This window comes from Adiantum capillus-veneris, chromosome 6 (genome assembly GCF_014529385.1).
Source record: "Adiantum capillus-veneris isolate H3 chromosome 6, ASM1452938v2, whole genome shotgun sequence".
In the NCBI taxonomy this organism is placed as follows: Eukaryota; Viridiplantae; Streptophyta; class Polypodiopsida; order Polypodiales; family Pteridaceae; genus Adiantum; species Adiantum capillus-veneris.
In genome coordinates, this window is record NC_140936.1 from 133,810,347 (window position 1) to 133,882,435 (window position 72,089).

Consider the following 72,089-nt stretch of genomic DNA (forward strand, 5'->3'; position numbering starts at 1 on the left):
CATGGCAAATAAAGAGGCCCCCTTAAACCCCATTCCCTTCCTAATGGCATGGAGATCAGGACCATCGGGTAATACTCTTGTCTTTATTTATCAATGTCTATATTTGTGCATGCATTCAGACTGAAATAGCCACCTCTAATCGGCCGCCCCGTATAAGCGAACTTAAATAGCCATCATTAACCCGAAGCGGCTTACCCTAATTGTTAGCAAATGTAAACAACCCAACCGTGTGCTAGCCCTAAGGGGATTCTTGAAACGAGTAAAGTAATGTGACACTAAGCTAATCTAAAGCTGAAAAATCTAAAGCCGCTAACCTTAAGTGGCTAGCCCTAACTGGCCTGAAAGAGCTAAATTATGAGTACTAACACCTAAGTATCTAGCCCTAATAGGAAAACCTGTATAAGTGGACTAAAATAGCCACCTTTAACCCTAAGTGGCTTACCCTCAGCAACTCACCCTAAGTGACTAGCCCTAAGTGGCCAAGCGACCAACTTTGAGCAAACAAAGAAAACGCCGCTTTACATAAGTGCGTCTACCCTAAGCAGATTACTGAAATGGTCAAATCTAAAGCCGCTACCCTAAGTGGCTAGCCTTAAACGTCTTGAAACAGTCAAATTATGTCGGTAATAACACCTAACTGGCTAATCCTAAGACGCTTGCCCTAAGAGGCTAGCCCTAAGCTGTCTCAATAGGCTCTATGAAGCTAAGTGTGGCTAGCTAGCTCTGAAATTGAATACCTAAGTGATTAGCTAGTCCTAAACAACTAGCCCTAAGCCGATAAGCCGATAATCCTCAGTGATGACTAACCCTAAGCGGCCAACTACGTGCATAACAAAACACATAAGGTTAATCAAAGGTAAATAAAATCTAACACTAAAACTTAGCTAAAAACATTCTAATTAACATTTACTACATTTACATCGCCTAGGACAGATCACAATTTAGAAAAAGAACATAATTTATTGATTTCCAAACTAATTTTCATCAAAACTAATTTAAAAATGACCTGCATTAAAATAACTGTTTCTTTTTATAATCAAATTTCATTATCTTTCTTTGCTATTAATAAATTTTACAAAACAACAAATTTTTTAAAAAATCAAGTTTTTCTTGGTTTGAGAAAAACTGTGTGTGCAGGCGCATAGTGTTGACAAACTAATTTACATTTTTATTTGTTTATGTGCACGTTTATGTGCATGTGTGTGTGTGTGTGTGTGTGTGTGTGTGTGTGTGTGTGTGTGTGTGTGTGTGTGTGTGTGTGTGTGTGTGTGTGTGTCTATGCAGAAGAAGAGAGTGATAGAGCACTCACATGTGGCCTATTTGAGCAAGAAGCACTTAAAGAAATGCCACCAAACCTACAAACACGCATGCACGTGCACACACACACACACACTATGTTACTCCTACACACATAGAAGTGAATAAATCTACCCTAAACCTTGAAAAGAACATTATCTTGTTGATGGGAAGGAGCATGTGAGTGGAGATCTCGAGTCCGACAAGCCCTAAAGCAGCAGATGATTTGCAACAAGTGAGTAAGAGAATATCAAGGGAGAAGATACAAAATGAGATTAAAACGTGCAGAAGAGCTTGTGTTTTTTGTTTTGCAGGGTTTTGACGTTAGTGCAGGCATCAAAATTTGCTTCCAAGTAGGCATCAAAATGTGCATCGGTACATGTGTTGCAATGCGATCCAAACTTGCATTGAAAATGTAAGGTTTCCAGCTTCTGAAACCTTAAAGGTTGTATAAAGCTTAATCAAACTAATATGATTATTGAAAAAGCAATGTAGAATTGTCCGACCATGGCAAATATTGGTATTTTTGGAATCTTAAGCACAGCAAACCCCGGGCTAGAAATTTTCAGAATTGAATTCCGATAAAAACTGGCATAGTTATGACCCCTGGAAGTTTACACTGTGAATTGAATAAAATAGGTAAAATTGAAGGGTTGCAGTAATCATTTAAGCATAGACTTTATTAAAGACCTCCTAGATATTTACCAATTAAGTAAAAATAGGTCAAAATATAGCATAATTGATATTTTAAAAGCTGGCAGGTAATGGGAGGGTCATCACTGACCTGCCAGGGACTCATTTAGCAGCAGGGGTCGTTTTTTGACTTGCTGGGGGCTGCTTGAACTTCAAGCAACTGCCTTTTTCAGCCGGTGAGAGCTTATGAGTGCCAAAAAACTATAAATAGGACCCCTAGCTTCACATTTTACACAGACTCGGAGCCTTGCTACTCTCTCTCTCATCTAGAGAGAACACTACGCAAAAATCATTAGAGTTTAATCTCTAATTGATTAACCCTAACGGTAATTAACCTAATCTTTCTTAATTAGCAAGGTTAGATTAAGATAAATTGTTAATAAATCAAAGATTAGGCCTATGCATGCTCCTTAAACCTCTTTACATTAATTAATATCTGCTGATTATTGTAATTAAGCGTAGTAATAATAAGCTAATTAATTATCCTATCATATTATGGCTGAAATTAGCCAAATTAACCATGAATTAATGATAAATATATTAATTAAGCTTAGATTAAGATGAGGTAATTATCAGAGTTGCATTAGATAGTCATTAAGCTAGGAAAATTATCCTATAATTTTTTGAGTAATTTTCTTAATTAATTATTCAGAATTACTCTGTTTTTTGAGCTATTTAAATAGGGGAAATTAGTAAATTGATTTCAATTGCTATAATATATTTATCAGTGATTAACTGGGTGTTCAGGAACCCGTGATAATTAGGAAAAGCTCAGATAGTGAATCTAGCTCATTAATTATGCAGAATTACTCTATTTTTTTAGCTATTTAAATAGGGGAAATTAGTAAATTGATTTCAATTGCTATAATATATTTATCAGTGGTTAACTGGGTGTTCAGGAACCCGTGATAATTAGGAAAAGCTCAGATAGTGAATCTAGCTAATTAATTATGTAGAATTACTCTATTTTTTTAGCTATTTAAATAGGGGAAATTAATAAATTGATTTAAATTGCTATAATATATTTATCTGTGGTTAATTGGGTGTTAAGGAACCCGTGATAATTAGGAAAAGCTCAGATAATGAATCTAGCTAATTAATTAGGTAGAATTACTCTGTTTTTTGACCAATTTAAATAGGGGAAATTAGTAAATTGATTTCAATTGTTGAGATACATTTATCAGTGGTTAATTAGGTGTAAAAGACCCTGTGGTAATTAGGAGAAGCTTAGATAATTAATCTAGCTAATTAATTAATCATAATTACTGTGTTTTTTGAGCAATTTTAATAGGGGAAATTAGTAAATGGAATTCAAATGCTTTCATATAATTATCAGTGGTTAATTAGGTGTTAATAATGACAAGGTTAGAAAAGTAGTATAGATATTTATCTAAGTCAAATTACACTATATTCTAGCTAAAAAGTAAAAAGGGAAATTAGTAAATCATGTTATATAATTACATGCTATTTATCAGAGCTGTATCATAGGGTCAAGAGGCTGTGATAATTATGCCAAGGTTAGAAAAGTAGTATAGATATTTATTATATGATTACATGCTATTTATCAGAGCTGTATTATAGGGTAAAGAGGCCGTGATAATTATACCAAGGTTAGAAAAGTAGTATAAATCTTTATCTAAGTCAAAATATACTAATTTTGGGAGAAATTTCAAGGGGGAAATTAGTAAATCATGCTATATGATTACATTCTATTTATCACAATTATTTTATATAATAAAGAGGCCGTGATAAATATGTCAAGGTAAAAAAAAAGTAGTATAAGTATTTATTTAAGTCAAATTATCCTAAATTTAGCTGAAAATTGAAGATGGAAATTATATAACTAAGTTGGAAAATAATAAGATAATTACCAGAGGTCAAAAATATCCTTATCTACTTGTGGTAATTATACCATAGTTAATTAGTGAGGTTAGTAAATTATAATTGACCAAAAGTCCTATTTTTAGCGAATGATTAATTAAAATAAATAGACTTTGTGGTCAAAAGTTTTTAGGAAATTATAGTAAGTGTAAACCTATGATATCAAGTTAAGGAAATGAAATCTTTAAGAGAAATTAAATACAATAAATATTAAGCCCAAAATAAGTAAATTATTAGCTTAAAAGTTGATAGGAAAATTAGGAAAAAGATATAGAAAATTATAAGAAAGTTCGGAGAGCTTAGAAAACCCTTAGGGAAGCGGTGGAAGAAGTTATCATGCTTATATAGACAAATAAGAAATTACTAGGTCAAGAATTTATCAAATAAGACTATAAATTTAACCTTGGATGGGTTACGGTTGAATATAAAGGTTAAGTCTAGATTTTGAATTATTTACCTAATGATTAGACGTCCTTTTTAAACGGATAAGAAGTTATGGCACCAAAAAGAACCCGAGAAAATCCTACATCTGATGATGAGGAAGTAGCTTCAAAACAAACTAGAGCGTCGCACGATGACGAAGCCGGGCCTAGTAGTAGGCCTACGGAGGAGAGTCTTCAGGCGCCAGTGCAGCAGCAGATGGCCAATCAATCCCAAGTGGGTGTCCCACTATTCAATTAAGTCTTTAATTAGTTTAAGTTATTTTATAAATTAGCATTGCATACGTAAGAAGGATAAACTGACTCAAAACGGAAGGTAACTTCCAACGTGCATTTATTTATAAGGTAGGAAAGAATTGTTTGGGTTAAAACTGGTTGAATTAGGAAAGATATGTTTGATCATCCTTAAGACAGCTTGTCTCAAGACACCTCCGACTCCTTGATATAAATTGATGATAATGATTGGCTTTCTAGCCACGGTTAAGTCGGTTACCCCCATGAACGATGAGTTTCTACTCCGTGTCATGTCTTGATGTTTCTACATAAGTTAGGATACCGTTTTTTTATCCTAGGGGAGCCGCCCGGTTGTATGGGCAACTGGTTTGGTGTATGGGCACCCGGAACCTTGGGTGGGGGTTTATCCACTCCGGATTTGAATAAGGAATGGGTGTCATTTTTTCACCCTTAGGTGGTCTTGAGACAAGAAGAGTACTGGTCATGGTTATTATAGACAATGTTTTGATTGACAGTACCCTGTCTTAAGTTTAAAGATGTCTGTTTTCTAAAGGAATGCTTTCAATGCTGTCTTCAAGGAATTACTGTGATGAAACGTTAAAAGAAACCATTATTTTAAATGTTTAAAACAATGTGATAGTAAGATAAACGAATCATGTGTGAGTGCGGGGTGGTAAGTGGGGATTGACTAAGGTTGTCAATCTTGGACGAGTGGACCTGATTAGTCAGGTAACTATCCATTCCCGTGCAGTAAAACGTTTTAGAAACTTCTCACTTGGAAGAGGAATCCACCAACGGCTGTGCCCTCACATATGTTAGGGGGAAAAAAGCGTTGGCTAAGGAAACCATAATCTGAGTGATGAAGTTATAGGGCCTAAATAAGAAATTTTTTTTTGTAGGTTGTTTGAATACATTGTCCCGTTTCCGCTGCGAGACAGGACTGGGTCTGCTTCTAAGGCTATAGACCCAAGCCATTGTCAATGGTAAAGGTCTATTCCTTGGATTTTTCTTGTTTGGAGACTCCGATTTTTATCAGACCTAGAGACCTGTCAAGGATCCCATCCCGATCTTGGTATAGGCGGGTTGGGGACCTTACAGAAAATTTGAAATGAATTTTATTTAATAAAATGGTCTCCCTCCAGATTTACCTAGACATATACTGATTTCCATCATTGATGTTGATAACTTGATTCCAAAATTTAGGCAATCTCTTGTAGTGTAAAAAACTTGCAAATGTAGGCAATGCTAATATTACCACAATGAAGGAAAAGGAATTTATGAGCGGACCTCAAGACTCTATTTTGGGCTCCAATCAACCATCTGCACGATCATCGCCTAGACAAACAAAAACATTCAAAGGTTTTTACTTGGAGCATCCTACAAGGAGACAGAGTGAGGAAGGTGATACTAGTAGGTAGTTCTCGACCCTTCTTTGATATACATTTCCAAAGAGGTCTTTGTAAAGGCATTTCCCTTGGAATCTCCTAGCCTTTTAGGCACTCATATTGAGACAAGTATAGAGGAATAGCTACCATCTACATTTGGATGAATGTGGATTTCAACATTGTCAAGATAGTATTCTGTTAAAGAGAAAACATGTATTGCTAGTCATTTTGTTTTATCATAATGTCTCGTTGAATGGATTTGCATGAGCAATGGGAATTTGGAATTTGGAGGTAAACTACACTATTTGAGATGGCACAAGTTGCGTCTTGTTTCAAGTTAAGTATCGTGATATGTTTTGAACTCGAGACCATTCTTAATAGTTCTATGCATGGATGGTGATTTAAATTATGTATGTAGGGTGTTTGCATGTTTAGAGAAACATACATGCACATTTCAACGTCCACAAGTCTCTTACTTCCATGGACCTCTCTGTACATAAGATCAAACAAAAGCTTCAAAAGAGCTGGTTGGCCTCTTCATAAATAAGCTCAAACAAAAGCTGGAAAAGGCAAGGTATTATAGATCACCATCAGCACGGATTGAAGCTCATGTTCAAGTATTGGGGGATACACGGATTTTGTAGAGTATGCATGGGACCTTTTGATAGGTGAATCTCTCTCTCTCTCTCTCTCTCTCTCTCTCTCTCTCTCTCTCTCTCTCTCTCTCTCTCTCTCTCTCTCTCTCTCTCTCTCTCTCTCTCTCTCTCCAAGTGTGTGTGTGCGCATGTGCGTGCACACACGCGTGTTTGTTTTCATTCCTCCAAGCTCTGGGTCATCCCTGCAGTTATCTGTCCCAGCACCCTTTGGGTTCCTCAACTCACGGAATCGTCCACCACCCACCCTTTTAGCCACATGACATGCCCGAATTGCAGCATCCACAATAGAGTATAATAGACTCCACGCAAACAATAGGTGGAAAGTTTCCATTTTTCAAAATCTCTTTTGCCTTGCTCTCTCTAACCAGATTCTTTTAAAAATTTCTCATATTCTTCTTCACTCTCTCAAGTGTGATAGGTTGATTATAATTTTAGTCCCCTCTTTATCAAGTTCAAGGCTCATCGCATAGATCTGTGATTCTCACTCCTATGACATTCAAAACTTATCTTCTTTCTCTCTCTCTCTCTCTCTCTCTCTCTCTCTCTCTCTCTCTCTCTCTCTCTCTCTCTCTCTCTCTCTCTCTCTCTCTCTCTCTCTCTCTCTCTCTCTCTCTCTCTCTCTCTCTACTTGTGTGTATGTGTGTGTATACGCGCGCGCTTGTTTTCCTCCATGAAAGCCCCGGGCCATCCCTTTGGGTACCTGTCCCAGCACCCTTTGGGTGTCCTCAACTCAAGATATTGTCCACCACCCCCCCTTTTATCCACATGATATGCCCCAATTGCGGCATCCGCAATAGAGTAGAATAGACTCCGCACAAACAATAAATAGAAAGTTTTTATTTTTCAAAATCTCTTTTGCCTTGCTCGCTCTAACCAGATTCTTTTAAGAAATTTTTTTATTCTTCTTCACTCTATCAATTGTGATAGGTTGGTTATAGTTTTAGTCCCCTCTTTTAACATGTTCAAGTTAAACCCTCATGGCATAGATCTTTGAGTCTCACTCCTATGACATTAAAAACTTATCTTTTCTCTCTCTCTCTCTCTCTCTCTCTCTCTCTCTCTCTCTCTCTCTCTCTCTCTCTCTCTCTCTCTCTGTGTGTGTGTGTGTGTGTGTGTGTGTGTGTGTGTGTGTGTGTGTGTGTGTGTGTGTGTGCTTGGATAATTATCAGACTCTCTGTTGACGTTGTTGAAATGTGTGCGGTCTAGCTGGGAAGGTGCAGAACCTCTGGCTGTGAGAGTTCGTGATGAGAGTCACAAACACTTTATGATAAAGCGTTTATGGAAAATCACCAACTCTCTTTCTAAAGATGACTAAAAAACTAAGAGCGTTTGGGACAAGATAGTCACAAACCCTCTCCCCTATTATGCTTGGAAATTGCATGTTTTCGTAGACGAGTTCGTGAGATGAAATGATCACCAATTCACATACAAATTTACTTAAAAAGAGTAATTAAGAACACTAAACTTTCATCCATGAAATTTCAACTCTCATAGAAGAACAACTGTCAATCAAAACCCAAACCTCTTTCATGGTATCATGTAGCCTCGCCCCCAATTACATAGTTGTAACATCAAACAGTTGAAAGGAATACACGAGCTTCCACCTTTATGGCGACCATTTTCTGAATTTCTAGAGATTTAAGAGATTCTAAAGTGACGTCCACACACCATTTTGATAAGGGGAAACCCTAATTCACTCCTTCACAAGCTCAGATACAAGATTGCAAAGAGGCAGGACTGCATCACACATAGATTGGGCAACAATGGAAGCTATTGCACAGCAGTGATAAATTGCATGTTTTTTCTATGAAAAGCAGACCTCTCTCTCGTACCCACTGCATTCTTAGCTGATGTGTCAATTTTTAGGCCATTTTTCCGCTTTGGACCAAAACTAGGCCATTTTTAGCTCATTTTGTACCCAAAAATGTCAATTTTGATGCAAAAAATACCAAACGGAGTCAAAAAAATCCCTAAATTTGTGGGATCACTTGCATATGCACAAAAAGCATAGGTATGCATCATTTTTTATCAATATACCATTTTGGGTCACTTTCCATGCAATTTTGCAACGACGCCTGTTAGCTGCTATTTTCAATCGTTTTTGCCCACATCAGTCTTATAGGTGAGATGAGTGTGATCATGAAACACTTGGAATATGTACATCATAAAACCAAAGGAGGCATCTTATCAAGTGGGAAAGCACGCAAACGTGCCACATCCAGGGCCACGACTCCCCGGATAGGTATGTATATGATAGTGATCGTAGTAGCCGTTGCAGCATATATCACAATATACACATGATTGATTTTTTTCCATGCATCAAAAGGTGTCAAAAGTGAGGTGAAATTTTTTATTTCACACTATGTACATGCTACGACACAACATTCACCCCCTTTGAACTTGCACATCCTCTGGCATGTGCCAACATTTGGCTTACGATGGTTTGATCTTCATTGAGATCCACACATATTTGTATATCATTTTCATCTTCTGAGAAGTTTGGAAGATCATCCTCTACTTCTTCATTCTCATATATATCAATGTGATTAGGTTCTTTATCAACATCTTATTGTGAATCAAAAGGAGACATTATCATGTCTCCTCTTGAACATCTTGATTCTTTTGCTTGCTATGGGAATTTTAAGATCTATTCCATTGAGCTCCCACGAAGTATATGTAGCATTTCCATGCACATGTTTGACAACATATGGACCAAACCACCTTTTTGTAAATTTTCTTTGTATGGTGTGCTGGTTGTCAAGGCTATTGTCATACATTACGACCCAATCACCCTCTTCAATAGGCTTTGGTTGAAGCCTATGTCTTTTATCAAACCTATCTATATTCTTTATTCTTGCATCCTTCAATCGAGCTTTTGCAATGTCTATGTCTTCATGTCTTTTTTCCAATTGCTTTATGTGCAATGCAAGTAGATTTTTGCTACTTACACCATCTTCCCAAGGTAACATGTTCCAATTAGGAACTACATCCTCAATTGGAATGACTGGCTTCTGACCATACATCAATTCAGTAGGCATATAACCAATCACTAAGCTATGAGTTGTACGGTCAGACCATAAAACATATGGTATCAACCTTGGCCATTCATGCAGTATACCTTTGCATGCCTTAGCCAAAGCTTTGACAACAAGAGGATGTCCTCTTTCACTTTTCCCATTTCCCTCTGGATTATAAGCACAAGTCAATGCTAGCTTGATACCAATTTTCGTAAAGAAATCCCTTGCTTCATCTGCATATCTAACTCACCTCTATCAGCAACTATCTTTTCCACACAGCCATAGCGATAAATTACATCTTCAAGTAAAAATTTACAAACAGCTCCTGTAATTTTTCTCCTCAATGCATGCCCTTCCACTTGGTTTGTCAAGTCTTCTCGTGAAAGTACCAAGTATCTCATTTTCCAAAGTCCTAAAGGCATTGTGACTAGATCAACAACCCATTTATAGTGCATGGCTAATGGGTATGTAGGATGAAATCCATCACAATGGCGTACATTGGAATACATTTGGCATGTCACACAAGACTTTACAAACTCAGCCACATACGTATACATGTCTTTCCACCAGTACCTTTATTTCACTTTAAAAATAGTAGCCCATACACCTCGATGTCTAGCATATAGGCTTTCATGAAGCTCTTTAATAATTTTGAGCTGAGTAGGCTTGTCACACACTACTCGCAATGGAGTACCGTCTCTTCTTTTAGGATGTTTCCATAATTAGTCATCCATCAAGAAGAATCTATATGATTTCTTTCTCATCCTTGTGAATTCTGCTTCAGTCCAATCATCTTGCTTTTGTAAAGTACTCAGTTAGTGGCCTATGAGCAGCCATTCATCCTTGTAAAACTCCTCTAAGAAGGACTCAAGTGAAGATACAATGCATATATCATCACTTTTTGCATGAGAAACTGTGTAGAATTTTGTGCCAATATCTTCTTCCTTATCAATCATACCATCCTCACCTTCATGCCTTGCTCTTGAAAGCATATCTACCATTGAATTATCTTTTCCTACAATGTGATTCAATTCTGGGTTCAAGGACATTATATAAGCAATCCACCTAAGGATAGCAATGTTAGGAGTAGAGCAACTTGCAATCATCCATAGAAGTGGTAAGCAATCAATCTCCACGTGATCCAATGAAGTACTCTTTGTCACACTTTGATGTTGTAATCACTCCACATAACTCCCTTTTCACCTGTGGATATGCTCTTTGAGAGCTTAGAACCTTGGCCCCAAACCTTACCACATACCTGTGTTTCTCTTCATTGTCTTGTCCTATCGACCATCCAATCCATGTTGGACTAGTGTCCACTGTCACAATCACTGGTCTTCCACACTCATAGTCAATCCTCCTCAAAGTTGGTGAAGACAGCATTAATTGCTTCAACTTTCTCATCGCTTTTACATGTACATCATTCCATTGAAACCTTTGGTTCTTCCTTAGAAATTGATAAAGAGGATCTGTGACATGTGCACATGTGGAATTTATATGAGATAGAAGAGACATGCACCTAGAAACCTTCTCACCTTCATGATATTTAAGCATAATTACTTTATCCTTTGTATTGCATCCACTTTAGTTGGACAAGGTCGGCGACCATGACGGTTACAAAGATGTTCCACTATCAATATTTCTTCAACCCCAAACACAGACTTTTTCCCAGATAATGTAAGGTTCACCTCTTCCAACCTTGTTAAAATTATGTCACAATCATTGATGTGGTTTGCCACATATTTGCGGCACCCCCTCGAATCTAGAGCCTCATCTTTTTTAGCTAAGTCGCATCCTTTGATTGTCAAATCATCAAGAAACGGCATTGTAATTTGAGGTATAAAGTCATGTAGGACTTTGTTCATACCATTCATCATGTGCGCAACCGAGATGGTTGCTCCCTGGGGTAAGGTGCAAATACTTACCAAACCCAAGGGTGTTCTCATGGTAGTCAAGTCTTTGCTTTTCATTGCTAGTTGGAACTGATCATACCCTGAGTACAAATCCCCCATAGAATAAATTTCCCTTCCTACAAATGCTTATGCAAACTCATCTACAATTGGCTATGTACCCATATTCCTGATTGTGACTTTGTTGACAGGCTGCATGTCTTGAATGAAGCATAGAGATCCATTTTTCTTTGGTAAAGTGAACCATCTGCTTGAGTAGGGGGCACATGAAGGCTCCAAAATCCTCATCTTTATCTTTTCATTGAGTAAATCTATAAGCTTTGTCAAGAGCACTTTTTGTTGGGTTTCCAAGGCCGTGCGAACATCTTCCCCGACATGCAATTAAGAAGAAGCAGTTTGCATGATAATTTTTGCCTATATATGTAAAAGGCTATACATCAAATCAAAAAAGAAGAGAATAGCGTAAACTGTTTTTTCAAGCACTCTCTCTCTCTCTCTCTCTCTCTCTCTCTCTCTCTCTCTCTCTCTCTCTCTCTCTCTCTCTCTCTCTCTCTCTCTCTCTCTCTCTCTGCACGCTCACCTCCTCGCCATGTTAGTCCTTCGCTATCATCCACTCTAGCTTTGATCCTAACATCTAGTATTAGAGCCCAAGCGGGCCGCCAAAGCAAGGAGGAGCTCTTTGTGCTGGCAAGGCAAGTTGATATTGGATCTTGAAATGCTGTCAGAGCCCAGGCAAGAGTGCAAGCACTTCTGCGTGCATCTCAAGAGGCACCATTGAAGTGTTTCTCGCATTGCATATTAAAACTCAGTTGAGATTCCTAGGTAGCACTGCTAAACCCGGATGCATATCAAAATGCTCTGTTTGTAGTTCCTACAATGCCATAGTTCTATTGCATATCAAAAGGGCTTTGAGCTGCAGTGCTAACTGCTTCTAATCAGCACTCTAGAGTTACCTGCAAGCACCCTTTGCTATAGATGCCGCTGCCCGTTTTGACTGCTACAGAACTTGGTTTTTTTTTTAAATTTGCTGCCTTATTTGTTCATTAGGCCTCTAATCAAGAGGGCCTTCACACCTATAAAGGCTGCAATAAAAGTAAAGCCAGCTAAGGTGGACAGCCCCGAGGGATTCCCTCTATATACAAAACAGGACGCCACCTGCGAGCGAACAACTTTGATAAAACCCCTATATACGACTCATATTAGGGAATATGACTCCCCTTTCCGACGCTTATATGAAAATCAATGAAAAAAAACTCTCATACCCCTATCTTACATATCAGATTTAGGTCTCACATGATCTCACTGAGTAAAACTATTCAAAGAGTGTATAGCATAGTGACTGGCAACGTACTAAGAAACCACTTTTTTTGATCCAATTCTGACCCATCTAAATTACTCAAAAAACATGGTTATAAAGTTGTGCTAGGTTCTCTGTGTAAACTTGCATCTAGAAAAATTCTTCATAGCTTTCATCCCTCAAAAAATGAACTATAATCACAAAACAAGCAATTGATACAAAGAAATGTTAGTTCTTGCATATATCTTTGTAGCTATAGACTCACAAGTTTGAGGGCAGACTCTTTTGGGAAGCCATGATTTTGAAACATAAAAAGTTCCTCTCTTTTTCTCACTTCGCCCCCCCACACACCCCCCCACCCCATAAATATGATACCCCTTCCCTTATTTTTAAGCTTGGGAGATAAATTATTGGGGACTTACCCCTAACTTATATGCTTATGTAACTTGTAAAAAAAAAAACCCTCTCGTGCACTTACATGGTGCGGTAAGTTTTCCATGGTGAATCCCTCGGGTGGACAACACATCAAAAACTCCAGGTTGCAAGCCCAGGTTGTAGGCATGGCATTCATAACCTTGTTTATCCAAGCTATCGGATTGCTACAAAGGTGGTTCTACATGATTAAGGCCTACATCAACTTGTGTCATCTTGTAGTTGACAGCATCGCCTTGCCCTTTGAAGAATTTTCTATCACAGAACACAACCTTGGTTCTCTTTCTACAGCTTCATATCAATCAGGCAACCCAGATACTTGTTCTTCAAAATTTTCAACCGTCGAGATGCAAAATTTGGGGTGTGATGCCGACATTAGGTGCAACAGTTTTGGGGTCAAAATTGATGCAGCCAAGCTTTATGGGTACCTACTTGATCAGTGCATGAAAGATAGCATCAATGACAGGAAAGCTTATTCAACGGTTTTCTTAGAACACTTGCTACAACAACATATACACAATCCAAAATTGTTTTTGTTAAGTGTCATAGACTTATGGTTTGTCTTTTGTCAACAAGATTACCTTTTTCAGTCAAAGCCTCTTTTACTTTATCTGTTGTCAGTCATGCCATGATAAAGAATTTTGTACGAGCTATAGACATTGCCACACATGAGTGGTAAGACCTCCCAATTTATCAGTTTTTGTTCTCAAGTCCCATTTTTGTCCCGCTTCTCATGAGGTTACTAAGTACACTTGAAACCCAAGGTTTGAAAGTGGACCAAAAACTCCATTTCTGGTAAAAATTTGGCCTACACCCTTTCTCTTCAAGGGGGGGTTACTGACATAGCACCAGGTTATGGATACACCAGAACTCCTTGGTTGTGAGAGAATCTAAAACCCACGGTTGACGAGGACAACACCAAAAACTCGAGGTATCATGAGTTGCATGTCTAGTTCGGGCTTGAGGGGGGGATTGTTGGGTTTCCAAGCCCGTTGGAACATCTTCCCCGGAATGCAATTAAGAAGAAGTAGTTTGCATGATAATTTTTGCCTATATAAGTAAAAGTCTATACATCAATCAAAACAAAAGAGAATAACGTGAGTTGTTTTTTACTATAGTGTTGATCTCTCTCTCTCTCTCTCTCCCTCTCTCTCTCTCTCTCTCTCTCTCTCTCTCTCTCTCTCTCTCTTTTCTCTACATGCTCAGCTCCTCTCCATGGTAGTCCTTCGCCATCATCCACCCTAGCTCCAATCCTAACACTTTTGGCACTAAGATTGGTCGTAGATTCCAAGGTGCATGAGGTACAATGAATATTACCATTGGCTCAACTATAGATGAATCCACACACCCTATCTCATGTGGGCTCAAATGCAAAAACTTTTCCATGTTTTGCGAGCGTCTATTCAAAGAATTTTCTTTCAATCTCTGTCAAGGAGTCATTGCTTCCAACTTTTAACATCTTCAATGAATCTTGTGTAAACTTGTGTCCAATTCTTTTTGGATCTCAGAATTTAGGTTGCAAAGAAGTCTGGTCCATCTTTTCCTTGCAATCTATAGGCAAAGGTAGTGACACGGTTTCACCTTCTTTGTTGTAGTCTTGTACTTCGTCTCCACTCGCACTTCTAGATCTTTTTGCACATTGAAGCACTCCTCATCTTTGAAAGACTCAATGATTCTATACATCTCCATAAAAGCTACTTTTACCAAGTCATTTTCTTGTTGAGAACTAGAACCTGTTATAGTATTGATATCAACCATAGTATCTACAAAAGAAACCTCTTCAAAAACACCTAAAATGTACTCGTCTTTATCTAGCAAATCATGGTTTTGGTATTTTCTTTGTACACTATTTATGTATTGTTTTTTTCTTTCTTTAAATCTCCAAGCATTGTAAAAGATATTGATCCATCCTTTGCTACTAAGACACCTATAGAAAAAGCTTTGTCTCTGTATGGATCACGCAATAACTTTTTTCTTCTTGTTGTCGTGCAACTCCACTTCCATGATGGGAAAAAGAGCAAAGAAATGCAAGTAAAGCTTCTTTTAAGCCTACATTTATTGAGCATTGATCAGGGCTTGTTAACAGGCCAAGTTTAATGCTAAATGTTTACCAAATGATGCGGCTTTAAGGGGCCAAAAATTATGATTTTTATGCTAAAAGTGGGTATATCTAAAGTGATAAGCAATGGGATTTTATGGACTAGAACTCTAGTGCTCAAAGTGCTCTACGAGCCTGTCTTTAGGGCTCGTCAATTGGAGCTATAGTGAGGAAGTTATGGTAGTTTGAAGTTGGGCTTGATTGCAGATCTGTACCGGATTGGGAAGTTTCTCTAATGAAGGGTTTAAGTTGGTATGAATTCATGGGACTCAAGTGCTTACTTTGTGGAGTGTATCAATCTTTTTATATTGGCAATCAGATCTTTGGTTACCAAGATATTAATAGTTTAAGTTTCACATAGGGCCGGTTTCATATCGGTTTGGTCGCCTCTGTGAGTGCAATCTGGGGAGAGCTTAGAACTTTGGCCTCAAATCTCACCACATACCTGTGTTTGTCTTCATTGTCTTGTCCTATTGCCCATCCAATCCCCATTGGACTAGTGTCCACTGTCACAATCACTAGTTTTCCACACTCATAGTCAATCTTCCTCAAAGTTGGTGAAGAGAGCAGCAATTGCTTCAACTTTATCATAACTTTTACATGTACATCATTCCATTGAAACCTTTGGTTCTTCCTGATCAATTGATAAAGAGGATATGCGAGATGTGCATAATGTGGAATCCATATGAGATAGAAGATACATGCACCAAGAAACCTTCTACCTCCGTGATATTTACGCATAATTCCTTCATCCTCTGTATTGCATCCACTTTAGTTGGACAAGTGTGCAATATGGTCGCCTCGGTGAGTGTGCAATCTGGTGATTTTAGACTTTGACTAGGATGTGGAATACATCGCACTTAATAGGACTATAAGTGTTCAAGGAGCACCTAATCTAAAATGTCATCTTTTGTAGTGCATTGGTAATGGGGTACGCTTCCAGAGTTGTGTGCGAAACTACGGTGGACGGTATGTATGCAAAATGTGGTGATTGATAGTGCTTGGTTGGAAATAATGGAGCTCGGCACTGCTTTTGTCAACATTTTTGGATGCTCGGTAATGTTTTGGCCGATGCATATACCAAATGTGGTGCCGTTACGAAAGCACATAAAGTTCTTGATGAGTTTTTGATTCAAAACGTCGTTAGATATGCCTAAAAGGGGATGCTACAAATGAATGCAGAGCAAGGCAATGCCTTAGTTGATATGTATACCAAATGTGATGCACTTCAGAGTGCTTAAGTGGAAAAAAAAAATTATGTCGTCTCTTGCAGTACATTTAACATAGCTACGGCATAGAACTTCTGAGCTAATTTTACAGAATGCAAAGGGAAGGCCTTTCACCCAATGCATTCACCTATACTTGCATCTTGGGGTCATGTGGCACTACCTTGGTGAACATGTAAACTAAATGTGGTGCACTACAAAGGCCGCTCGAGGGGCTTACTGAGTGTGGAAGGGATAAAAATAATGGAGGAGGAAGTCGATAGGCATAGTAGCAGCATAAGGGGAGCAAGGAGCACTTTCTCTCTCTCTTTATCCCGCTCAACTATCCTCTCTCTTTTCCTCGACTAAGCAAGGGATAAGTGGAGGAGAAAGGAAACGACTTAGGGAAGAAGAAGAAGAGACAAGGGAGCCGCTCTTTCTTCTTGGAGCAAGCAAGACATTCTCTCCCTCTCTTGGCCAGGGTTTTTGAGTTGCGAGAAGCAAGCAGAGCTCTCAAAGAAGGGCTCTCAGCAAGGAATATTGGCATGAGGGCATTAGGGAAACAAGGGAGGAAGGCTTGAAGTCGGTGAAGCATAAAGAAAGGGAGAGAAAACTCTCTTGAGCTCGAAAAGAGAAATCACCAAGGTCATATAGAGCTTGAAGGCAATTAGAGCAAGTCAATTAGAGGAGAAAGTTGAAGCTTGTGAGCGGCAATTAAGGCAGTGCAAAGCAAATATGATGATTGTTGACACAATGAACTTAAATGAAGGTTGCAGAATCCTGAAGGTAGTTCAAACAGGTCAATTTTGGAGCCGTTAACGGCCCAGTTAATTCTGTAAAGGGAGCTTAAACTCCTAGTTACCATGTAATCCAAGTGTTGGTGCTGCTAACATCCCACCTTGGCTAATAATTAGATTGTACTCAAAGCTTTACTCGATTAATTGATGATTACGTTGATTATCAAAGCTTTTAGTGTCTATTGTTCTCTCACTTCCACACCTCTCATAGCCAGAGGCCCCATGGGCCTTCCTGGTTCACGTTTTGAACACATATCCCTTGACATTGTACCTGTGCACTCCCGCAATAGTACTCGGCCAAAACCCCTCATCTCCTTTGATCTCAAAACTCCTTTCTTTGTTTTAGTAGAGAATGATCTCTTAAGCTGTCACGATTTCTATCGCAAACTATCAAGAATTGAACAGCTCGTTTTCCATCTTTTCTTTTGACCATGGCATTCGTAGATCCATCATCCAATACTTTTGTCTCCATTCGCGCTGCGATGATGTATGGTTGTCCAGGGATTAGAGGATAGGTTGACATCTCTTGAACAAAGAAATTTTTCTCACCTTCACATCCCCTATGGTTACATTAACATTGGACAAGCACCATAGAGATCCCTAGATGAGCTGTTTGCAGCCCTAATCATCCACCCATGGTTGGTATCAATTGGCCACTCTCCCTTTATATAGAGACTCTTGGACATGAGGCTAATTTTTGAACCATGGTCTATCAAGGCCACATAAGGCTCCTTGAGATCTCCCATTTTCACCAAGGCTTCCGTTGTAGCCCTTGTCCAATGGTTCCTAGAATAGTGGCTCTTATGAGTGGCTTCCTCCTCATATTCATCTTCAAATTTAACATGTCTATTTTTTATGCTTGAAGACTAGTAGCAGTTGACAACATTCTCATCTTCATCCCTTCGTTGTACTTGTATCACATGTATCTTTGAAGCACTCTCTTCATCTTTTGATTGGATAGACTTTGTTAAATCTTGTCGCTTTCTTCTTATGGTATCAATGATATTCTCGTGGAACTCTCTCTTTGCAATGCAAAGGACTTCTCCCAATGTAAACTCCACCGTGCTATTTAAGATCCTTTCCTCTAAAACTTTCTTTAAATCTCTAGCAGCTTCAATGTATGATTGTAGCATGTATGATGGGATTTTTTCCTTGCTCTTTCTTTAGCTTGCTTCTCCTTTGTTGCAGCATCTCTCATTGGTATATCTTGTGATGGAGGTTCCCTTGCCATGGGATATTGAGAGGTACCCGGATCCTTTCTTCCTCCACCTCTAGTAGCCCTCTTTGAGGGGGATTAATCCCCATTTTCTCTCTTGCATTTTTCTTCAACAAGTGCCTTGTTGGTACGACACTTTGCAATGTAGGCATGCACTGACAAGGCATCTACAAGTTCATTCCACCTAGTCTCAAAACGGATACAATCTCTAGCTTCATGCAAGATTTATTTAATCAACTTTCCCTTTATAGCTAGCTCCATCGCAGATGGCCAAACATATTCACCATCCTCACTCACATATTCAATAAATTTTGATCCTTTGAGCATGACTTGACCAGCCTTTAAGCCAAATACTGTTGCTTTAACCATCAAGATAGCATGACTAGTTGTCATGTCCTCAACTAGCTTTTTCATCCCTCCTTTGCCAATGTTGGTCGCCAAGGGCTTCCCTGTCTCACTAAGATGTATCTTTCCCTCTTTAAATAAGACAAAATCTTTGTCCAAGGTATCTTTGGAGCTTTCACAGTCCCTTCTTGGATGGTCTGGGTTGTCACACTGTAAGGTCCCTCCCTAAACCCTAGAACCATTCAGAACTTTTTTAGCCTCGAAAATAATTTAGAAAAAGCAAGACCGACAAAGAATTCATGCAAACAACGAGACTTTACTCTAGAATGAAAAGACAAGGCTATTTCAGATAAGAAATTACATCATCCCTATATTTTTCCAAAAAGATTAAGATTATTTTTATACTTCTTCGTCAAAAGTCGCGTGGGAACTGACCTTGATCGAGAACTAGGAGAAAAAGGGACAAACTTAATTGAAAGATAAAGTTAAGAGATAAGAACTAAGAATAAAAATTGGGGTCCAATAGGAATTAAGAAGAGAATTGGGGTCTAATAGCATTTGAGAAGAGAAATAGGATCCAATAGCATTTTAGAAGAGAATTTGGGGTCCAATAGGAATTGATAAGAGAATTCCACCCACCATTTTCTATATAAACACCCCCTCTCCTTTGTATTTTTACACACATATTGCTAAGCTACTTGCATACTTGCCATGCTCAAGACTACGCTTAAGTAACTCAAGGTTTCCATTAACCCTTGCTCTTGCTCTCTCCCTCTCTTGAAGGCCAAACCCTCAACTCTCTTCCTCTCTTGAAGGCCAAACCCTTGAGGGTTTTGTGAAGAAGCTCCTCTCTCCTTCCTCTTCACCATAAATCCCTTTCCTTCCTCCTTGAGCCTCACATCTCTTCAAGAAGGACTTCAACCCCACATCCCTCTTGCTTAGAGGAGGTAATCTTCATTTCTAGTAGGTTTAATTAAATGTTTTTTAATACTAGGAAGGTTTATGTGCATCATTTTAGTTTTAAGCTTTAATGGAAACCTTGAAATTAGGGTAAGTGATAAGAGTATCTATGCATCATAAAGCTAAGCTTCAAAGATAGATTTGCACTCATAAGCTAAGCTTTAATGGTAACTTTGCACTTAGAAGTAAGCTTTAGTGATTACCTTGCATTTTTAGGTTTTAAGCTTTAATGGAAACCTTGCAATTAGTGTAAGTGATAAGAGTATCTATGCATCATAAAGCTAAGCTTCAAAGGTAGATTATCACTCGTAAGCTAAGCTTTAATGGTAACTTTGCACTTAGATGTAAACTTTAGCGATTACCTTGCATTTTTAGGTTTTAAGTTTTAATGGAAACCTTGCAATTAGGGTAAGTGATAAGAGTATCTACGCATCATAAAGTTAATCTTCAAAGGTAGATTTGCACTCGTAAGCTAAGCTTTAATGGTAAATTTGCACTTAGAAGTAAGCTTTAGTGATTACCTTGCATTTTTAGGTTTTAAGCTTTAATGGAAACCTTGCAATTAGGGTAAGTGATAAGAGTATCTATGCATCATAAAGCTAACATTCAAAGGTAGATTTGCACTCGTAAGTTAAGCTTTAATGGTAACTTTGCACTTAGATGTAAGCTTTAGTGATTACCTTGCATTTTTAGGTTTTAAGCTTTAATGGAAACCTTGCAATTAGGGTTAAGTGATAAGAGTATCTACGCATCATAAATTTAAGCTTCAAAGGTAGATTTTCTCTCTTAAGCTAAGAATTAATGGTAACTTTCCACTTAGGTGTAAGCCTTAGTGACTACCTTGTATTTTAGGTTTAAGCTTTAATGAAAAGCTCGAAAACTCATAAATTATAGGATGACCTTCTAGCTTCCTAAAAATGGAAAGCTAGGTACCATAAGAAAAGAGTAGTTGTCTAAGCTCGATAGAAGTAGTTCAATTTTTGGTATTGAAGAGTATTTCTAAAGTTTTCAATTTCAAGCTTGTTTGCAAATACGGGATGGAGGAGATAGGGGATAACTTCGCGGAATTGATCTCCGTGTTGTTTGAACCTTAAACTCTACAAGCTTCCATGGAGATGCCCCATGGATGGCAAAGGATTGCAAAAAAACCTGGGAATCGACAAAAATGGGGATTGAACTTAAAAAGTTGGCATTTCCGAAGAGACATTAACCATCAAATGCCTATGGCAAAAACTCGCTTGTATTTTCTAAATAAAATTGGTTGGTAGATAATTAATGAAAGTAGGAATTAAGGTCGATAAATGAATAAATCTGGAAATTATCAACTAGGAGTTAAAAGGAATCTCGAGAGGTGATAGGGATAGCCCATTCCAAAACATAGATTTAACTAGGAGTTTTGAAGATTGTCTGGAAATGACCGGGAACCAAGATGGATCTTCTTGGGGTCAATTTGATTGAAAGGCCGGCCCATTGAGAGGATTCTCTTGGGGAACTTGTCGGAGATTGGTCCTTTTTGGCTAGGGCAGCGTAACCGGCAAGTTGTTATACCTAGGTCATTCATGCCCCAGGGATAAGGGATGAATGGGTTTGTTTTATTTTTGCCCGTTCGGGTGAAGTACCCGCGGTATCTTATTGAAAATCGGCCATAATCCGGGTATGGCCTGATGCCAATGGTTGGATGAGAAGATTATACTCAGGGAGGATGATGTGAATTTAATTAAGGAAATTTGTTCGACATGGTTGCTTAAAAAGAAAGTGGAAAGGCTAGGAAATAGGGGCTATCCTGTGCATCTATCACCAGATGGTGCTATACCTCTCGAAATAAAATGCTTAGGAAGGAATGCTTAAATTACTTGATGAGCCTTTCCCAAACACTTAATTCTGAGAAATATTGTGAAGGTGATGCCATTTTGATGGCTTGTAACCAATTATCTTGGCCTGAATGGGGAGGTAAGATGAATTGGTTGAATCTAAATGTGTTGCATGATTAATTAAGAAACTAGATACAAGTTAATTATAGCAGATAAAAGAAAGGAAATGAATTTAAAAGTTTCTAAATAAAGATCTGGTGGGAACAACCAGATGAATTTCCCTGAACGAGGGTATGCAACAGATTGCATGCTGCTTGTTGTTTGATAATGTCTGATAGACTATTGTCTTCCTGATTTCGTAGTAGTTAAGTACTACCTCGGGAAGGGATTTTCATGAAATGGTTCGGTGGGTGGGCGGATCCGGAGGGTCAAATGGCCGGATGTTGATTTAAAACTTTTATGTTAAACGCTAGGACTACGTGGGATAAAAATGGGTAATCGGGGACGAGCGAGACCAAGTAGGATTGCAAGATCCCTCTTCTTAGGGGAAAGTAATAACTGCCGTGCCTGCTTGTCAGGAAAAAGGGGTTATCGCCATGAACCAAGGGAGAACAAGAAAGCAAGAGCAGATCCTCAAGTTAAAAGATCAAGAGAATCAAGACTAAGGACCACGATTTTGGGTGCGAAAAGCTGTCAAGGACAGATTGATTACGAGAAACGGATAGAATCATTGAACGAAGGGATGTACCCCCTTGGGTTGGAAATCGAGATAGGCCAGAGTCCTGTCTGAGTGTCGGTCCCAAGTGGGAGGGATACCTGCAGATAGATCTACGTCATTCCCTGGAACGGTCTGGAGGACTGAGGGAGGTGAATAGGGTCAAGTCTGGGTATGGCCCTCACACACACCATACGCACCTATTTACAAACCCTTCTCTATTTTGAGGTCTTTGACTTGATGTCTCTCCATATGTTTGTCCCTTTTCTTCAAGACTTACTAGCTTTAATTTCAGCTCATGTATGCCCTTCACATGTTCTTCAATCATAGATTCATCATCCTTAGAAGCTACAATAGCAAGTTTTGGTTGCTTCTTAAAAACAGCAAAAATTGGAGCACCGTTGTTCACTACCATCTTGTCCTTTTTGTGCTATCTTTTTTCCAATAGAGAGACTGCATCTTGTACATCATTCCAACTTGTCTTCAAAGCTTGCTCTCTATCTTTTCCTTCCAAGAGAATCTCTAACCATTCTTTGATTTATTTGCCTGCTGCTTGTAGGAAAAGCTCTACCGTCTCCCTATCCAAGGAAGCATGTTCAGTTTGTGATAGTTGCACATACCGGCGCACAAACTCTCTAAGAAGCTCTATAGCAAAAATCCCTTCTTTAGAGAGTTATTTTGGTCACACTCTTGGAATCCTCCATAAAGCAGTCTTTTTTTAAGGCAAGCTTGAATTCCTCCCAATTTCTTCCATGAGCATTTTGGATTGGCCTAATACGGTCTCTGATTTTGGGACTTCGAACCATGGATTCCTGACACACTCGGTTCAACTCCATTTTCATACAATCTTGTAGATACTTTGTGATGTCCTTGCCATCAAACTGGTAAATTCTCTTCACAATGGACTACAGTGCTTTGATGGTTGAAATTTGGCTTCTTTCCGTTTCTTGTTTGTTGTTGTATATACATGGCAAGTGCTTGAAACATTCAAGCATGATTGAAAGATCAAAGTGCATCCCATGTGTATATGGATTTTCATTCATGGCTAACAAAGTGTGTAGATCAGTTCACAAACTCGCACCCCAGTAACTTCGCGTCGGTTTCACCAGAAATGTCAAAATGTGTGCGATCTAGATGGGAAGGTGCAAAACCTTTGGCTGTGAGAGTTCATGATGAGAGTCACAAACACTTTAAGATAAAGCATTTATGGAAAATCACCAACTCTATTTCTAAAGATGGCTAGAAAACTAAGAGCGTTCAGGACAAGATAGTCACAAACCCTCTTCCCTATTATGCTCAGAAATTGCTTGTTTTCATAGACGAGTTTGTGAGACGAAATGATCACCAATTCACATCCAAATTTACTTCAAAAGAGAGATTCAGAACACTAAACTTGAAACCATGAAATTTCAACTCTCATAAAAGCACAACTTTCAATCAAAACCCAAACCTCTTTCATGGTATCATGTAACCTCGCTCCTAATTCACATAGTCGTAACATCAAATAGCTGAAAGGAATACACGAGCTTCCACCTTCATGGAGACCATTTTCTGAATTTATAGGGATTTAAGAGCTTCTAAAGTGAAACCCACTCACCATTTTCATAAGGGGAAACCTAATTCACTCCTTGACAAGCTCAAATACAAGATTGCAAAGAGGCGAGACTGCAGCACACATAGATTGGGCAACCATGGAAGCTATTGCACGGTAGTGATAAATTGCACGTTTTTTCTGTAAAAAGAAGCCCTATCTCTCTTCCCCGCAGCATTCTCAGCTGATGTGTCAATTTTTAGGCCACCCAAAAAATACAATTTTTGATGCGAAAAATCCCAAACGGAGTCAGAAAAATCCCTAAATTTGTGGGATCACTCGCATAAGCACAAAAAGCATATATATGCATCATTTTCATCAATATACTATTTTGGGTCACTTTCCATGCAATTTTGCAACGACGTCTATGAGCTGCTATTTTTGGCAATTTTTGCCCGCATCACTCTTATAGATGAGATGAGTGTGCCACCATGAATCACTTGGAATATGTACATCGTAAACCAAAATAGGAATCTTATTAAGTAGGAAAGCACTCAAAGGTGCCACATCCAGGTCCACAACTCCTCGGATAGGTATGTACATGATAACCACCGTAGTAGCCGCTTCAGCATATATCACCATATACACATGATTGATTTTATTTCCAAACATCAAAAGGTGTCGAAAGTGAGGTGAATTTTTTTATTTCACACTATGTACATGCCACAGCACGACAACGTGAGAGTCCCAGGATCAGTAACCATACCAAATTGGGCCAAATTTTTAAAACACCCCAGGAAGCTGTTTAGCTTTGCTAACGTCAATCGGCAGTGGGTATCCTATTGGGAAGGTTATGTGCTCCCCACACCCTTGTGAGGGTCTAAACCCATGTATGTATGAGTTGTTGTTGAACCTCTTCCGTGAATGAACACATGGGCCTGATCAACCATCTCAAGTGATTAATTCATTTTGCTAATTGAATGAGTAGTTCTTTGGTACTACATGCTCAATTAATACCCTCTTAGCCAGTCTTCACAGTCCGATATTTAACCTTTTCTCTCTCTGAGCTGCCTATCTTCTCAATCCCAGTACTCAATGATTTTGGCTTCAAACCCTATGAGAATGTGCTAAGATTGCTCAATAATTTTGACTTAGAATCATATCAGAACGTCTGGAGACTCTGTGTGTGTGTGTGTGTGTGTGTGTGTGTGTGTGTGTGTGTGTGTGTGTGTGTGTGTGTGTGTGTGTGTGTGTGTGTGTGTGAGAGAGAGAGAGAGAGAGAGAGAGAGAGATCTCCCTTGTCCATTCTCCAAACGACATTATAGCTTCAAGATGAGAGATACAAAACCTTTGTTGCTATGAGAATGTAGAATCCACTTTTATGACCTCTACAAAATTCTTCGCTAGTTTGAAGAACCGTCAAGGAGTAGTGTGGAATCTCCATGTAGCTAACTCTAGTGCAATATAAGCAGGTGCTTGCACTCATGCAAGACACACCCAATCTGATCTACTTCAATCCCAGGTAAGTGTACATTACAATATAACAAATAAAAAATATAAAATCAAGGAAAATAATTGTCCTCTCTCTCTCTCTCTCTCTCTCACACACACACACACACACACACACATCCATACAACAACGAAGAGAGGAGTCATGGCTAAATGAAGGATAAATCTACATGTTCGATAAAATGTAATCTCAGAAGAAAGTAAAGCTCACATAGGAAATGTCTTTGTCACTTCTTTTCAAAAGTAATTATCTCATACATAACTAAAGAAACCTAATAATTTATTTGAACTAAAGAAAATGATTGTATAACTAACAAAACCTAATCACTAATGTGAACCAAAGAAAATGATTGTAAATCCAACAAAATATTGTATCATGCTTCTTTTGAAGAAATGATAGAATCTTTTTAGCGAACCAAGCAAAAGAACTCAAACTCACATCAAAAGACAATTATGTTAAGTTGAGAGAACACTTCACAGTAGGGGCACAATTTTGGTTTTGTTTTATTAGTGGGAATCTTATATGGACTCATATCAATTTATGTAAAATTGTCATTGAAGACATAAATGCCAAGGTAGAGCAAAGGAAGTTCCAGGTCAAGGGAGAGAGGGGGGGGGGGGGGGGGCATGAGCCAAGCACCAAGAAAGCAAGTGCCCCCTTTCCCTTGTAAGCGTAAGCTAGGTGCATATGAGCTGCAAGTCAAGCGAGGCAGAGCTAGAAGCAAGTGTCACGATGGAGGCAAAGGCAACTCTGTTATACACTCACTCTCTCTCTCTCTCTCTCTCTCTCTCTCTCTCTCTCTCTCTCTCTCTCTCTCTCTCCGAGAACTTTAGGAAGTCATCATCATTTACGACTTTAGAAAAAAAAATCACCCCTCCACACATAGTCCTTCATTCTACAAGTCAACAAGCAACAACAATCATTGAGCCCTAAATGAATAACCATTGGTTGTCGTGTTGCACTTGTTCTTTTAAGAAATATATCCAACGATATAGGTATGGATTTATAAAGGGTGAAGATTCGGCAACATGGATTTTTTTATTTCCAGATTTGTTGAAAATGATGCTAGGCTAACCAAGTAACGAGGTGTATGAGAAAGGGCCTAAGTAGCATTATTCATTATTTGAGAGACGAATAATACGCAAAAAATGGACGTATTATTCATTGACCCAAATTATACAATTTGTTTTATACGGTGCTACATCAGCAAAATCGGTCTCTCGTATAACTTCTTAGCTTTTTCATTGAAAAGAACTTTGATGGAAAGTTTTTTTGATCCAAAAAACTTTGTTCGAAAACATGGTTTATCAAAAAAATTCTATATAAAGTGGCAACACGTCCTCTTAAGCTCATTTGACAACATAAATGGTAATCCATGTAAGAAACAAAACAGAAATAAAAATTTTATTTTGATCGAAATCAATAAAATAGTTTGAAAATAAATTTGCCTAAAAATAATTCAAATTGTTGATCAAAATTTGATTGAACTTTGTTCAAGGGTCAAATAGTATAAGCTTTGTATGTTGTGTAAAGCTCAGACTCTCACTCATTGAAAGGTGTTTATTTTATAGGAGTCACTTTCTATGTGTTCATTTTACTTACACGTGAAAGTGAATTAGTGATATAATTTAGAGATTGACATTGTGTGTAGAGTGTACTCTCGCATGAGGTAATCAATTTGCAAAATATAATATAATAGAGGCCAGTTTTATTTAATTCAAAGTTTGATTTTGATGTGCAAAGAATTTTTTTGAACACAGGTAGAATTTTTTTTTGTCTTGTGTAGAGCCATCACATTATGATCTATTGGAATTAGAATTTAAGAATATCATGTCCAAATATATTTATATTTAATTATCTTTATTTGGATTGCTAGACCTATCGTACTGTGTGATCGTACACCTACGTCAGTTGCAGATAGATAAGCGCTCAAAGATCTATCATGGAATGTGAGAACTTCATGTTCGCACTTCAGAAAGATATAGCAATCTTCAAGGTCTGCAATTGATTATCATGTTACAATGAGAATCAATTCCAAGGCTTGATTAATATTATCGATTATTGTAATGTGTGAAAGCCATAAGATTGCACTTTAAATAAATCAATATAGTGCAATGTGAAATGAAGAGATACATATGTATTGTTTTTTATCAGTGATCAAGATTATGATTATGTGTGAAATCCAAAAGCTTGCACTTTAGATAAATCAATGGAGAGCAATGTGAACATTGTGATTGAAATGTTTTGTTTTGAGTGATTATGTCATTTTGCGTTTGGAGTGATAATCTGATCAAAATACATGAAGAATGATAGACCATCATTGCTTATTATAAATTAACAATATAGCGTGAGTCTAATTGATAATGTAGACATATTTTGATCACTAGATTGATAGATAGAGCATTGCTGGTGTAGTTTGTTGCTTAAATTGTTGCAAGTAGATTAAATTCAGCTGCCAGCAGTGCAACATGCTTAAAGGACACGAGTGGAGCTATGTGCATGAGCGCCATGTGCTAGGAAGAATACATGTTGGTTGAAATACAAGTCTTGTGGCCACAAGTTCAGTCGAAATGGGACTAGAATCAAAGAGCACCTATTTAAAGTCCCTAGAAAAGTGTCGGAGTGTATGGCCTGTAGCCAAAATATATTCATGTTAGAATTCCCAAGTACTCCCACACAAAAAAGAAGATTGCAGCTAAAAAGAAAGGTGGTGCTCCTAAAGAAGTTCCAATGGATGTTGAAATGTCTGTTGCCAATGAGGAGATGGAGCATGTGTATACATAAGAAAATGATTGTATTCCTCATTCCACTGCTCTTGATGGGCACACTTCAACATTAATAGTGGGCCTTAGCACAACTAAAGCCAATAAAGTGTTATCTAATGGGCAAACGCTCTACAAGATGTTAGATAAGTAGTAGTTGCTTGATTTGCACTTGAAATGGATGCAAGATTTTTTGGCGTATGATATACCATTTAATGTTATGCGCAACCCCATATTTCAAGATGCTTTGATGATCATAGCCAAAAAAGGGTTTGTACTTCCTGATGATTACAACAAGATATATACATATTATTTAGATAAAGTGAAAGATAGTACTGAAGCCATCGTTGAGTGCACGGTGGTAGACTTTCTTCCTACATATGGTTTCACTATAGTGTTAGATGGATGGCCTAACTGTCAGAAGAAGCTGCTAATCAATGTGATGCTTATCAACCCTAAAGGATCCATGTTCGTAGAAGCTATTGACACCTCGTTGAAAGAGAAGATGAGTGACTATCTAGCAAGGTTATATGAGCACGCAATAACAAGGGCATGTGGGCCAAAGAATATGAATGCAATTGTCACAGATAATGCATACAACTACAAAGTTGCAGCAAGAGCTATCCATGTTAAGTACCCAGAGATTATATGGGTGTCATGTGCAGCTCATACTCGTATTTTTCTTTTAAAGTAAATTGGTAAAATGGCTTGTATAAAACAAACTCTACTGGATGCAAATCATGTGGTGAAATTTATCAGAGCGCATCGATTTTTGTATAATCTTTTTCAAACAAAGTCACCCAATAAAACTATACAATTATTTTGGGTACAAGGTTTTCTACTGCATATTATGCTCTTGCCACCTTGCCAGAAATGAATCTTGCCTTGATTGAAATTGTATCTGATATAGATGATGGGATGCATGAATCAGCAAGTATCCTATCAGGATGCAGCTACAAGATATACACAACTTGTGAGCTCACCAATTTTTTGGCGTAATGTAGAGAGGATTGTCACTCTGGCATAACCATTTGTAGATCTTTTGTGAACAATTGACAAAGACTTTTTTATCTTTGGTTAAATTTTTTGGTATATTTCAAAGGCTTTATGCAAAGTAAGAGAGCATGTTGGCTTTGGTGTAAAGGACAAAGCTACCATAATCACAGCTGCCAACAACCGATGGCTGCAATTGCATAGGCCTTTGCATGGTGTGATATTTGTATTGGATCCTAAATTACAAATGCATCAAAAATCAACCAACAAGAAGTCATGACTACCTTCAAACCAGTGTGCTCTCAACTCTTGTGTGACAGGAGAATGAAAAAGTTTCTCATCAATGAGTAGATTATTTAATAAAATTGGTAATTTTTAGGATCGATGGCATATAGATGCCACTTCCAAAACAAGTGCACCTCTATGGTGGAAGGATTATGGTGGGGAGAAGGTGGAGCTTCAATACATTGTAGTAAGGGTTTTATCAATTGCAACATCAAGCGAAAGTTGTGAGAGAAACTAATCTGCATTTGAATTTATGCATACGAAAGAACAAAACAGATTCAACGTAAACGAGCTGCTCATTTGGTGTATGTTTTCTACAACATGAGACTTATCCATAAGCCAGTGAACATTGCAATAAGAGCAGCACAACAACACTATGGTGTCTTCCAAACCCATGAAGCTATTGCTGCAAAAGTTGACGATGACGGTGATATGGAATGGGAGATAGCTTCAGAATGCTTTGATATGGATGAAGTAGATGATATGGTTGGTGTGTTTGATGCCAACAAATATCTATGACTTAATCCCTTCAACTTTTTCTTAGTTTGATAACATTATGCTATGGAATATGATTCTATGCTACTTGATGTTCACACCTCTCTCTCTCTCTCTCTCTCTCTCTCTCTCTCTCTCTCTCTCTCTCTCTCACACACACACACACACACACGTGCATACACATACATACACACACACACATATACATACATACACACACACACATACACAAGCACACACACACAAGTTTTAGAGTTACTTTTGCACCAACAAGAGTCAATATTACAATTAGATACAATAGGATTTCTTTTTGAGAATACAAAAAGAGGAAGATGAGAGGGTGAATGAAACTCTTAGATTACACAATGCATTGGTTTCTTGAGAAAATAGATAGAGAGTAAGTGAGGGGGTTGCTTAAGCCAATAATTGTGTCAGCTAACTCAGTAGGTCATATATGTTGATCTCAGCACTTCCACACTCAGAAGATTGGTCTAAAAGTTCTTGTAGGCAAAGGACTGGCACAGGTCCGTGTACAATGATGCATATTGTTGTAGCTTTGCTTGGGTCTTCCATAGCTGTATCTCACACTCAAGGATTTGGCCGCACAACATGTCAAGTGTCTCTCCTTGGCTTACAAGATCCTGCCCTTGGCTCGCTAATTCAATGAGCACCTCTATTTATTTGGGAAGTAGAACTATAAGGTGTTTGCATGTAGGAATTGGGTAGTTGGCATTGGTTGCTGCCACTTTTTTTGCAATGAAACCATGGACAATGCCAGCATTCTTTGGGTGGTTTCACCACTTTACCCGCCTCCCTAGGATGTTGTAAACATACCACTGCTATATGAAGTGAAGTGTCATCTGTGTATTGTTGGGCATGATCCTCTGTCTTCGTATGAATCTTTGTAGTAGTACTTGTGCTAGTCCTTTGTGCTACAAATGTGATAGCTTTACTAGACATGAATCATTTTCAAGGCCACTAATTCAAAATAGTTACTAACGTACAAAGTGGTTTGGGATAACTTCTTGCACTCTTTGAGCCTGAGTGGATTGCCTTGCAACCAAGACTCGTCCTCTTTGATGTTGGCAATAGCTGTGAGTTATTTCTTCTTACCATACCTCTCTCTCTCTCTCCCCTTTCTAGATCACTTGAGCTTTAGCGTGGTTATATTCTTCTTCCATATTTTCAATTTAGTCATGATTAGAAAGTTCGAATGTGAAGTTAGTGAGAAGTTAATAACACATCACGTTAAAATTGCTTATTGAATACCACTTATATAGTTGCAAGAAAGATACAGGATAACTTAATCATGTTGCAAGAAAGATACAGATTATCTACATTTACAACTAGAAACAAGACAAAAGTCAAATCGTCACTTTAGTCATCAGTTGGCCATAGACTAATAGTCATTACAATGTCATAATCGACTCTATGGGCACCATTTATACAAAAAAAGAGATCAAAAGCATTAGATAGGTCAGGTTTTGGATTATTTTACTTGCCACTCTCAAGGTGTGTAAGTACATTTCTCAAAAAATCCCTTTTGTTTTGCTCTTGGGGCAGGTACATGCACTTTTAAGAGTTGTTTACAAGTATGGCACATGGAGAAAATGTCCATGGCTTTAGTCTAAGGGGGGGATTATATGATATATATTCTAGGGTGGCCCACAAAAAATCTCTCTCGCTTTGCTTTCTAGTTTCTACCTACAAGTCACAGCGAAGAGGAGGAAAGTGGGCCGTTGTTTTGGTCTTTGTGCATGACCCCCAATCCAAAATGGAGCATCATGTTGTGGGAGTATAGTTCATTGTGGAGGTACTCATGGGCATGTAGATACTTCAAGATTTAAAGAAGAGCATTAACTATCTACAAAACGTTACTTTGGAACCTCTTTGGAATATCTCTATTGTTCCTTTAGTGGTTATATAATCTTGAATAGCCAGTTGACTTCCATCTGCATTGCACTCTTTTATCCACTTATCTACATGGCCTCCATTCCAAAAATGTGAAATGAGCATTGGATGCTCCATGTGAAGAACCATGGAAAGTGTATAAATAATGTTGCAATGAGCAATCTCCAAACATGTTGATCCAATGAGGGCCCATGTAGGTGGACTTTGAAGATCTTTGCAACATACAGTGGATCTTTGAATTCAAGATGGGTGACACCTGCACGCTTGACGTGTGCCCATATTTCTTCTCCCAACTATGGAGCATGTGTGTTGAAGATTGGAGTATTAGGAAAAATATGTTATACAGGGGGAGTTGTGATTGTTCTAAAGCGATAGTGGCACTAGTAGCAAGCTCCGCTCTAACAATGGCTCTTGGATCTTTGGCAACATTGTTTTGTTGATCTTTCTAGATTCTCCTTACTCTTGAACTTAGTATACAATTGTTGCACAAGTTGTATGCAAGTAGCTATGCCTTGCAAAGTGGTAGTTTTAGGATTTTTTCGGTTCATGAAAGTTCCTTGCGATCTACCCAATAAATTGCTTGACCATATTCAATAATGAATGTGATGTCATCAAAGATATTTCAAAAGAAGTGGGTGCAAATGCAAACTGGAGCTGCTCAAATATAGACTTCGTTAAAGTCTTTGTAAACTGGTATTAATGCTCCGAAGTTGAAGGGTTTAAGCACCGATGAATCTTGGCATGTAACATGTGATGAAAGTGACATACTAAAACCACAAAGATGAACTTTTGTTGATGTTTTTCCAGCTTGGTGTTTGCCATATCTATAAGATATAATTTCAAAGCATAAACATTATGGGGTGAAAGCATGTTAACCTGTCATGCTTTTTCATGTCCCGGACAATGCTAACTAACACAATTTTGACATATGCTAACTAGTACAATAACTTGAGCTACATCTCCAAGATCTATGACATATGATATGTCAATAGAAAGCACTTGAAACAAGGAATCCAAATGTACAACCTCCGACAAATTTTGATATTATTTGTAAAAAATTTACCGGACGCCCAACTTTTTGAAGATGTGCTAACTTGAAACTGCTAACTAGCACAAAAAGTGCGACAGGTTAACATGCTTTCACCCTATGATATAAATGCAAACAATTGGAATCATGTTATGATTGTGAACCATGAACACTAACATAATTTGTAGCCAAAAATACCATGTAACGATTGCAAATCACACACTATACAATAAACGATTGAAAGTTTAAGGAAAGACAAAGCACACACAAAGAGACAGAGAGAGAGAGAGAGAGAGAGAGAGAGAGAGAGAGAGAGAGAGAGGTGAATAGGTCAAGAGTGTGAGGTATGCTCATCAAAAGTACTGGACCCTGTTATGTGCGCACAAGGGAATGTAAAGCATTAGAGAATACACATAATTGATCAAAGGAGCATCCATGTAAACAACCTATCTTGTGTGAGGTACTCTTAGCACAAGTCCTGGATGTTTTTGTAATGATGATTGATTATTTAATCAATCTAATCCCTGATGAAGTGTGTGGAACTCACAATACAACTATCAGTGAATAGTTTGACAATCTTAGATTCAGGCCAAACATCGTATGTATCTACATCCAAGACAACACCAAGTCATGAGTACCAAATTTGGTATCGGTCTTCTCATTGTAGGGTGATTGTAACTCATGGAAGCTCCATTGTACGAACTTTATAGCAGAGTTTTTTTGGGAAAAATTTACCATTGTGGGCTCAAGAAATTATAATTACCAGTATCAAATTTGAAGCCTTTGGTACTGGGACTGAAAACTTTTACGCTTTGGTACTGGTAAATTGGGTACTATAAAGTACAAAATTTGGTGCTGCTCATCTCACTACAGGGTGATTGTAGAAGAAAGATTATTTTGGAAAAGGACAATATTATGGCCCAAGGAAGTTAGGTACACTAGTACAAAATTTGGTGCTTGTGATACTGGCATTGGCAACTACCAAATTTGGTATTGTAAAGTACCAAATTGGATGTTTTTCATCTCACCACAGGGTGATTATTGAAGATAGCTTATTTTGGAAAAACATAATATTATGGACTGGGAAAATTATGTATACCAGTACAAAATATTGGTGCTTGTGATACATGCATTGGCAACTACCCAATTTGGTATTGTAAAGTACCAAATTGGGTGTTGTTCGTCTCACTACATGGTGATTATTAAGATAGATTATTTTAGAAAAAAACAATATTATGGGCCGGAGAAGCTAGGTATACCAGTACAAAATTTGGTGCTTTTGATACTGGCATTGGAAACTACCAAATTTGATACTGTAAAGTAACAAATTGGGTATTGTTCATCTCACTACATGGTGATTATTGAAGATAGCTTATTTGGTATTAAATCAAACAATCACTGGATGCAAACCTTATCCCATATCAATCTAGATTCAAAATATGAATACTCACAGTATTAATTCTGGATGGGTTCCTTGAATTGAGTTGCAAGCCTAGACAACTGCTTGTCAAGCTCAATGAAAACCAAGCTCCAGTGATGGTTGCTCTTGTATGAAAAAATTATTGTTGTGACTTGCAACATCGAACAGTGGGCAAAGCACTTCCTGAGCGGTGTTTTTCATTTTGAGAAGGACAAATAATCTAGGATCCATGATATATATTTTTGGTTGACTTTGTTTAAAAAGCTGGCTCTTGATCAAAATTCAAAAAAGTTAATGGAAGTTGTTCTCTAATCTAAAGCCTATAGCCAAGTATGTTGAAGCTAGTGAATGTGTCTTACTTTAGGTCTACACGACACCCCAATCCACTAGGATTCACCTTCAAAAATTATCTTTCCTGCTAGCAGGACACCGCTTACATACCTCTCGAGTCAATCGCACTACATTAGATCGCGATCAAACACGTATGCACCTCATGACACACTTCCTAGCTTCCCACACACACCCAAAGTCTCTTTCTCTCTTTTTGCCACAAGACACCGTCGATTTGATGGGGGCACACTTGCCTACACACACAGCCCACACCGCGGACACAAGCACAAGAGCAACATAACAGAGAAGGGGGAAGGGGAAAACATGCTTGAAAGCATGCAATCACTGCTTTTACTATACTCAAGATCACCAAATACAGATAGCCCCGTCGGCACAACCTCGACGAGCGCAAAAAGAACGGGCTTCAACAACCCTCACTGGTGCGACCATTCTAGTGGAGTCTCTCCCCAACCACCTTCGTTGCGACTGCACACCTACACCAACTCCATTGAGCTTCCATGATCTGAAAAAAGAAGAAGAACTAATTCCACTCACCCCTTCCTTGACAGCCGAAGAAGAAGAAGCCAAAAAAAATCCTTTTTTTTTCCCTCCACCCCTTGCTCGGAAGAAAACTTCTCCTTCTTTTTTTTTTCCCCTCTCCTTCCTTTCTTCTCTTTTCCTTCTCCTTTCTCCCTTTCCCTTCCTTCCTTTCTCCTTTATTCCTTCTCTTCTTTTCCTTTCTTCTTCTTTTCCTCTTCTCTTTGCCTTCAACAACGCCCTCTTTTTGCCTTCCCTTTTTTCTTTTCTTAAAAATACTCCCCCCCCTTTTAGAAAATGTCTCCGCTCCCTCTTTTGCACTCCAGGGGCAATGACGGCACCATCCTTGCTCCCTTGGAGTCTGTAGACTTTCAAAAAAAAATCTTTACGAGAGGGTCCCATGCCCTTTTGCATGAATGCACCCGCGCAAGTCGTATTGCTACATTATCATCGTCTTCACATAGGCAGTGTGGCACCCGATGATCAGAGCACTGAGACGCAAAGCCCGGGAAAAAGCCATCGTTGTCGACCTTGATTTGTGCTTGTCTTTCTGCATCCCAGTTTTCCTAGGCCCTCAATTCCAAGGCACCAAAATGGGCAAAAGCATCTAATGCCTTACTTCGAGTCGTTGCCCCAAACTTCATCCTGGCATAACTTGCCACCTGGATTTTTAATCGACGATCGAAGACTTCCTACCCACTCCCCCCGGGGGTTCACTCTATATACAAAACAGGACGCCACCTGCGAGCAGAAAACTTTGATAAAACCCCTATATACGACTCATATTAGGGAATATGACCCCCTTTTCTACGCTTATACGACAATCAATGTAGAAAACTATCATACCCCTATCTTACATATAAAATTTAGGTCTCACATGATCTAACTGAGTAAAACTAGTCAAAGAGCATGCAACATAGTGATTGGACACGTACTAAGGAACCATTTCTATTGATAACTATATGTACCCTCAATGTGTTTTAATTTGACTTTCAAACTATGTGCCCCTTCAGCCTGCACTCTAGCTACTCGTCCAATTTTGACCCATCTAAATTACTCAAAACACATGGTTATAAAGTTGTGTCAGGTTCTCCATGTGAATTTGCATATATACAAACTCTTTATAGCTTTCATCCCTCAACAAATGAACTATAATCAGAAAACAAGAAACTAATACAAAGCAGTGTTAGTTCTAATTACATGTATCTTTGCAGCTATTGACTAACAAGTTCGAGACAAAACTCTTTTGGGAATCATTTTGAAACACAAAAACTTTCTCTCATTTTCCCCTTTTCTCACCCCCCCCCCCCCCCGCCCCCCACCCAATAAATATGATACCCCCTCCCTTATTTTTAAGCTTGGGAGATAAATTATTGGGGACCTACCCCTAACTTATACGCTCATATAACTTGTAAAAGAACCCCCCTCCCCTGCACTTACGTGGTGTGGTACGTTTTCCATGGTGAATCCCCCGGGCCCACTCCACAAGGTATGCACTACCCCTGCGAACTATGGCAAGGCCCCAAAACGCCCAAATGGCATGCTTACCAATACAACTAGGTGGGCACACAACTAGCCCCCGTCAAATTTTCAAATGGCCATAACTTGCAGTTTAGAGCACCGAGTGGCGATCCGAGAAGACCGACATGCTCCACAACTTGAGCCTTCCAATCCTATTTGTTGATGCTAACCTTGACCATCTGTCCCCATCTACCCTACCCGTCGGGGATCTGCAAGGCTTCTAAATTAGAACTTTAATATCTTTCACCCCGGGGCTCTGTTTGACGAGCCATCTGGACCAGCTTCTAGAGCACCTCAAACACTTCATTCCAGATTATCGATTTGACACTTCAAGCACCTTTACTTGCTATCCCATCTGGACCATTCTTGAGTCTTTTTGGCCTAAAAACCGCTTTAGACATACATTCCCTGGAATTGGAGCTGATCTCTTTAGATAGCCGATTCGAGTGTAAGAATCTACAGCTACTGGAAGTCGTCAGTTTCGTTAATGAGACTGAAATGGAGTATAGAAACTGAGCTGGAATAGTTAGTGAATTGAAATACTCTATTGGAATTAGGAACATACTGAATGACTAGAAAAGTGTTTCAGATTCAGATTCTGCGTTTATGGATACAAGGTATTACAGACTGAAGCTTAATGTACCACTGTATTAATGATTACAGAGTAGAGTTACAAGTGAAGTGATTGTCACTCAAGACAGCTTCAAAGACTAGAACCAAAAAACTAGAACTTTAATATCTTTCACCCCAGGGCTCCGTTTGACGAGTCGTCTGGACCGGCTTCTAGAGCACCTCAAACACTTCATTCCATATTACCAATTTGGCACTTCAAGCACCTTTACCTGATATCCCATCTGGACCGAGTCTTTTTAGCCTAAAAATTGCTAGACATACATTCCCTAGAATTGGAGCTGATCTCTATAGATATTTGATTCCAGTGTTAGAATTTACAGCTACTAGAAGTCGTCAGTTCAGTTAATGAGATTTAAATGGAGTATAGAAACTGAGCTGGAATAGTTACTAAATTGAAATACTCTACTAGAATCAGGAATAGACTGAATGACTGGAAAAGTGTTGCAGATTCAGATTCAGAGTTTACGGATACAAGGTATTACAGACTGAAGCTTAATGGACCACTGTATTAATGATTATAGAGTAGAGTTACAAGTGAAGAGATTGTCACTCAAGACAGCTTTGAAGACTAGAACCAAAAGACTAGAAGTAAGAAGTCAAAGAGTGCAAACAACTCCAAAGTACAACCAACCCGATTACAATGTAATGGGTCCTATTTATAGCTTCTTGAGGTTACTGTGGTAACCACCATAGTAATTATTGGTTGGTCTGCTGTTTGGCTTCCTGGAGATGATTCCCACCTATTGAGACTATCTCCACCATCTACATCCTTCCCTCCTTTCTTGAATTTTGGTAAGACTCCAAATTTTTTGAAAGAATCCATCGTCTGATCCTTCTGGGGTGTTGAGGAACCTCTTTGCCTACTTGTTGAGTTGGCCAATGTTCCTCATGAGTCGGCCTATGTTCCTCATGATAGTGTTCTTCTGAAGTAGCTAGCTCTCTTGGTATTGCTAGCGTTACCATACTTCATGCTTGTTGAGTGCTTGACACCCCTATAGTTGTAATTCCATGGGTGTCCAACCAAATAAACACTAGCACCTTACTGAAAAATCCACCGTTTGATTCTGAGGATGGCTAGAAAAAACCACTATCAAATCCTTCCACTAAACCCGCTTCCTCTTGCCCTTCGGTTGTGTTGGTGTTTCAGAAGTCCTAGTGCCAGCATTGTCCTTCTAGATAAGTATGTAAATGGCCTCTGCTCAAGCTCATCCCACCTTTCTGTGGTCATTCCTACTTCATAAGACGTGAGAGGATGATAGGTTTTGGTGTCAGGATCATAGAGCATGTGTTTGACTTTTGTTAGACAAGTTCTAGCCAATTTGTGACAATGCAAAGCTGTATGGATCCATCCCTCTGAGAGAGGCTAATTTGTTTTAATCCTAGCTTCAAAGAGAATCTTAGCCATCTCTTTGTACTGTGGTCCCAGGGCTGGTTTAGACGTAACATCCTTTTCAAGGATTTTAGAGGACTCCACAGTAAGTTGCAGCAGTTGGTTTGTGATCTTGGTGAGACCTTTAAGCTGGATTTTCCATTGACCCATACACAGGTTAATCCTCTGTATCTCCTCCTTTAGTTCCCCAGGACCAGTTAATTGAAGAGCATCATTGAACAGTGTTTGCCAGGTTTTCCATTCGATAGTAGATCCCTCATACCAATCCTGAAGATCATCGGTAATATTGTAGTATGTGAGCCGATCTACTAGTTCTGCATGTTGAGGATATAGTGCTGGAAAAAACCTAGGCAACTCAACTTCTCTGGCTGGTAAGGCATACAGGAGGACTGGAGAATCGGGTACGAATTCCAAAAAATTAAGGACAGCCTGATTCTCTTGCTACATCATCTTTCTAATTACTCTGACGAGTTGAAACAGTCTTCATAGAGCAGATTCTTGTTCTCCTACTGTTATTTGAGTTGAAGGTCCTTTATTGGTGGTAGCCTGATCTTCAAGAATAGCTTGGACCCTCTGATCCAGAACTTTCCTGGCAATTTGAATTTGCAGTAAAACCTCTTTTAATTGACCTCTGACATCCCTCATACATATATAGGTTGTCTTGTTCCCCAGCAGGAGATCTAATTCAATGGCTAGGGAATGACAGTCTGCAGTAGGCTGCCACTGCCAGTGTGTATTAACTATTTTGTCATCAGAGCTTAGTACCCATTTAGGTGCTCTTTCTAGAAATTGAATTCTGCTAGGATGCTCAGGTAGTTGGGACACTTCCTGGTCATGGAAAGCAGCTGATTTCCAATGTTGGACCATATCTCTGGCTCCGACATATAGTCACTGAAACCGTTCCAGATCAGACAAAAGATCATCATCCTCCAAATACCTCCTAGTTAAAGGAGCTTGCTGATGTCTTAGTCTCTTGTTTAGTTTGATGAGCTACAATGAATGTTGCTCATCACCTTTTAGGACCTCAGTCACAGCTTTGCCTTTCTCTTTCGCATTCGTATTTTTTGTTGTGACTGGTGTATCGGTGAATTTCCAGTGTTGCTACTGGTTACTGATCTCCAGCTTGTTGATTACCCGACTGTTGACCTTCATACTGGTCTGGCTGGTCTGTGTTGGACTAATTTCCTCCTGTGGCCCCTGCTCCACCACACACCAAATCCTGAAGGTGGAGATAAAGGAGAGTCATCATCATCATGCCTTTCTTCTGGTTCATCCTCCTTCTTGTCCTCTTCTGCTGCTTTATCATCATCCTCATTGAGGTTGTTCTGCTACTCAATATAATCTAAGATAGCTTGATTTGCCAAAGCACTGTTGTACTTGGAGAGTTTATCATGCAAATCACTCTGCATTGTTTCCATGAGTGCTCTTAGATTATCTATATTGAAAACAGCATTCCCCTCTGGATTCAGTATCTCAGCCAAATTATTATAGATATATCTCTTAGTTAAAGTGGCTTTGAAGGCAGTGTGACAGCAATGAGTTGAAATCTACTCTCTTCATTCTCAGCTTAGTTTCGAATCTGTTAGCAGCTCTTTCAGCCTCTACCTTTTCTTCTCAAAGCGTTTGCATCTCAAAATCCATCTTAGACAACTTGTCTTTTAAGTGTTGAATGGTCCTAGCTGATTGATTTTCAAGGACACTGTGCCGCAGGGACTCAGTTCCTCCAATTTTGACATGAATTTCCTCCTTCTCATGATCGGAGTTCCTATTAGAACTTGAAGAATTGGTAGTATCTGCACAATACCATTCCTTTGTTCTAGTGCTTTCAACTCCCTTGTCAGTCCCTAATTCTTCCATCAATCTCTGAACTGCAGCCAACATGGTCTCATGTGTTCCAGACCCTGACTGATCTGGTTGTGCTTTCTCAGAAGACTTTGCTAGTATCTTCTAAATGACCCAAGCATCAAAATTCTCCGGCTGCTCTGGCAGCTTCTTGACTAAATCCTCTGTGATCTTTGCCGCCAATTCTCTCTGCTCCTACCATTCATCAACCACATTTTCTTTACCCTTGGCTTTCCGCAACTCTCTCTATTGAGCCCATTTGCTATCTTCAGGATTAGCTGGTTTTGCAGGAATTTTTGGGATTTCTTCAATCACTACAACCTTTGCTTCATGTAACCGCTTGTATAGGAACTAGTTTTGGGGCTTTCGCCTCAGTAGCCATAGTAATAGGTGTTTCTGGACTCTCAACCGCAAAATGCCCATACTTTCCACAAGTACAGCAATTCAGGCTTCGACTCTGGAATCTGCCGCGCCCCATACCAATACCGTTCATACCTAATTTCTCTTCTTGGGGTACATTGGTAGTCTCCACTTTTACAAGTTTGGCATCAATAAATGCCACCACATATAGATCTTTCCCCTCCTTGGTATCTGCCACGCCCCATACCATCACTGTTCATACCTAATTTCTCTTCTTGGGGTACACTGGTAGTCTCCACTTTTACAAGTTTGGCATCAGTAAATGCCACCACATACAGATCTTTCCCCTTCTTAAAATGATGAATTAAATGCCACAGTTGTTCCATAGATGGCCGTAAGCTTTACAGTAAGTACGCTAGGGACATTCATTGGAAACATGGTCTTTGGATTTACACTTTGAACACCAAGTTTCCACTCTTCTTACTGGTTGTCAGGTCTGGCTGATTTCAGTAATCTGTCGGGCCATCTCATCAATCTTCTTAGACCAAGACCCCTTCTTAGTGTTGTCCTTGCTCCTCTCATCTTAGCTGCTTTTAGAACTACTGGAGGTCTTACTGGAATCAGAGTTCTTAGTAGAAGTACTGCTATCACTAGACCTCCTCTTCTTATGACTTCTTTCCTTCTTAGCCTCCTACTCCAGCTTCAGGGCTCGCTGCACCAGATCATTAAATTTCTTGGTTGGTGCAGGCACCTCTTGTTCCCTCACCTTCTTACTATGGAAACCATTTAAAAACCATACCCGCAACCATTTTTCTAATGGTGGTTCTTGTAGCTGCCTTGTTAGTTCCTTGATTTTCTCAACATAGCTTCTGACTGATAATTTTCTTTGCTTTATCTTATCCAGTTCACAGAGGATATACTCATCTCCTCTGTTATCTGAATATTCCAGTCAAAAATCTTTGAGTATTTTGTTATATAATCTGAGTTGGCAAGCTGGGTAATGGTAGTACCATTTCATGGCTGCCTCCTTCAATGTCTGAGGAAAGTATACCCCCCAGTCATCTTCATCAATGTTTTTCAACTCAGCATACTGTTCGAAGGCTTGGATATGAACATCCGGGAATTACTGTTCATATCTCCACCATCTACATTCCCGCTGCCACTTATCTGCCAAGGACTTTTCCACCTGCTTTAGCTCGCCGCCATGCACCTGCTGGCATCCATAGCAATGCTTGTCACCCTTCCTGGCACGGACCAAGTTTGGCTGCACCAATGCCGTTTGTAGAGAGTATCTGTGTGTGTCACATCTCCACAAAAGAAAGTGTTTGTGTGTGTGTTTGTGTGCTTGAACGAGGATGGTATATACAATAATATATAGTTATGAATGCTACATCTATATATCTTCGTAATTTTTAATTACACATAGATTGAATATTAACGCGTATTCGCTTGGGATTTCTAAAATAGATTTTGTTCTAATTTCCAAGCATCAAATCTCACAGAAAGATTAGACCAAAAGTAGATTTGGAGTGTTCATTTGGGCACCAACACGGAGCTGCCTGGTTGCTACAATTGTTAACAGGTTCAATGAAGAGAAATATTGACTTCAATGAGCCATTAGAGATTCTTGGTATGGTAGTGAAGAATCTTGTCATGAACTTAGATGTGGATGTTACAAAGGTGGAGTCATAACCTTCTGCAAGTTAGGATGACACTGCAACCCCCTTGGTTCATGTGCTAGACTCTTAAAGAGAAAGGTGGATTTTTCATCAAGCAGTCTTTGTGTGCCACCTACAAAGGAAACAAACACAAAATTGAAGATGAAAAAAGAGACAGTTATTGTGGAATAACCTTCATTCATAGATGAAAGGCTTTTTGACTTGAAATATCTACAAGAGTTGATGATAAAATTCATAAGGTGTGTAGAATCTTTATGCAACCTTTAATCCTGATGATCTTCTAGCTCAATACATTGATTTCTTAGAGCCTAAAAAAGAGAGGTTTGACCTGGAGGTGCAAAAGGGCAAGGTCATTCTTGATGACATGGTGGTTTTTCACTTTAGATATTGTGATCCCAAAGGAGGTTCCTACATGAAATACAATCCATTTTCCATTGTCATACAGACCCTTGTGGTGCCCTATGCACAAAAAGGAGTGCAAGCTTATCTAGGAGTCCTTTGGATTTCTTTTCTATCTAAATATACTATTTGCTAGTCTTATGAAAAATCCTGTTTAAATCATGGAGGAACAAGATCTTTCACAAGATGAATAAGAGGACATTGAGAAGGACTACAATGAAGTGGAAGAGATAGAGGAGGCTATTAACTTTGAAGCAAAAGCAAAGGAAGTTGAACAATGCAAAATGTTGTCTGTGAAAACATCAAAAATCAAGCTACCATGGATGTGATTGGACTCAATGAGAAACAAGTTGAGTTGATGCTTATGGGCATGCCAAAATTTAGATTTGGCAATAGAACATACATTTTCCTCCATGGCATTTGAAGTATCTTCTGTCTCAGGGAAGCATTTGCACTAGAGGCACCATCTCCAAATTCCACAAGGAGAGGAGTGGCTTTGTCTTTGAAGACAACAGTGATAACAAGGCAATGAAAACCTCGAGAAACCCACTAGAGTGTCTCAAACTTTGTTTCCAAAAGGCAATAAAGTATGAGGAGACACTCCCCAATGAGGCCACTATTCAAGGAATCAGGAATAGCCTGAAGCCCTCAACGAGAAATAAAGAAGTAGAGGAATAGTATAAGCTCCTAACACAAGGGTTGAGCCACTGAATGGACCTATGGAAGGAAGAACTATGTATGCAAGATAAAAGTTTATGGTTATCCCTCCCCCCCCCCCCCCCCCCCCCCCCCCCCCCCCAACCCACACCCCCCTAAATGACTCTCTTTGAATCTAGCATGTTTTGGGTGCAATCTTGGAGTGCTAAAAAGGATGACTTTCTTTGTTGTCAAACGTGAGAGTACCGTAGAAGAGATGCAGCTCTTTCATAATACCTTGACCAAATCGATGGGGCACCGATACTTGTCTTTCACAATGGAATGTTGCAAGAGGGGACAACATTTGCCCGGAAGACACTATCTCGCTTCCTAGGTGGACCGATGTTTCCAAAGAGCTCGGACAAAGTCATTCTTGTCAAATTGTTTTTTGCAAAAGAGTGTTTTTGATACAGTCCTAGGTAAACAAGCATAGGTAAACAGGCGGATGTGCCGCATATTACTACACTTACATAGCAATATCCTTAGGAAAACAAGACCCAAATGAACTCTTAAAGTATGGAAAACACTTGATGACAGATACACAGGCAATGTGCCGGAACATATATTTAAAATTTGTACATGTTTGGTGGTAAACACATTATCATATGTCTAATTTTCTCATAATTTATTAAGTCCATATTGTGTCAAACACTCAGAACCTTGCTCCATGAAGGATTCTACGATGGAACCATTGGAAAAGCTCTTTCAAATCGTTTGCCTTGTCTTGAGAGCCACCATGTTGAGTGTGTCTAAAGTAGGCATTCCTCTCTATGTAATGAAGCAATTTTTCAGCCTTAGGTATTCCATATACCTAGGTTTCCTTTTTTTAAACAAAGTATGGTAAATAGTTGAAAATGATGTGCTATAAATGAAGAAATGTTGGTAATCACGGACACTCACATCATTGATTTTAATCACAAGAATGGTTTTGAGAGTACCATGTAAATATCATACCTCACCGGTGGTAGCTCCAAAAATTATGAAACAAATTGAGGTAATTATTGAGCTTGTGAGAAAAATGTTTCATTTTGGACACATCCTCAAATTTCGACTGGAGGTGGATGCCAAAAATCCCACCAAAAATCCTAATGCCTACAAAAGTCTTCTAGTGGCCCCCTCCTTTGTTGAATTTTCACAATGCATCCAAGAGTGAGCCCCTCCATGAGTCACGTCATGATACAAAGCATCCAAGTTATCTTTACACATGCATTGAGGAGGATCCTTGGTGAATAAAGAAATATATACATGGTGGGACTAGTGTATGGACTATTCATGGACTTTAGCTCAATGAGCACATGGTGTTAGAATAATGAGTACATAATAAAAAAATATGGAGGAATTATGGATATGGAAAAAGATATTGGAATCATATGATATGATCCCTCTTTTGTATTATTTTGGGTGAAAGAAGAATGAAGCGGAAAATGATAGCATAGTCAGCATTTCATTAAGAACAAGTTCCTAATGAGCATAGAGAGAGTACTTAGTTTGAGAAAGCAACATAGAAATTTACACCTAGGTAGTTTGGCATAGACAATACTTGAAAAGAGAGAGAACTAGAACAATTGAAAACAGTTGAGGATCGGATTTACATGGAGCCGGTCCCCCCTCCAAAAAGGCTTTGCATTATAGCTTCTCCCATCAAAGGAGACTTTTGTACAATACAATCTTTGTGTTCCTTGACAAAACTCATTGGTGTAATGAAGATGGAAGCTTCATGCATCAAATATACTTGAAAAACACACGTAGTGGGCCTAGCCTCAATCCCAAGACCTCGTACACCTTCAAAGATGGTGAGAGCTAGGAGGGAATGAGGAAAGATTGAGAGGAAGAAGATGTATCTTACGAGAAATAATTATTATCCTCACATAATCACTCTTAATAGCATAGCTTAGCTTATTAATTAGCATGGTAGAGGAGATGAGCATGCCATTGAAGCTTGGCTCTTGGTTGGATTTGCATTCCACAACCAAGAGTTTTTGGTGTGGACTCTACTTCTCAATGCTTGGAGAAGGAGATGGAGTTCATGCTCAACACATGAGTTGTGTGTGCGTGTTGAGCAAAGTGAGTTAGACTAAAAATTCCAACTCTCTCTCTACTTGGTCGACCCCTCTTCCCAAAAGCTCTTGCTGGCTTCCCATTGGCTCCTGTAGGGCTTGTCCAATAACAATTTAGCCTCAATCCCAAGACCTCGTACACCTTCAAAGATGGTGAGATCTAGGAGGGAATGAGGAAATATTGAGAGGAAGAAGATGTATCTTACGAGAAATAATTATTATCCTCACATAATCACTCTTAATAGCATAGCTTAGCTTAGTAATTAGCATGGTAGAGGAGATGAGCATGCCATTGAAGCTTGGCTCTTGGTTGGATTTGCATTCCACAGCCAAGAGTTTTTGGTGTGGCCTCTACTTCTCAATGCTTGGAGAAGGAGATGGAGTTCATGCTCAACACATGAGTTGTGTGTGCGTGTTGAGCAAAGTGAGTTAGACTAAAAATTCCAACTCTCTCTCTACTTGGTCGACCCCTCTTCCCAAAAGCTCTTGCTGGCTTCCCATTGGCTCCTGTAGGGCTTGTCCAATAACAATTTAGAAGCATACCTTTTAGTCTTCTGGCCAATAGAAATCAAGCAAGCCATTGGGATGCTGGATGCTCATTTGGACCCCTTGGTAGACTGTCCAATAGTCTTCAAGGGAGCTTAATTTCTATTGGTTCTTTTATCAAGCATTTTTTAATTGATTAGACTAATTTTACTCTAGCCTAATTCTCATTGGTTCACCTCTATGGCCATCCAATAGGATTGGAGGGGAAATTAGGGGAAGCTGTCCTAGGAGCCTGCCATGTATCCATTCTTCCCTTTGGGGAGAGCTTGGGAGTGTGTGTGTGTGTTACTCTCACTCCCCCTACCATTAGGACTAGCCCCCTCCTTCCTAGGGATGTGGGAAGACTTTTGAGTCTTCCATACCCATCCAATTTTCCCCACTTTTGGCCATTGGATAAATTAATTAAATTTAGGAACTTTAGCCTATGGAAGTCTTAATGGAGCTGAACCGTAGGTCTTTTAAGCTCCATTGGTGCACATTGATCTTTTGGACACTGTTCCCCTTTGGATCCCTGCTGAGACCGGCAGTCTGGGTTAGCCTTACCAATATTCTAGCTTTTACTCCCCCAGTACCTCCCCATATTAAATGATTAGTTTAACATGAGAAATCATTTGGGAGAATTAGATATTAGTCTTTATGAAAAGCCTTCATTATTCTTCTTGAAATGATGCCTTGAATCCTTCATAGCAAGTGTGTGGAGACGTGATTCTCATTTTGTGCATGGTGATGGTGTTGTGATGATGTGATTAGGGTGTAGTGGTGTGTGTGCATATATAGGGTGTGTGTGCTTGTGATAGAGATGTGTGTCTCCTCCCTCTACTCTTGTTTTCTTTTTTGAGATAGAGACCCCTCCCTATATAGGGAAGGAGAATGGGAAATTTAAACAATTACTAAAATAGTAGATAATTATCCAAGCAAGCCCATGTGGCGATGGGCCATCCTTGCCTGGCTGTTTTTGCATATTCCAGGTTAGGAGTCTTATAAGAGAGTGAGAGAAGAGAGAGGGAAGGGTAGGATAAAGGTATAGGGAGTCTACATGGTTCTAACCATGGCTATCTAATTAGGAAAGAGGGAAGAGGGAAAATTACAAGGGTTTGTCGAAGGGGAGTAGTCGATGGCAAGGGTGAACCTGCTAGGGATAGAGGTTTTTTCCATACTTGGCAAAGACTTCCTTTAATGCCCTTTTGTCTCATACAATGATGCTCCTTAACTAGTGTGGCAAGGTCCCGTGATGGTGGGGAAGAGACCTTAGATGAGGTGATGAGTATGTAGAGAAAATATGTAGACTTTGAGGGAGAGCTACCTGTGTCAGCATTACATGGCGGATGACATCCACCATCTTGAACATATCTTGTCACTCAAAACTTCAAAAAGTATAAAAAAATTAGGACTAGAAATCTCAGCTCATAAGCTACATTTTTTATTTTGTAAAGGTCTTCAAATTTGGTGAGGAAGTGGATGCCAAAAATTGAGCAAAAGCATGTACATTTTTGCCCACAAAAGTCTTCGTGGTGGTCCCCTTTTTGTTGTCATTTTCCTTATACATCCTCAAGAGTATTCAAACATGTGTGAAAGCATGCCCTAGGGCCTTGAATTTCCTCACGACCATCCATGTGGGGTCAATTTATTGATAGTCTATGAGCTAGCCCACCATGAACTAGTCAACATAGTATTTCTTTTTCTTAAAATCTAGGCAGCTAAAATAATAATATGGACATGGTAGAATATCAAAAGTATATTTTGGATAGAAATAGGTTGGTCAAACAATAAAAGTGAATAATATTTATTCTCATCAATGTTAATGATATAACTTATCAAAAGCATGTACATTTTCTCCCACAAAAGTCTTCGTTGTGGTCACCCTTTTGTTGTCATTTTCCTTATACATCCTCAAGTGTGAAAGCATGTGTGAAAGCATGCCCTAGGGCCTTAAATTTCCTCACGACTATCCATGTGGGGTCAATTTACTGATAGTCTATGAGCTAGCCCACCATGAACTAGTCAACATAGTATTTATTTTTCTTAAAATCTAGGCAACTAAAATAATAATATGGACATGGTAGAATATCAAAACAATATTGTGGATAGAAATAGGTTGGTCAAATAATAAAAGTGAATAATATTTATTCTCATTAATGCTAATGATATAAGTTAGAAATAAAACATATATAAATAAAATGTACAAGACGAAAAAAAGTTAGGGTAGGTTCTTACACAAAAGAGAGGGAATAGAAAGAAATTTTTTAAAAAGTGACCCTTGCTTCATGATGGAAGCTCTTAAAGATTTTCATGTTTGTGGAGCTTCACCATTTGCTCGTAGGCTAGACCAACATTTCCTGGTGGACTTTTAAAAATGCATAGCTACATGACGTAGCTTAGAGGACTCTGTGAAGCCCTCATCTCCAAATGCCACATCGAATTGTTGGATAAAGGCCAGGACTTTGTCTGTAGCACCAAAGGTGCCATCGTATGTAAGGAAAGAGATGTTCTTTCCTTCATCCTTGAACTTTTTGAGCTTGGACGACCTTTTCCAGGTGGCATAGGATTTCCTATGGCCTCTTCTTTTGGGTGGTTCCAGAGCTGCACATCACTTTCTTCAGAAGAGGAAGAGTATGAGGAGGATGGATAAGAGGGTGACCTCTTTCTCACCTTTTTCTTCCCTTGTTCCGCCTTGTCTGCACCATCACTTTCTCTAGAAGATGAAGAGGATGAAGAAGATGGAGAAGAGGGTGACGTCTTTCTCACCTTTTTCTTCTCTTGTTTTCTCTCTTCCCTCTTTGAATTATGGTGTAGAGAAGTATGAGAGGGTCTTCTCCATTTAGGGGGTGTTGCCCAACGTCTTTGTGGAGCCATCTCCGTCAAGGTGGCAGGAGACTCACTTCTTTCACGTTCTTTTGGTGGGGGCTTTGCCGTTGAAACTTGGTTTCTCCTTTTAGAGGGAGATGCCTCATCAAGTAGTAAGTTTTTGAGACCTTTGTACGAATCCTCCTCTTCTTACCTTATTGGAGAGAGTCCTCTTTTGGAAGTCTTATCAGGAGCTTTCCTAAGTACTCTCTCTTCTTGATGGGGAGTTTGGAGAATACCATGGGTGTGCAACTGCTGTAGCACTTCACCTTGGAGGGATGGATTGCCCAGGGCTTGTTGAAGCCTAGAAACAAGATAATTTACAAGCATAGGGACATCATTAGTTGCCCTTTCATTAGGAAAATGAAAGCTATCAACTTTCATTTCAATCTCTTTTCCCTTGTCAGCCATACTAGCAAATTTTAGGTGTAAAATTTTTACTTGTACTTTGGCACTACAAGCCCTAGTTGCTACTCTTCTTTACCTTCAAAGATAAGCACTCAAGCATCTATACCCGTGGCTCGAATTTTAGTAATTGCAAGGAATAGAAGAGAGGGTTCAATAGAGCCAAGACAACACCGGTTCCTGTCAAGCTTCTAATAGCTCAATAATGGTTAAGCCATAGGAAAGCCCCGTAGGACTCCATTATTAAGACCATAGCTCTCGGCGATATCCCCATTAATTGCATAAAGCAAGCATGCTTCAAGGATGCAAAATCCCTTTTCTACTAACGCTTTTGCAATTAATAACACCAACCATTTGTAGCAAGCTTGAAATTCTCTCTTCTTGAGCAAGAAAAGAAAAACCAATAGCTCTAATACCAATGTAACATTTAATGCACTAGTAACTTGTGTGTAGCGGAAATTGATAACATAGTGAGAAATCCATTAAGAATGAAAGAGTACTTAGTTTGAGAAAGCAACATAGAAATTTACACCTAGCTAATTGGCATTGACAATACTTGAAAAGAGAGAGAAAAATAAAATTTGACAACAATTGAGGACCGGATTTACATGGAGTCAGTCCTCCCTCCATAAAGGCTTTGTATTATAGCTTCTCCCATCAAAGGAGATTTTTGTTCAATACAATTCTTGTGTTCTTTAACAAAACTCATTGGTGCAATGAAGACAGAAGCTTCATGCACCAAATTATGCTTGAAAAACACACCTAGTGTCCCTAGCCTTAGTCTCAAGACCTCACACACCTTCAAAAATGGTGAGAGCTAGCAGGGAATGAGGATGATTGAGAGGAAGAAGATATAGTATCTTACGAGAAATAAGTATTCTCCTCACATAATCACTCTAATAGCATAGCTTAGCTTAGTAATTAGCATGGTAGAGGAGATGAGCATGCCATTGAAGCTTGGCTCTTGGCTGGATTTGCGTTCCATAGCTAAGAGTTGTTGGTATACGCCTCTACTTCTCAATGCTTGGAGAAGGAGATGGAGTTCTTCTTGCACACATGAGTTGTGTGTGTGTGTGTATAGCATTGCGTTAGACAAAAATGGCCTTCTCTCTCTTCTTGGTCAACCCCTCTTGCTGGCCTCCCATTGGCTCCTGTAAAGCTTAGCCGATCACAAATTAGAAGAATAGTTGATAGCCTTGTGACATGTGTTGCCCTTTCCCCTTTTGTGAGAGCCTTAGGTAATTAAAATATAAGTTATTAAACTCTCATTGGACCTTTTTGTCTTCTGGCCAATAGGAATCAGGCAAGCCATTGGGCTGCTTGATGCTCATTTGGGTCCTTGGTAGACTGTCCAATAGTCTTCTATGGAGCTTAATTTCTATTGGTTATTTTATCAAGCATTTTAAAGATAATTAGACTAATTTTACTCTAGCCTAATTCTCATTGGTCAACCTCTATGGCCATCCAATAGGATTTGAGGGAAGATTGGGAGCAATTGGGCTAGGACTCTGCCATGTGTCCAGTATTCCCTTTGGGGGAAGCTTTGGAGTGTGTGTGTGTGTGTGTGTGTGTGTGTGTGTGTGTGTGTGTGTGTGTGTGTGTGTGTGTGTGTGTGTGTGTGTGTGTGTGTGTGTGTGTGTGTGTGTGTGTGTGTGTGTGTGTGTGTGTGTGTGTGTGTGTGTGTGTGTGTGTGTGTTTCTCTCTCCTCCCCTACTCTTAGGGCTTGCCCCCTCCTTGATAGGGATGAAGGGAAATTGTGCACCCATGGTATTCTCCAAACTCCCCACCAAGAAGAGAGAGTACCTAGGAAAGCTCCTGGTGAGACTTCCAAAAGAGGACTCTCTCCGATAAGGGAAGAAGAGGAGGATCCGTATGAAGGCCTCAAAACTTACTCGCGATGAGGAATCTCCCTCCCAAAGGAGAACCCAAGTTTCAACGGTAGAGCCCCCACCAAAAGAACAAGAAAGAAGTGAGTCTCCTGCCACCTGGGCGGAGATGGCTCCATGAAGATGGCGGGCAAAACGCACTTTAACACCCCCTTTACGGAGAAGACCATTGCATACTCCTCTACACCATAATTCAAAGAGGGAAGAGAGAAAATAAGAAAAGAAAAAGGCAAGAAAGAGGTCACCCTCTTCTCCATCTTCGTCATCCTCTTCCTCTTTTGAAGAAAGTGATGGCGCAAAAAAGGAGAAACAAGGGAAGAAAAAGGCGAGAAAGAGGTCACCCTCCTCTCCATTCTCCTCATCCTCTTCCTCTTCTGAAGAAAGTGATGGTGCAACTCTCAAAACACCCAATCGAAGAGGCCATAGGAAATCCTATGCCACCTAGAAAAGGTCATCCAAGCCCAAAAAGTTCAAAGAGGGAGGAAAGAACATCTCTTTCCTTACCTACAATGGCACTGTTGGTGCTACGGACAAAGTCTTGGCGTTTATCCAACAATTGGATGCGGCGTTTGGAGATGAGGTCTTTACGGAGTCCTCTAAGCTACATCATGTAGTTATGCATTCTCAAAAGTCCACAAGGCAATGGTGGTCTAGCCTACGAGCAAACAATGAAGCAGTTTTTGGTTAGCGATGCCAAAGGCAAAGTACTCACCAAATGGTGAAGCTTGAAGCTCTCTTTCTATGAATCTATTCACAAATATGTAGTCAAGTTTTGGGATTTACATCTCAAAGGAACTGTCTACAAAAAGATGAATTTTGGAGAGCAAAAACGACAATTTTGTGCGGGTTTATCTGAGGATATGGCGGAGTATGTTAACTCCCAAAGGCCTCGCACCATATCTGCGGTCATACACTATACCATGGTGGCTTCCAAAATCAACTTCCAACAAGGGGCTAAGAGAAATATTAAGCCCATGGAAAACAAGGACCGTACTGAGCCTAAGGGGAAGGACAACGTCCAAAAGTCTCCCAAAGGCAACTCCAACAACAACAAAACTAAGGAGAAGGGAGTTTAGCATGCCTATCATGCTTGCCCCCACAAGAATACACATAATGAGCCTCCTAGAGCTACCTTGGTCGAAATTCAAGAAGAGGATGCTCATCACAAAGGATCTGCTCTATGTCATGCTTGGGGAAAGGTAAGAGAGCATGATGCTTTCATTCTCTTTGACCCTGGTTCTACTCACAATTTCATATCCACAAAGTTGGCCACCAAGCTAGGCATCAAAGCCTATGAGATGGGAGATGTCCTACATGCCGATGGTGCTTTCAAGGGGCAAGAAGCCTCAGTCACTCCCTTAATTAATAAATTGAGGCTCCATGTCCAAAGCTATGTGGACAAGGAGGATTTGTTCATCTCTCCTCTCAAACATGAGGATGTAATCATAGGGGCACCATGGTTTGATCGCATGGCTGCCAATGTTAAATTCCTTGAAAGATAAATCTATTTTAGGTACATGGAAAAAGATATGTACATAGATTCTAAGGAGTTCGATAGCACCATACCCATTGTACATCAGAAAGCTTTCAATAAGTCAATAAAGAGCTCTATTTCTGTGTACATGATTTTTGTTAAAGATTCTCAAAATGAACCTAATTTTTTAACAAAAGAAGATATAATCAATCAAAAGGAGTTAGAGTTATCCAATTTCCTCAAGGGATTCCAAGATGTTTTTATTGAAGACATCCCTTGTGAGCTACCTCCCAAACAAGGGGATGACCACCATGCAAATTGAACTTCTTCCAAGAAGCTCACCACCTAATAAACCTCCTTATTGAGTTTCTCAAGCTCAACAAGAGGAGATTATGCGGAAAGTGCATGAGTTGGTTGAGAAAGGCATGGTTAGGCCTAGCTCATCTCCATTTTGTTCATCAGTGTTATTAGTGCAAAAGAAAGATGGCACATATCGTATGTGTGTCAACTATAGATCACTAAATAGGATCACTATCAAGAATAGGTTTCCTATTCCATGGGTAGAAAACCTATTTGATAAGCTACAGAGGTCGACCTACTTCAGTAGGATTGACCTAAAAAGTGGCTACCATCAAATAAGGATAGTTGATCAAGACATTGTAAAGACTGCATTTCACACTACGCTTGGTATTTACGAGTACATTGTCATGCCTTTTGGCTTGATCAATGCACCAACCACATTTAATCACCTGACGGAGAAGCTATTCAGGACTCATCAAAGCTTTACTGGATTGTTCTTTGATGATATAATCATCTACTTTAATTCATTAGATGAAGAGTGTTTTTTGATGATATAATCATCTACTCTAATTCATTAAAGGAACACAAGCAACAACTCCAGGTAATATTTCAAATTTTATGAGACAATAAACTTTATATTAATCAAAAGAAAAATGAAATATTCTTACATGAGATTTAGTATTTAGATCACATTATCTCGCAAGATGGCATCCAAATGGATCCATCAAAGCTAGGGATAATAAAAGGATGGCCTAATCCAAGGAATCTGCATGAACTAAGAAGCTTTATAGGTATGTGTGCATACTATAGAAGCTTCATAGAAAAGTTCTCACAAATTGAGGGACTATTACATGAACTAACAAAGAAAGTTGTTAGGTATATATGGTCCACCAAGGAGAGCAATGCTTTCAAAAATCTTAAGGAGAAGCTTATCTCCCAACCTGTGCTTACATTGCTAGATCTCTCAAAACCCTTTGAGGTCCAATGTGATGCTTGTGGTGATTGCCTTGGAGCTGTTTTGCTCTAGACTTTTTGGTGGAAGCACTATTTATTGGGGACTCCTTTCATTCTGCAAACGGATCACCAAAGCCTTAAGTACTCCATGACACAGACCAAGCTCTCCAACAAACAAATGAGGTGGGAAAATCTCCTTTTGCAATTTCATTTTCACATTGCTCACATTGTTGGCAAGCATAATAAAGTAGCCGATGCACTCTCAAGACGACCGAGAGCGAATGCGGTATCCATAGCAACTCACAATGATCTATCTTCTATGATAGATGAGTATGCTATTGATCCTAATTGGAAAGATGTGATTACAGCCCTTGCACTAGGGAAGAAGGGAGAACCATTTACCTTACAAGATGGTCAGACTATGCGTTACTAACTCACTACGTGAGAAAGTAATGTATGAATCCCATGCTCCTCCTTATGCGGGGCATAGAGGGATTCAGTCTACCCTGAAAGGGATAGAAACGTACTTCTATTGGCGTGCCATGAAAGCAAACATACAAGAGTGTGTTTCAAAATATGTGGTATTCCAAAATACAAAGTTTGATAGAGGGAAGCAAGCTGGATTGCTTCAATCTTTGCCAATACCTAATTCACCATGGGAGAGCATATCCATGGATTTTATCTTTGGATTGCCCAAGTCTATCCATGGGAATATAGGAATATGGACGATAGTGGACAGGTTTAGCAAACAAGCACATTTTATGCCTAGCAAAAAGACTATCAGGACCCATCAAATGGCAACCCTCTTTATATCACAAACTTTCAAGTATCATGGCTTGCCAATGTCCATAATGTCAGATAGAGATCCTAGAATGACCAATAATTTTTGGAAGGGTCTCTTTGAGAATTTAGGTGCAAGGCTAAACTTCTCTTTGGCCTATCACCCACAAATAGATGACCAAAATGAAATAGCTTACCTAACAATTCTTGATCTACTAAAAGCTTATGTCACAGAAGTAGATCAAAAGTCCCAATGGGAGAAGTACTTACCTTTATTGGAGTATGCTGACAATAACATTGTACATTCTTCCACTGAAAAAGCACCTTTTAAGGTCATTAAGGAAGATAAAAAAATCCCCTACTACTAAAGGTACATGGGAAGATCTTCGCCTGCAGATGAATATAGCCAAGACCTACAAGAATCTTTCCAAAAGATTAAGGATGCTATTTCCATCTCCCAACAAAGGCAAAAAGCTGCTGCTGATAAGCACAGAAGAGCTCTAGCCTTTAAACAAAATGATTGGTCCTTGGTTAAGTTTCACAAGGCTCGATTAAGGCACACGTCGGGAAAGAATCCTACAGGACACCAAAAGTATTATGCTAAGTTAGCAAAAGGTACTATGGTCCCTTTCAGATTCTTAGGCCAATCAATTTGATGGCCTATCAACTCAAGTTGCCCAACCATTGGCTCATACACAATGCTTTCCACGTGAGCCTACTAAAGCCTTACAAAGGAGAGCCACCTCAAGAAGCAACCATTGAAGACCCACCTGAGATCGAGGACCAAGAAGAGGTTCTACAGCTCGAGTCCATTCTCCAACATGAAGACAAGGTATTGAGAGGCAGTAAGACTATCCGGCAATATCTTATCAAGTTTAAAAATTATCATTTTGAAGATGCTAGATGGATGCAAGGCATATGTAATTAAAGGATAACCTTAACCTTGTCAATGCTTACACACCGATTCCCTATATAAGGAGGGGTCTCTATCTCAAAAAAAAAAAAAACAGAGAGGAGAGGGAGGAGACACACATCTCTATCACAAGCACACACACACACACACCCCGTATATGCACACACACAACTACACCCTAATCACATCATCACAACACCATCACCATGCACAAAATGAGCATCAAATCTCCACACACTTGCTATGAAGGATTCAAGGCATGATTTCAAGAAGAATAATGAAGGCTTATCATAAAAACTAATATCTAATTCTCCCGGATTATTTTTTCATGTTAAACTGATCATTTAATATGGGGAGGTACCAGGGGAGTAAAAGCTAGAATATTGGTAAGGCTGCAAGAATGGTCTCAGCAAGGATCCAAAGGGGGGAAAATAGGGATCCAAAGGGGGATAGTTTGCAAAAGAGCAATGTGCATCAATGGAGCTTAAAAGACCTAAGTTTGAGCTCCATTAAGACTTCAGTAGGATAAAGTTCCTAAATTTAATTAATTTGTCCAATGGCCAAAAGTGGGGAAAATTGGATGGTTATGTGAAGACTAAAAAGTCTTCCCACATTCCTAGGAAGGAGGGGGCAAATCCTAATGGTAGGGGAAGAGAGAGAAACACACACACACACACACACTCACACTCACACTCACACTCACACTCACACTCACACTCACACTCACACTCACACTTACACTCACACTCACACTCACAAGCTCTCCCCAAATGGTTCAGAATTTGGACACATGGCAGGCTCCTAAGCCAGTTGCCCCCAGTTTCCCCTCCAATCCTACTGTATGGTCATAGAGGTGGACCAATGATAATTAGGCTAGAGTAAAATTAGTCTAATCGATTGAAAAATGCTTGATAAAAGAACAAGTAGAAATTAAGCTCCCTAAAAGACTATTGGTAGTCTATCAAGGGGTCCAATGAGCATCCAACATCCCAATGGCTTGCTTGATTCATATTGGCCAGAAGACTAAAAGATCCAATGAGAGTTTAAATAAATTATTTAATTACCTTAAGATCTCACAAAAGGGGAAAGGGGAATACATGTCACAAGGCTATCAATTATGCTTCTAAATTGTTATTGGAAAAGCCCTACACAGGAGCCAATGGGAAGCCAACAAGAGCTTTTGGAAAGAGCGGTCGACCAAGTAGAGAGAGAGTTGGCATTTTTAGTCTAACTCACTTTGCTACACACACACACACACAACTCATGTGTTGAGCAAGAACTCCATTTCCTTCTTCAAGCATTGAGAAGTAGAGGCCTACATCAAAACCTCTTGGATATGGAATGCAAATCCAACCAAGAGCCAAGCTTCAATGGCATGCTCATCTCCTCTACCATGCTAATTACTAAGCTAAACTATGCTATTGAGAGAGATTATGTGAGGAGAATACTGCTTTCTCATAAGATACATCTTCTTCCTCTCAATATTTCCTCATTCCCGGCTAGCTCTCACCGTCTTTGAAGGTGTGTGAGGTCTTGGGAGTGCGGCTAGGCCCACTAGGTGTGTTTTTCAAGCATAATTTGGTGCATGAAGCTTCCATCTTCATTGAATCAACAAGTTTTGTCAAGGAGCATAAATATTGTATTGTACAAAAGTCTCCTTTGATGGGATAAGCTATAATACAAAGCCTTTTTGGAGGGGGGATTGGCTCCATGTAAATCCGGTCCTCAACTATTGTCAATTGTTCTATTTCTCTCTCTTTTCAAGTATTGTCTATGCCAAACTAGCTAGGTGTAAATCTCTATGTTGCTTTCTCAAACTAAGTACTCTCTCTATGCTCATTACGAACTTGCTCTTGATGACATGCTCACTATGTTATCATTTTCCACTACAGACAAGCTACTAGTGCATTAAATGTTACAAGGCTACCCTCACACCATTCCGTTACACACAAGTTAATAGTGCATTAAATGTTACAAGGATACCCTCATGCCATTCCTCGCCATCACCTCCCACCCTTCCATTATGCACCCGACCATCATGTTCCCTTCTCATCTTCAGGCCCCATGCTACCCGTTGTATTTTCTTCTTGGCAAGCAATCAACATACTCCATCTTGATGCCATATATTGTGTCCTTTGGGGTATGATTTATTGTGAGTATGGCTTTTGCTTGTTTCCTTTCATTTGCATGTTGAGGTGTGCGGGTTTTCCACCACTCTCTCTCTCTCTCTCTCTCTCTCTCTCTCTCTCTCTCTCTCTCTCTCTCTCTCTCTCTCTCTCTCTCTCTCTCTCTCTCTGTTGAGCCAGCAGAGGATCACACCCGCATTTTTGCTCACACCCATCATTTTGTAACCATTGATTGTAATAAATGTCTTTCCGACATTAATTTTGATTTGAGCCATTCATTAAGTAACGGGACTCAATTGAGTTTCCAGCCTGTAATCCCGACTTAATTTCACCTGCTGATGTAAATAATTAGAGATGTTCTCACCTCCAAGGCTGAGGTATATAAGCCAAAGTTTTGTAACCTAAGGGGAAAAATTATTAATCAAGGTGAGTTTTGAGCGCCGTGACTGTGTCTGAGAGAGAGAGAGAGAGAGAGAGAGAGAGAGAGAGTCTTATCTCCTTGCTACGCGAGCTACGGGGCCGCCATTGGAGAAGCGACACCGCCATTGCGTTAGCAACGGTGAGAGCTACGCACAGATACCAAGAGTGCGCGCTATCGGCTTCTACGTGTGGTAAGTTCCTACGAGCTTCGGTGTGATTTTTCTTCCAACTCGTGTGTCGGAATAGAGCGTGCAGCATATCTATAGAACCACAACGAGTAGAGCTACACATTAGTACCATCGGGGTCAAGTTTCGGTCACCTGTATTTTTCGGCCTGTCTTCATACGCGTTTACCGCACGGAGTGGTTATAGGTTGATTTTGCAGTTCAAGTCTTTAGGGTGTTGTTCTTACCTAGTGCATAGACTTCCCCTTGAGTTTGAGATCGATTCAATGATTCTAGATGCTGTTTCGTATAGCATTCTTTCGTAGTACGGATTTTAGTCACTTGCGTATTCTAGAACTTAGATTTTATTTCCTTAGTAGTGATTGTCATTAGAAGGTCGAGTAGGTGATTTGACACCCACCTAGTTTTTGCCATGCGCCTGCGGGTCAAGCTCCGTCCTCGTCTGACAAATTCTGTTGTTGATTGAGTTCTCGCTATTTAGCTTCCGCTAGCGGCATAACCGCCTTAACATTTGGCGCCGCTGCCGGGGACGAGAGCCCTAAGTAGGTGACCTTAGACTAATCCTACGAGGTGAGTCGTATAAACTACTTTGTATACGTTAGTTAGAAAAGATCTAGGAGTGGTGGAATCCGAAGATCTCGAGAGATACTAGGAAGTGGGGTATTCCTGGGTCTTCCGTGTTGACAGTATTTTTAGTTTAGCTTAGATTTGTTTGTTGTTTTGTTGGTGTTGAGTAGTTGTTGATAGAAGAAGAATTTGCTAGTCCGTGAGTGACAGTGGATATCTTTAAAGTCACAATTACCAAACCCATTTTATGATTAGGAATAGCTTAGGTAGGACTTCATTTGATCCTGATCTAGAGCTAGTAATCATTGGAGTATTTGCTTGATATGGTTGATTGCATGTTAGATCACTAAACCGTCGAGTTAGTAGTGAAACTTGCAATAAACAAAAGTCAGAGAAATTTTTTGTGTATCTGTGAGTTGCTGAGCACTAGAGAAAGCTTTAGGAAGGATTCTGTGCCAAAAAACTAGAGATCTGCAACTTTAGACATCATACGCGTATGATGTCTAAATGACCAAACAGAGACCAAAACAAAAATTTTGACTTTACCAGAGTGTTCAAAAAGGGGGTTATACCCTAATTTCAACTTAAAACAAGAGCATTAACACTTAAAGAAACCCAAAAAGACAAGTCGGAGTCCAAGAAACGCAAAGAATAGGAAAGTTTGGATTCAGATCTTGTTTTTACATTCAAACCTGACAAAAACACTTGAAACTCAATTATAAACATTGGAGAAGGCTTAAAACCAAGAATAGTCAAAATCTGGGACAAAAGACATCATACGCGTATAATGTCTTTTAGCACATCCACTGCTTATTTTTGATATCTGACCTGACAAGATTGTTACAAACACTGTAGAAAGCATAAATATCAAGTTTTGACCCAAATTGATGAAAAAGACATCATACGCGTATGATGTCTTTGACCTAATTTTGGACATATTTTGATACTTTGCCAACACAGATCCATTGTAATAGCTGTCTAGAGGTTATATTTCAAGTTTCATCCCATTTGGATCACAATTGACCCAAAAAACAAGTCAAAAGCGGAAAATTGCCAAGAAAAGCCTAAATTAGCCATAACTTGCTTAAACAGAGTTCAAACTAAATTTTGTGAGTGGACAGAGCATAAGGGGGCTACTGGGAGTGAGCATAACCAAAATAGTCCAAATCTGTGAAAAAAGACATCATACGCGTATAATGTCTTTTTCAGCATAACTGCAACAAAATTCTCACTTGATGAAACAGAAGTTGTCCAACTGACAAGATTAAACAATTGATCAAGTATCAATCAGTTTGGATCAATTCTGACCACAAAAACTTGAGGAAAACAAATTGCCGAGACGGAAAAGTTAAAGTCCTTTAGGGGAATTGATGAATTTGAGATCGGGCAGGAACCTCCAGAATAACCAACCAAAACAAGGGGAACCAGCAAGTGTCATATCAACCGAGGGAAGTGTAAACCAAAGTTGGGTGCAACCATTAGAGCCGATCTTTGAAGGAAGTGTTTCTGATACTTCTTCGGAGAGATCTTACGAGATTTTCACCGAACACTTGGAACACTTGAACCTGAACAACAGAGAAAATATGGCAGCAGGATCATCAAACCCTTCCGCCACAATGAAGCTATTGTTCATAAAATACTAGTACGACAATGAGCAAGGTGCCAGGATCTACAAAGATGAAATGGACCGCTATTGTGTAAAGATAGAGGAGAGACCTAGTGAGTTCAAGGACTTAGTGCCTGTGAGCTATAGCGGAGATAGATATCTAGATGACGAGGGTACCATGTACTTGGTAGTCCTAAACCCTAACATTGTGGACAAGTGGGGATTGATGGGCACCAAAGCCAAAGTAAATGAAGAACTCGAGGAGAAAGCACCAATAATGAACTTCCCTGATGCGAGGTTAAGAAGAGAGAATGAAACTACAAGGATCAACACTGATAACATCTATGTGGGGCTATACAAATATAGTAATGGGGAGCAAGATCTCTATTATAGATGTGAAGAACCCTACACCGGAGAGTTGACAGACCAAAAAAGACTTTATGTCTTTACCTACACAGAGGGATCGGAAGTGAAAATTACTGCTTACGACAAGTATGGGAGGCAATACTCAACAATGGGCAAGAAAGAATTATAAGGATATATATACTTTGGGGGACCACTACATCAGTATTATGTTACTTCTAGCTCACAAAGACCAGCACCAACAAATGGAGGGCAAAACCCAATGACGATAGGAGGACAAAGAACTCAGGTTGCTGACTCTTTCAGCCAACCTCCGTACTCGAAGCTTGGACCAATGGGATCATTACATTCCAGAGAGTCAATGGATACGAATCGAGGTAGTGAAGTTCCAATCCCCACATATACCACTCCAGGTCCAAGGTTCGAAGCAGAACCATCACATTTACCTCCTAGTAGTAGATTCAAGGCAGGGGAACCAACAAGGGTAACCCACGAAGTCCATGATGCTAGAGAAAGCTTTAGCCGGGACACAGGAGCAATGAGATTGGTAGCAGACCATAGACGTATGAGACCATCTCAAGTAGCGAAGTGTATGCCAAAGAAGTATGGTGGTTCAGGAGATCCGTATGCACATGTGTCACTCTTTAAGCAAGTCTTAAGAGCTGAGCAGATAACAGATTTCCATACACAATACGAGGGATTTGGTCTTACTCTAGAAGGTACTGCATTGACATGGTTTCAACCAATGAACATAGGGGGATTCCATGACATTGACCATTTGCTAAGAGAGTTTGCTGAGGAATTCTCAAAACAAGGGATTAAGCACAATACGGTCTCACAAATATATGCTTTTAAACAGAGAGAACACGAAAAAGTGAAGGAAGCTTCACTTCGCTTCAAACAATACATTGAGAGATGTCCAGTACGTGAACGACCACAAGATGACAGACTATCTGTTCTCTTTATTGAGGGACTGAGGAACGACACTCTCAAGAAGGACTTGCACTTGAAAGCTTGTACAAGTTTCGAGCAAGTAACGAGAGAGGCATTGTACTTAGTGGATAACTGTACGGTTTATGGAGAGGTGTCAGCGGATACAGATTGTGCATCCAGTAGCTCCTCCTCCGTAGCGAGCGAGACTACCACTAAAAAGAATGTTCAAACAACAACCATGCCAAATGTAGAGCAAATGATAGAAGATGCTCTAAAAAGGATGGCACCATACCAAAAACCATTGCCAAAAACACTGAAATGGTGTGCTATTGAACAAAAATGGACAAATCATCCAACAGAGGAGTGTTATTACAACAAAGGGTATGTAAGGGAGCGCCAGTATGCACCTCCTGCTCAATTAGCACCACCTCAAGTACATCCAGTACCTCGATACCCAACGGGAAATGTACCTGGACCTATGGGGATAGAAAGACCGCAACCGGTATTGGGACAACAACCACCTTTACCAGGAGCAAGACCAGTGGGCATTAGATATGCACCAACCTTAGAGAATCAGGAAGAACAAGCCTTAGTGCCTGTTCAAGCCTATTACGAAGAATCGGGTGCACACATGTCTCCGACAGTTTATTACCCACCAGAAGAACCAAAACAACCAGAACCATGGGGCATGATGGGGAATGTTGGAATACCCACAGTTACCAGTGCTTCTGATGAAGAGAGATACAATATGGACGCAAGAACCTTGATGTTCATAGCTCATGGAGGGTTAACAGGACAAAGACCATCCTACCCACAAAGGACGAATCAAGCGGGACCAAGACCAGCACTAGGACCCTGTTACAAGTGTGGAGGTGACCATCTGATGAATGTTTTCCCACATACGGAAATCATTCGAATTAACGCTTATTGCACTGAGTGTGGGGTTACTCACTTCATTGAGGATTGTTCAAAGAATCCAAACAAAGTGCAAAAGACGACATTGAATATGCTAGAAACTATTCCTACCAGCAGTGGGTCTGAAAATGAAACTCTGATACCAACGCAAGTTGTTACTAGAGCTCAAGCTAAGAAAACCACTAGAGAACCTGAGAATGGAAAGTTAGCGACTGACGTAGTTAGTCAAGGACCGCGGAGTCAGAAAAACACATGGAAAGCTAGAAAAGCACGCATGAAGTTGAGAAAAGAACGTGAAGACGCTATTCTAGCTGAGGAACTAAAGCAAACTAAAGCTAGATTAGAAAAACTTGAGAGTCAAAACGGGAAACGAGAGATGAGCCCTGAAAGAACGAAACAAAAGAGTATCAAAGAAACAACGAGCTTAAGCTCCGGGGGATCAGTGCTAGTCGACAAGGTACACGAACCATTGGACGCACTGATGAGAGCTTACGAAGCTAGGTTAAAGAACAACCAAACACAAGAACAGAGGTGGATAACATACCCAAACGCAGAATTGGAAAAGCAGAGACTTGAAATGTGCCAGAGAATGATCGAGACTGCACAAGCCTTATTAAAACCACCAAAAGAAACAATGAATTGTGGAAAGGAAAACCCAATTCAGCAAGAGACTATCGTTTCACGGGTAGCTGAAAAGACTCCCAGTGCACAAAAGCCTGAAAATACACAAAAGGATGACCGCATAGTATTGAACACAACCGATCAGGAGATAGAGAGTTTTCATCCAGTCATACAGAGGATTTACGGAAAAGATGAGGATTACAATGAATTTTGGAAACAAGTGAGAGAGGCAAACTTTGCAAACGAGCTAAGTTGCCAAGCTAATCAGACAAATTGGGAAAAGGACATCAGGAATCCTCCCATAGTGGAATTTGAGGCAGGATCTCAAGTGGACTTGGATTTGCAATCTTACTGGGGAGATGGGGGCTCTGTTAGAACAATGGAGAGCAAACCTCATTCACTGAAAACCTTACCTTCATACTTAGGAGAGTATGAAGCAAAATCCGAGATTAGAGCACTTCCCTCACGAAAAATCTCATCAGAAAAAGTCATGGACTCGCAAGGATTGATAGAGATTTTGTCAACACCAGTGACATGCACTATCACTCTAGCTGAGCTTTTGAGGCTAAGACCACATATGTGGACCACTGTAGGAAAATGCTTGGAGAAATTCGGGATAAAAGATCCAACATCGAGATTGCAAGAGAGCATTGAGGAGCTGAGCAAGCCACAAAAGAACGCTAAGCCTGTACCCTTAAACAAGGTCGGAGAGTATTGCGAAGGTGAAGAGGGGAATACAACCTTACCAGTTGAATTCCAAGGAGTGAACACAATGGCAATACTAGACAGCGGAGCTGGGGTAGCCATTGCTACAAAAGAAATCTGGAAAAAATGGGGGAAAACCAGCAATAAGGAAGACTAGGTTGAAACTCCAATTAGCAGATGGACACATGGAGAAACCTATGGGGTTATTAGAGAAAGTTGTAGTGACTTCTTGCGGCATTGAATACGAACATACTTTTGCTATTGTCGATTTTGGCAAGGAGAATAACTATGATATCATACTGGGAAGACCATTCATGAGACAGTTGAAAATGGTCCAAGATTGGGGCTACGATCACATATACTTGAGAAATATGGAAACCACTACACGTGTGAACCTGAAAGACCATAGCTACAAAGAGGTGAACCGAACACCGGTAGAGGAGTTTGATTCAGCTACTTTGGCGGGATCCGAATTTCCAGCTTGGTTAGGTAAACCCAAGGAGTTATGGATGTGTGGAGCTTCGAAATGTGGAAGTCTGAAACGAGAAGAATGTGTTTTAGAAAGGGCTATCGAAGACGAAACTTATGTAGGAGAACCCTTTCCAGAGGACACGTTTGAACCATTAGAATGGACACACATTCTAGCAACCCTAGATGTTTGTGCAATCCGGATGGTCCCACAACGAAATTTTGCGACAAGGACGGGTACGACGTGGTTCCGTATTTCATGTTGAAAACTGTACTCGAAAAAGAAACTGAAAAGAACGATACACTGGAAAAGGAAGATGAAGAAGAGGTGTTTCACGACATTCCCAATCATCCAGAGTGGGGAAATGAAGCAGACAACGAGTCAACGGACAATTCAAGCGGAAACGAAGAAACTATAACGGATGTCCGATTTTATGATTTTCCGAACCAAACTAAACAACGCCAGAAACACTATAGAGCAAAGAAAAAAACAAAAGGGGTTAGAACCAATCCGATGCCTAGAATAAGAGGAAAAAATCAATTCCTAATGCTAGTAAAGGCCGAAGATTGTGTTAAGGATAAGATTTCTGGAAGAATGAGAGGCAGTGATCAAAAGAGCTTACGAAAAGACAAAAGAGGCTCAAGAAATCAAGTTCAAAATAATGGAACGAAAACTGAAACAGAAAAATCAGAAAAGAACAAGCGCAACAGAGAACACACGGAGTCCAAGTTAGAACGTAGAAACAAGTACAGAGAGCTCAAGAAAACTCTGAAAGAAGTTTGGACGACAGAAATTGAGAGTGGAGAGGACGAAAACGCCAAAATCAAGGAAAACATGGATGTTCCCTCTCACTATAGGAAATTCACAATAGAGGATAGGAAGGTGATATTAACCCCACCTATTCGAGAGAGGAAGGAGAACGAATCTTATGACGGACCGGAGGATGCAAAAAAAGTTGATTTAGCAGCTCCAGGTGAGACGCCTAGACCGGTGTACATAGCCACAGATTTGTCTCCAAGCGAGGAAGAGAGACTTTTGAGTCTTCTCAGAGAGTATAGGGATGTGTTTGCATGGTCTTATAAGGACTTAAAGGGAGTTGACCCATCGATATGCCAACACTCAATCCCACTGAAACAAGACGCAAAGCCTAGCAGACAGAGACCATACACATATAATGATTCTTTTGCTAAGCGAATCAAAGAAGAGATAGATAAGCTAATGGAAGCTGAATTCATATACGAGATTGAACACACTGATTGGGTATCTCTGATTGTGGTAGTACCTAAGAAGAACGGAAAACTCCGAGTGTGTGTCAACCTAAAGAAAGTGAATGCTGCAACAATCAGGGACAATTATCCCCTGCCGATAACTGATCATGTTCTAGAGCGTGTATCAGGGAAAACAGCATACTCCTTTCTTGATGGTTTTTCAGGATATAACCAGCTAGCCATAGCACTGGAAGATCAACATAAAACAGCTTTTGCAATGGAGTGGGGAATTTATGCTTATCGAGTTATGCCTTTTGGTCTAACCAATGCTCCCGCAACCTTCCAGAGGCTGATGACGCATGCTTTCAAAGAATACTTAAGGCTGTTTCTAGAAATCTACATGGATGACTTATGTGTACATTCTCTACTGAGAGATGAGCATCTAGAACACCTACGAAAAGTATTTGAGAAATGTAGGACATATCGCATTTGTCTCAATCCTGAGAAATGTGTGTTTATGGTCCGACAGGGCAGAATTCTGGGACATATTGTCTCACAAAACGGAATATCCACGGATTTAGAGAAGATAAAAGTTATAGTGGATATGCCTAGACCAACCAATGCGAAACAAGTACAGAGCTTTATGGGACATTGCGGATATTATAGACGATTCATTTACATGTACGCTATAATAGGCCAACCACTTTACAGGCTAATAGTGAACTTTGAATGGACAGAGGAGTGTGAGGAATCATTCAAGAAATTGAAAGAGGCACTCATTACTGCTCCAGTCTTGAAATCACCAGATTGGGAGAAGATATTCCATGTGCACATAGATGCTTCTGCATATGCAATAGGATGCATTCTGGCTCAGCCAGAAGAAGGAAACATGGATTTTCCTATCTGTTACGCCAGTCGACAGCTCAACCATGCAGAGAAGAATTACACCACAACAGAGCGAGAGGGATTAGGAATGATCTATGCTGTGAAGAAATTTCGGCATTATCTTCTAGCCAACAAGTTTGTGTTTTTTACGGATCACCAAGCCTTGCTCTACCTAGTGAATAAACCATGCAATACCGGGAGAATAGTGAGATGGTTCATTATCTTACTGGAATTCGACTTCACGGTAGTAGTAAAGAAAGGAAAAACACATCTTAGAGCTGATCATCTTTCGCGATTGACGAATGGAGAAGACCCTATAGGAGTAGATGACGACATGCCAGACGCGTACTTGTTCAACATAGAAATGATACCTAAGTGGTCTCAAAATGTCGTTGACCTATTAACCTATGGAGGAGAGTTCGATAGAAGAGAATACAACCTGAAACATATTGCTATTCAGCAATCCAAGAATCTTCAATTGATTGCAGGAAGGTTGTATCAATTGGGAAATGATCATGTTTTACGACTATGCATCAATCCTGAGGAATATAATATATATCTGTGCGAAGCACATGTTCAGGAATGTGCATTTCATTGTTCAAGAAGGAACACATATAGGAATTTGTTACAATTGGGAGTCTATTGGCCAGGAATGAAAGAAAGCGTACATGAATATGTCACTGTATGTATTGTATGTTCATCAAAACCGCCAGCCGAGTATTCAACATTATATCAGATAATGATCGCTCCAGAATGGAGTCAGTATATTGTTGAATATCTCACAAATAGAACTTTCCCAGAAGGAACGTCAAAAGCTCGTCAGAAATCTGTAGAGACAGAAGCTAGAGATTACGCTTTAATAGGAGATCAACTCTATAAGAGAGGTAAAGACAACCAGCTTAGGATTTGCGCATCAGAGTCTGAGTATGTGATAATCCTGGAGCAAGCTCATGGAGGAGTAGGTGGAGGCCATTTCTCAGGTGATAAGACAGCAAAACTTGTCTTAGCCGCAGGAATATGGTGGCCAACATTACATATGGACGCTGAGGAATACGTTAAACGGTGTGATGACTGTCAGCGGACCAAAGTACCACTTAAAAGAGATGATATGCCGCTTAGACCAATGATGGGGGCAAGAGCTTTTGCAAAATGGGGGATTGATTATGTCGGACCCATTTCACCTCCTGCATATAAGACTCATGCACAATACATCATTGTGGCTACAGACTATCTAACAAAGTGGGTCGAAGCAAAGGCAACTCAAAAAGCAGATGCCAGGACCACGGCACAATTTCTATATGAATACGTCTTTGTACGATATGGATTGCCAATAGAAATTGTGAGTGATCGAGGCACACATTTCATAAATGAAGTGATAGAGATCCTTCTAGATGAATTCATGGTAATCCATAGGAAATCAGCCCCGTATCATCCACAAGCAAACGGACAAGCTGAAGCAACAAACAAAACCATATGCACGGTCCTTACGAAGATTGTATCTGAGTCGAGAACTGACTGGGACCAGAAGTTGCATTCAACATTATGGGCATATAGGGTAGCATATAAAACATCAATAGGAACGACCCCATATAACATGGTTTTTGGGCTAAATGCTATCTTGCCAATAGAATTCTTGATTTCAACCTTAAGGGTGGCTAAGGATCTAGAGTGGACAGGGCACGAGCTCTCTGATAGAATAGATGACCTGGAAAAGCTAGATGAGCTTCGCCTAAAAGCAGTAGCTTCCATCTACGCTCAAAAAAGGCGACAAAAGGAATTTTTTGATAAGCATGTGCGGACTAAAGAGTTTAAGGTTGGGGACTATGTCCTAGTTTACACTCTGAAACAGCATGCTAAAAAGCTTAAAAAGCGAGGGATGGGACCTCTGGTGATTAAAGATCTATCACCAAGTGGAGCCGTCAAGCTTGCTACATTAGACGGAGAAGAAATGCCCAATTGGATTAGTGGATGCAGAGTGAAAAAGTATCTTTTGCCGCTAACCCAAGACATGCTTCTCAAAATACATCAAGAAAAGCTGCGTGTCCAGAAAAAGAAAAAGATTGAGGAGGAAGCGCAAGCCGAGGCGAAGGAAAGAATGGAGAAAAGAAGACTACTGCGTCAGAAACAGCGCAATGAAGGAGCAATACGAATAAACGCAGTTAGTATAACAGAAATGGGGAATGACAAAGAAGAACCCATCATTGAATGCAAAGTAGGAACCAACCAAATCAAAGCCAGAGCACTATTGGATTCAGGAGCTCAAGCTAACCTACTTTCACTCAGTTTGTATAGACAATTGACAAATGACACTAAACTACAAACTGCCAAGCAAGAGTTAAAGAGTTACTCTGAGAATTCAATCAAAACTGTCGGATGCACAGTTTTACATATACAGATTAACCAATATGTGTATCCTCATATGTTTTACGTGGTTGAAGACCAAGCTACACAACATCCATTATTGCTAGGACAACCATGGCAGAAGCAATACAATGCAATGATTGACTGGAGTTCTAAATCAGTGCTTATCAAATACGAAGGTGAAAGTCAATCAGTTAAGTTCACCAAAGGAGCAGAGCCAACTCCAAAGGAAGAATCCACGGACAAGGTCAAACAACAAACAGAGAAAAAGAAGAAGCAATGGCAACCAAAAGTTTCTACACAACTGGATTGCTCTTCGACGAGGAACTCTCAACATTGGATAAGGAAGACAAGCAATAATATAACAGCTCAACCTTGGGAAAAACGGAGTCAAATTGGTATGGAGACCAAAAAAGGCTGTGCCAGAAAACACAAACAGAGTCTTCAATACCAGACAACAGAGTGATCCCTGACAATCAAGGACAGTGAAACAGATCTGGATTCCAAAGAAGTTCATGACGGCACAAAGCTATAGCAAGCAAATTTGGATCCCAAAGATTTGTAAAAGGAACTCCCTTCAATACAATCAACGGAAACTCCTAGGTATTTCAAGGCGAGGAAATCAACACACAGAACAAAGCAGGTTTGGGTCGCAAAGAGTTTGTGGCAAGCACAAGCAAAGCGGAAGCAGATTTGGATTGTGAAAAAAGACAACAAGGTAACGAAGAATCCATCTACTGATTCTACTACCAAATTGCCAAAACCAACCCAAAACCCGACCACCAATCTTCAATCAAACAAAGAGCAGCTTTATTGGAAAGACTGTTGTATCATCGCTCTACAATTGCATTGGGAACTTATGACCAAAACAACTACAATGCTTCACCCACAGACACTTCATAGTCGTCCGGGAGGACTCAGACTAGGAGGGGGGGAGGTATACAGGAGCTACAAAGCAGCTACAAGCGGAAAAAACAAAGAAAAACAAAAATTATATTACAAGGGCAGTGTCTTACATGATTTTGCAATTTTTTATGTTTGATTGCGGATATTGATAATATTTATGCCCTTATATACCTTGTTTTGCAACAAGAAGAGATCAAATGATGAATTTGGGTCTCTAGATGTGTAAATATCACTAAATAAGAGTGTTTTTGGAGCTAAAAAGTGGAAAAAAGTGGTAATCCAAGTCCAAAAATCACAAAGAAGTGTATATTCATATACACAGGGTTACCAGCTATTTATCGTGTATGTTTGGAATTTTTTGGCTTCAATTTGCTATTTTCCTTTATTTTTTATGATTTTCTTAATAAAAATAAAAGAAAAATAAAAAAGCAGGTGAAATGAGATCGGAAAAAAGAAAAGAATAGACGGTGATGATCCTAATGACAAGGGCAACCCATGGTAAAAATGGGTACAATTCTGAAAAAGTTGCGGAAAGCCCGAAATGACAGAATTTTGGCAAAGTGGACAGATTTCTCAGAAACAGGTCAAACGGAGTCCAAATTGAGAAATTTCAAATCCTAAAGTGCATTTCACGACGAGATAGGAGCACATGTCAAATTTGGTAACAAGTGATCCGGGAAGCCCGAAGTTAAGTATTTTTCACTTCACTATCAAGCTCATTTCCACTATTACCTTCTTGGAGAGAGCAAAGAGCACACAGGAGCATCCGACCTTCTACCGCCTTCTACGACTGCTACGAGAGCTCAGAGGACACCAGACATGAGAGGTAGACTCGTTGCCATAAGCTTTTGATGCTTATCGTTAACTTTTGTCGCGAAAACTCACCAAAACCAAGAAACAAGAGCAGACGGGGAATGGGGAAGAACGCTAGGTAGGGGCACAACCGCCTAACCAAACCTTGCAAGAACTTAGAGGTGGGTTACCCTAACATAGAAGATGAGTTTCTAGCACTCAAAGCTCGAGAAAGAACGACTGGAAAAACCCTAGGTCAACAGAGCCTGCAAGAGGCAAACAGAAAAAAGTTGTCGGAACGACACAAAACTTCTCAGGAAGCTTAACAACATCGAGGGCAATGCAACCATGGAGTATCTCCGGGTTTGGATCACCAAAAGTAGGTCGGAACAACCGATTCGGCTGCGGACACACAAAGCGTCATTTTGGCATAACGGCTAAAATTGACGACCAAATGACATGAAACTTCACAAGCAGTTTCAACTATACATGGATGACTTATGTTTGCAAGCAAAACCCAAAAGAAAGCTGATTCACTTACCGATGGTGAAAAAGACGCTTTCGAGCAACCAAATGGAGAAAGATGGAGAACGGGGAGCCAAAGTCAAGTCAACCAACTGGATGGCTTCACAACATATCCAATGAGCTGGAAATGCAACTCTCAAGAAGAAAAGTTGAAGAAATTCAACTCCAAGGCAAAAAGACGACTTCGGAGACTGAAATGCCTATAAGGGGGCTTTTTAGCTAAACTGATGACTTTTTAAGTTGAAAACTAGTTAGCAGGGCTTAGGGCACTAGCACAAAGCATTCTTTGCACAAAAAGACCAACATTTCAAGAAAAGACATCATACGCGTATGATGTCTCACAGCATGATTTTCACATTCATTTCAACATTTGAGTGCATAGCCTCATTCCACATGTTAATCACATCCTATGAACCAAGTATCATGAGAATTGGAGTTAGAAAACCCAAGGAAAACCAAAAAGACGCAAAGTAGGCCATAAAATTGATTTTTGGTCCTAATTTTGTCAAAATAACTCCAAACTCATTGAAACTTTGTAGGATTGTTGATTAACACATCTACAAGCTATCTGGAACCAAAAAGCACCATTTTGACACAAAAGACATCATACGCGTATGATGTCTATTTGCACTTA